The sequence below is a fragment of the Paramormyrops kingsleyae genome, chromosome 2, assembly GCF_048594095.1.
Source record: "Paramormyrops kingsleyae isolate MSU_618 chromosome 2, PKINGS_0.4, whole genome shotgun sequence".
Taxonomy (NCBI): domain Eukaryota; kingdom Metazoa; phylum Chordata; class Actinopteri; order Osteoglossiformes; family Mormyridae; genus Paramormyrops; species Paramormyrops kingsleyae.
This window is the reverse complement of record NC_132798.1, coordinates 20,169,390-20,227,112: the sequence shown is the minus strand read 5'-3', so window position 1 is coordinate 20,227,112 and position 57,723 is coordinate 20,169,390. Positions and strand designations below refer to the sequence as shown.

Genomic DNA, 57,723 nt, shown 5'->3' with positions numbered 1-57,723 from the left:
TTAAGTAGCCTAGGGAACGGATTGCGAAACTGTGCTGAACCCAGGCGGGCTCCGTAGTATTATAATTATTATCGATATCAAAATTTCTGTCATTTTATAAAAAAATACAATTCAGTTAAAAAGCCTTAAATTCACAATCTCAAAATAAGAATCAGGCCATAATGACGCAGCCCGCAAATTATAAGCGACTTAAGAAGAAAAAGCCCAAGGTCGCTAATAATAAGCGGACTTGGCAACACTGGTGTTTAGCGGCCAATGAATTTATCCAAAGCAATTTACAGGCAGTACTTGCTCATCTGTCGTGTTAAATTGTTAATTTGGATTCGGTAACGTGATAAAATATGGACATCATGGTTGTGGGTTTGAATACCAGCCCTGCTTTGAGTGCGTAGACTTTGCACGTTCTCCACATGCTGTGAGAGTGTTTTCTGCAGACTATTTCTGCCATTGAGTGAAGCCATGTTGGTGCTTCAAAAGACAAACATCCTGTTTGCGGTGTTCCTTGGCCACATGCATGTGTTACCTGCTATGAAAATATGAGGTAGATATTTCTTCATTCAGGCTACTGGAAGCGCTCATTTTCATTCATTTATTAATTTATTTGTTGAACCTGTAATTTCTTCATTTATTAATTCACAAGGCCAAAGTTGACTCAGTAACTTAGCTTCATCGTGTGGAGGACCTTTGAGAATAGGCAATAAAATTTTGCTGAGCGATTTGTGAGTTGGCAAATCACGTTTATTTCATTTAAGTTTTTGTCTTGAGCACTGTGCCCTCCTGGCGCGTTTGCTGAGCTGACAGAAATCTGTCCAGGTAGTCAACAGCTGCAAAGAGAGCAGAAGGTGCTTCCACAAACATGGGCTATTTATTATTTATTTTTTATATTTGCCACGACAACAATCCGTTTAATGAGCCTGATACGTCTTGATCTCAATCTTTGCACTTTACTAATAAATCTGACATTCAATTATATATACTATATTTATTCACAAAGTATAATATTTGTGCTTATTTTTATAATTTACCCATTTGTCTTAATTTACCCTTAATTTATTTTAGCTTAGTTTAGTTCATTTTTAGTGTTTTGTTTAATTCTATGTGTACTAAGAGCAAACATGCTGCACCAATTTCTTTGTATGCATGCATAATTGGTTAATAAAAACTTCTAATATATACTCAAATTTTGCTAATTAAGCGAGAAAATAAATGTTTGCTTTTATCTGTCAATTTCTAATACAGAAAAAAATGCACATTTTAGTAGCTGTATAGGGTCAGAGGGTAAGTCAAAGATGCAGACGGCATTTTTTAACAAAGTTTGTTTTATTGTAATGTGGGTTACAGAAAATGCCTGTTTTTCACTGTTAAAAAGGAAAAATGGAACAAATAAAACACAGAAACAAAAACTGCCCTGTAACTAAATTTACACAGATTTTCAATAGAGTCAGTGGATTAAGCTAGTGGCAATGCCTGTATATAAACAGATGCCTGTATAAGAGCGTAAAGCTCTTTCTTTGTTCCGTCTAAGCCTGTATCTTCTTGCCAAAGGCGGAAATGTATACAGCTGTCATTCATATGTTTTTATTAAGGATTTTACCATCTGAAAACATCTCAGGTTATGACATTAGGAGAAGTGGCCCTTTTTTTTTGCACATTCAGCATAACCCCCCTAACCGCTGTTTTTGTGTACATTGTATAAAGCATCTTGAAAAAGAAGTCCCATGTTAGATTTTGTTGAATACAACAAGAAATATATATATTTTTTTTTTCTGTGCCCTGAAGCCAATACCTTGAAAGTGAAGGACAGTAATTGCAAAGCGATGTAAACTTGAATTCTCTTTGCAGTTTAGTGTGGAATAAGAAGAAACAGTAGGTCAGATAACAGCGGGCGGTCACTCAGTACTTCTTTTAGCCCCAGTTCCGCCCGACAGCCTCCTGACGCGCCGCTCTCACAGCAGCGCCTAGGGGCTGCACGCCATCTTTTGTCTTACATTTCCATGGAGGTGGGAGGTAGGGCTGAGGTCGCACAGACGGATGCAGATGAGAACTCAGTACCGCCCTCCCGGAGGGTTAACAATGTGTGATGAAGAAACAAACTGGAACACGCTTTGGCTTCAGTCCAGTTTTCTTTTTCTTTTTTTTAGTAAGTTAAGAGGGAGAACAAAATAGACGACTGACATGACGAGATGACTGGCATGACGAGATGACTGGCATGATGAGATGACTGACATGATGGGATGACTGGCATGACGTGATGACTGGCATTACGTGATGACTGGCACAGCCAGGATGGGGCTAATTCTTCGACAACATCACAACAAGCACCACTGGATTACAGAAAACACCAAACTGTTTTTTTCTCTTTTTTCATAAATTTAAAAAACACCAACCCTGAAGCATTTACACCCCACTCTCAATTCATTTGGAAAAAATCTTTTGTTGTGGGTTTTTTCCACGTGCATTTATGAATGAAAATACTCTGACAGGACAAGACTCACATGAAACAAGAGAGCTGTGTGGCAGCTGTGACTTCTGTGTCATGATTAGTCAATTGGGTTTTGTCAAAGGTCTTGTCGCACAATTTGGATTGATTAATTCTGGACTTCAGCACTGAGGCTAAACCAAGTTCGACGCATTCAGCCAATCGAGTTAGCAGGAATATTAAAAATGACATGCCGTCAAATCCAGAGGTGGTTAGTCCAGGTCCAAAGAGTCCAGACCAAGATTTCATTTCAACCAAGTAGTTGAGTACTCTGTGACTGTAACTCTTTATACTCAGCGGGTTGGTTGAAATAAAATTTTGGTTTGAACTTTTACTTTCCGGACCTGAATTGCCCACTTCCGGTCAAATCAGAAGTGTCTGTTATACCTCACAATTGATTTATAAATGTTTTTGGGATAGGATGAGGGTTCACGGTGCATCATGTGATATTAGCAAAGTTGTATTTTCTCATAATGTGTCTCTCTGAGGGAACCCAGCCTACTCAAGTGGGAACGAGATATGCTGCTTGAATCGGCATTTTCAGGCAGTCGCCTGATTGGAGGGATGACAGTGGAGGTGGGCGGGGCTTTTTGCAGTGGCTTTGGTAACCCTGGGTGGGGAGGAGTGTAGACTGAGCATAGGCAGAGGTGAGCAGACGGGCTATGGAGGAGGAGACGGAGCATCAGGGCGTCAGCGGCCTTTTACGATCTTTTCCTCCTTCCCTCTAAGTTCCTAAAGTTGGATGGCCTGATCTTCATTTCAGCGAACTCGATCGAGTGCTCGTGGCCTTTCCAGTGGAACCAGTTGACACCCTGAGAGAAAGCATATGTTGAGATTTTAGGTGTGGCGTCCCCCCTTGTCAGGAAGCCCTCATTGTGGCCCACATCCCAGAGACACTCGTCCTTTCATGACCACTAGAAGCTTCAACAAGATCGCCCTCCCTAGACAGAGCGAGGTCCCGGTCAGAGCCAAGGCAGTAACACTCACCTTGCTGTGACTGTCGTCCCCGTACCGTCCCATGATGTTGACGCGGTGGCAGTTCTTGTACCAGAAGGCGCCCTTGTATGACAGGGCGCAGTTGGTCACGGCAATGTCATTGTCAAAGTCGTAGGTGGAGAAGGGGCGACCCTGGTGGTAGGTCATTGAGTCACCTGGGGGGGGGGGGGGGGGGGGATCAGCACCAGGTCAAAGTCATGAAAAGCTCTATAGTAAAGATACTATGGATTTTTACTGTAAGTTATTAAAATCGGGCCAAGGGACACCTATAGGTTAGAGGGCAGCCATGACAGCCTCTCCTCTCCCGACCTTAGCCATTAGTACAGAGAAAGGGCCACCCTACCAGCAGTGCCACTGTAGCCACCCACGTGTAGCTTGTAACGGCTGCGGAGATCGGAGACGCTGAAGCGGTCGTACTGGGCGTAGGCGTTCTCTCCCTTGTCGCGGAGGTCCACGCGCAGCTCGTACTGGCTGGCAGATGTGATCTTGTGCAGATTCTCTAGACCTGGGTAAAGAAAGCAGAAGAGATTCTGCCACCCACATTCCGTGACTGCTTCATTTATTTTTATATATATATATATATATATATATATATATATATATATATATATATATATATATAAAAATAAAAGTATAATCGGGAGTTTCACAAAGTTTATATAAGATTATAGGGACACAAGATCACAGACAATCAGAGGCTGCATCTGGGGGCATAAGCCAATCAGAACGATATCTGGGGATACAAGCCAATCAGAGTCTCTATTTCAGGATGTAAGCCAATCAAAGTCCATATCTGGAGACATAAGCCAGTTACAACCCATATCTTACGACATAAGTCAATCAGAGCCCATATTCGGGGACATAAACCCATCAGAGCCCATATTTGAGGCCACCAGCCAATCCAAGTCTTTGAAGTTCACACCACACACCTGAAAATGGCCACGTTCTATGTTATCAAGGCATGATGATAACACTATCAAGGTAACAAATCACATGAAAACATACCAAGCCAGAATTCATCATTCATGTCTCCGAAGCCTATGGTGTAGTTCTTCCAGTTCCGGAAGAATTCTAGGTTTCCACTCTGGCGCCTGACAAACACCTACAAAGATGTGAAAAATGGATAAGATCATGTGGCCAGATTATATGGGTAAAGGGAAGAATGAGGATGCAGGAGAACATGGGTTATTAAAGGGTTGTCTTTAAGGAAGAAACGTAAGCCATGCTAATGTGGTAAATATTTCTGTCTTCAGTGAGGCACGTTTGACATTTCAATTTGCAAAGCACTTAATCTCTATGTTCCTTACAACAGAGTAGGAGCGAGTTTGACATTGGGGGTAGGGGACACACGTTAATAATTTAAATGCAATGGTCAGGTTTTTGGGGGGATGAATGAAGCCAGATTAAATATTGGGGGGTACATGCTTCCCCCTGCAGCCCAGGGTCCTAAGCCCCTGGTTCCTTATCAGGACAAGAAAAAGCACTGGTGGATTCTCACTGAGCCATGGGTGAGCACATGTGCACAGGGGTTAGCGTGTCACTCACAATCCAGCCGCCCCCGTCAGTTGTCATGTCGCAGACAACGCGCAATGCTTGTTCCTCCTTCCCACCCAGATAGATGGTGTACAAGCCAGAGGTGGTGTCTCCATTCAGGAGGGCTTGGGAACAGTCCCTAGGATGCCTGTACAGTATACCAGCTACACACAAACACAATAACAACAAGCAGTTACAGTCCCGGTACAGTATGCCAGCTACACACGCAATTACAATGTAAGGTAATGTGTCACTTAATCACAGTTTGTCTGCTGTTACTGGAAGAAGGGGAGACCTACATTCCACAAACTCTTCACACAACACCAGGAGGCAAAATCCCAAGCCCCAGCCCTGGAGGTGTGAGGCTGCTACCCACTGCGCCTCCCCACTGCGCCTCCCCACTGCGCCTCCCCACTGAGCCTCCCCACTGCGCCATCAACAATTACATGTTGTAGTTAATCTTAATTACCTGGCAGATTCATTCATGCAATTACACCATACATGGTACTGTAAAGAGCTGAAGTGGCCTAGGTGTGTTGGCTGTGAAGGTCAGAGGGCAGAGGTCAGCAGAGAGCCTTACTGGTGGTGAAGGTGGTGGTAACATGGCGACTCCGCTTGGGTCCGGCCAGGGCCTGCAGCCGCACCTTGTACTCAGTGGAGGCGCTGAGTGACGTCATGATGTAGGAGGTCGCCGTGGGACTCAGCACCACCTCCTGGACAGTGACACAGACCCTACATGTGACATCATGCTCGACTGGTCCAAGTGAAACGGCGTGGTGACCCCTCTCGGTGACGACTCGGAAGATGTTAAAACGACAGCACTACAACAGAGGCAGGCACGCTAAATTGCCCAAACAAGGTGTGTTGTGGTTAGGGGGCTGTGCCTGAACGTCACCAGTTCAAATCCCAGTATCAGCAGAGTGACTTTGCTGCTGGGCCACAGATCGAGGCCCTTAACCCCCATTTGTTCCAGGGACTGTCTGACCCCTGCTTTCACAAAATATTATGTGACTAAACAGCTCTGTGTCTCCAATGTAAAGAAAAGAGGGAGATAACAAAGAATGTATACAGATGCAAACACGCAAATTAATTTGATGGGTTTTTTTTGTTTATAAGCTGACATCATGAAGAATGGAGCATTTTTATTTCTTGAGATATTTTCCTCCCCGGATTTGCAGGTGTGCTGAGAACCTTCCCCCCTCCCAATGCCTTGCTGTTCCGCCCTCCCCATACCCTGATGATGCCGTCAGCAGACTCGAAGCTCAGGATGTAGCCGGTGATGTCAGCGCGGGGGGCTCTCCAGCTCAGCACGGCACTCTCTGTCTGGATGTTGTTTGCTTCCAGGTCCTGGGGAGCATCCACATCTAGGGTGGGAGACGAAGACGGACAGGAGACACTGGTTAGAGTACAGCCCCCGCGATGGATCTGATCCGGTTACCTGCTGCCCCCTTGGGTTTCGCTGCTAAGAACTTTGCTTGATCATGGGGTGTGTAGGAGGCTGGGTTTGAGTTTGGGTTATGCAGGAATCTTAGCTGATTTCTAAGTGCTGTACGTACTTATCATTTCCTCTGGTGCTATGACAGTTTTGTTTGATTCTGGGTCTTATTGGAACCCGTGTTTGGTTCTGGGTCTTATAGGAACCTGTGTTTGATTCTGGGTCTTATAGGGACCTGTGTTTGGTTCTGGGTCTTATAGGAACCTGTGTTTGATTGTGGGTTTTACAGGAATCTGTGTCTGGTTCTGGGTCATATAGGAACCTGTCTGTGTCCTGGCAGATTCTGCATTTGCCTCTGGTCCGGCAGGAAGCTCACCCGTGGTGAATTCTGTGGTCGTGGCAGCACTCTTGTGAGCATCTCTGTAGGCATACACCTTGACGGTGTAGTGTGTGGCAGGGTTTAGAGAGGTCATCTCATACTCCACCACATTCCCGGACACACGATCCATCACTGGAGAAACTGCAGAGAGCAGCCATCTGTTAATGACCTTACACCAAACTTCTACTGTGCCCCCCTGTGGCACAAAACAGATACTACATTTTTTAGAACAATAACACACCTCCAGTAAACTTTTTAAAAGTGTTACTGTACAGCAGCCATCCATGTCTAACTAAGTATATATCCATTGTGATCCTGGACAGGGCTGGGTGGGGGGGGTCCCTGGAGTCTGTAGCTGGCAGCATTGGGCAGCAGTACACCCCAGATGGGAGGCCAGTGCCATACAGACTATAATATAATATAATATAATATAATATAATATAATATATAATAACTACCCACCTCTGAATTTAGACAGCAGAATGATCTACCTTATAGCCCAACATTTGCTGGTTCCAGTACTATGAGCATTTCAGTGGTATGCTGATGATCCCTTGAATACGTAGCTTTGGTTTGTAATTCCAGCACATCAGTAATAAGATTCAAAGATAGGTTGAATGTATCAAGAATGGACCAATAACTTAGAGAAAGGTCATGGCTTGTGCGGTACGCGTCCCATACCTGTGTCAGCGCTGTAGGTGATGACGTAGCCGTCAACGTTGGCGACCGCTGGCTGCCACAGCAGCAGGGCCTCGGTGTCGGTGACGTTGGTGGCGGTGAGTCCGCTGGGCTTGTCCAGAGCTGGGGGAAGCAAACCCTGGGGCATGAGCTCCAGACCTTCTGGGCGTGTCGTTATACTAAACTCACTCACTCAAGCTGACTTTGTCGCCGCTATGTACGAACAAACCAGAAGTGTTTGTTGTCCGGTGCCAAACATGAAGTGCAGGATAAAGATTCGCAAGGGCACACAAGATTAAGAGAGCACACTGTGCAAGACTTATCAAGATAATTAGATAGATAGATGGATGGATGGATGGATGGATGGATGATACTTTATTAATCTCGAAGGAAATTTAGGAAAAATAGATCATAGATTATATCAGAGTACCATGTGCAAAAAAATGGCTGCTGTGCTCAGAAACTGGTATGTCAGCTACAATGTACAAGATCCACTGATGTGGAATAGAGTGATGACTGGATTAGTGTGCAGAGAAAAAAAGTGCAGTGTAAATTAAACCAACAGTGTAATTTGACTGTGGAGGTAAAATGTCAAAGTGCACCGTTGTAGCACATGTGTAAACCATGTGAAGCACAATATTGCACTGTTGTAGCACACGTGTAAACCATGTGTAGCACAATATGCTTTAAGTAAAGAACAAATGGCTCCAGTTTTTTAAAGGAAGAAGGATGTGAAATCAGCTTTGTGGAATATGCTCCGAAACTTCCCATAAAGATCTGGTGACTGGGCCGACCATGAAAGGTAGGGTCACCGTAAACCCTCTTTTTCTCGGACCTGTCCTCATTTCTGGGACCTAAAAATGGTTGAAGTGTCTGGGATTTTGCTTTTGTTCCGTGTTGACACTATCCCCCCGTGCATATTTGAATTTCTTTGATGCCTCTCTTTGCAGCCTGGCCCCTGCTCTGCTTTTTTTCAGTGCAAAGTATGGTCACCCTAATGTGAGGTAACTTCATCACGGAATTCACCACTGGATTTGTGTGGCAGCATTCCGCGGCAGGATGTGGAAATCACGCAGGAGCCGTTTGCAGCTCACACCCGGCCCACCTGATGGGGTAAAATGGCCTCATATCTGTTGGCTGTTACACAAGGCCGGCCAACCTAACTGACATCATGCATTGATGGCATCCTTTGCATTCCACCAAAAGTAGTCACTCCCCCCCCCCTCCTCCCGAAGAAGGAAAAGGGGCAAAGGGTGACTTATCAGGCCATATTATTATTTTCCACAAAGTCTTCGCCTTGGGTACAAACAGCTTATGAAGGCTGATAAACCCCAGTGCCGCTTACACTCGTAGCTGGACGTTCACTCAGCCCGGCTTATGAAGGCTGATAAACCCCAGTGCCGCTTACACTCGTAGCTGGACGTTCACTCAGCCCGGCTTATGAAGGCTGATAAACCCCAGTGCCGCTTACACTCGTAGCTGGACGTTCACTCAGCCCGGCTTATGAAGGCTGATAAACCCCAGTGCCGCTTACACTCGTAGCTGGACGTTCACTCAGCCCGGCTTATGCCTAGTTGACTCGTCGACAGCCACATGTTCACAATGTGCTGGTTGCCTCATATGTGCATCGCATCTGCTAAATATGTCAAATGTAACTATAAATCATAAATTCCAGCTTTTTGAAGCTCACAACATACAGTTTTTTCTGGGCCTGGGTCACAGACACATTGAATCATTTAGTAGTTTTGCGACTAACACCCATGGTGTCCGTTTGGGTGTGGAGGGCAGGATCATGTACCTAGCAGGACTGTGGGGGTACCGTGTGTGTTTGGGGGTGGGGGGGTTTGGGGCTGATTTGCTCCCTACCATAGTTGAACCCAAACCTACGGCCTTGACCAAAACACCTGCAAATGGGACACAGACTCTTTGGGTCTCTTAGTTGCCTTCCGTTGCTCTGACACCTCATTTGTCACAATGCTCACAGCCAGACAGTGCTCACAGGCAGACAGTGCTCACAGGCAGACAGTGCTCACAGCCAGTCAGTGCTCACAGGCAGACAGTGCTCACAGGCAGACAGTGCTCACAGGCAGACAGTGCTCACAGCCAGTCAGTGCTCACAGGCAGACAGTGCTCACAGGCAGACAGTGCTCACAGCCAGTCAGTGCTCACAGGCAGACAGTGCTCACAGGCAGACAGTGCTCACAGCCAGTCAGTGCTCACAGGCAGACAGTGCTCACAGGCAGACAGTGCTCACAGGCAGACAGTGCTCACAGGCAGACAGTGCTCACAGCCAGTCAGTGCTCACAGGCAGACAGTGCTCACAGGCAGACAGTGCTCACAGCCAGTCAGTGCTCACAGGCAGACAGTGCTCACAGCCAGACAGTGCTCACAGCCAGTCAGTGCTCACAGGCAGACAGTGCTCACAGGCAGACAGTGCTCACAGCCAGTCAGTGCTCACAGGCAGACAGTGCTCACAGGCAGACAGTGCTCACAGCCAGTCAGTGCTCACAGGCAGACAGTGCTCACAGCCAGTCAGTGCTCACAGGCAGACAGTGCTCACAGCCAGACACACACACTTCTGATGGGCATCAAAACACGACTCACCTTAGTAATTGTGAATTTCTGCATTTTTATATGGTGACATTTTGTCCAGCCTCCCTATGAATGTGGGGAATGAAGGACTCACCTGTGGTGACGAAGTCGGTCCCTGGCTGGCTCTCCTCCTGACCCTTCACAGCGATAACTGTCACCTGGTAGGTCACACCGGGCGTCAGACTGGCCAGGACAGTATGGGACTCTGTGCCATCAACTGTCACCGCCTTTCGACTTCCTGTGGGAGGGTACAGGCACAGGTAAGCCCCCGTCAACTGACCTGAGCTCTCAGCCTATGACACATATGAGGTAGCCATGTCTGCAAAGGATGGTGATTAGCTGTGGCAATGTAAAGCTTACAATGGCAATGAAATAATTGTCTATTTTTTTTTTCTAAAAGCAAAAATATGCTCTGAAACATTGACAAAATTGTGTGTTTCTTTCCTTTTCCTCTTCCTTCATTAACGGACCAGCAAACTAATGCCTCCAATTTGCTCTTCTCTGAAAGCAGATGATTTTTAAGAATGGGCACTATATTTCCTCACCACTAGATGGCAGCATTAGCCACGTGGAGGGGGACTGTAAAGATAAATTGAGGACAATCTCAAGGAAATGAACGAGACAACACAGATAGATGGAATGTCCTCATGGTTTCTGATGAAGATAGATACATTCATGTGCGTTTCCTTGCCATATTCCAAGTGGTCTGAAATTTAAACCAGTATAGTTTTAAGGGGATTTGTAGTTAATCTATGTGATCGTTTGCAGTACTGGAAAACCACTGAGGCTGCCCTGTTTGTGCCTTGACTTCCCATGGAAAATGCTGCTGGGACAAAGCAGCAGGCCGAACCACACTAAAGCTTTGGGCTTTTAGTGCAGACAGGACATCCAAACCGAGGACCACACCGGCCTGCTGTACACGTGGACCTTCACTGAAGCGTCTTTCGACTGCATTTCCCTGTGAATCTCCCTGGGAAGGGGGGGCTCCCATGGGAGGGGGGGCTCCCATGGGGGGGGAGCTCCCACGGGGCTCTCGGTCGGTTTCAGATGCTCACCTCCCTGGGCCGGAACGTAGGTGACCTGGAATCTGTCCACACGGGTGCGAGGCGCAGTCCAGTGTACGGTGGCTGAGGTGTCGGTGACGTCCGAGAAGCGGATGCCCTTAGGGGTGCCGAGACCTGTAGCGTGGTGACAAGCCACCGAAAACAAGAAAACAACAAACACATAGGAAATTATGACCTGAGCGAATGAAATGAGCCCGAGAGCCTTGGAAGAGCTCCGGCTCATTGTGTCTCCTGCCAGGAGGCATCGGTCCATGTGTTAGCAGACCAAATTAAAAACTAACAACCCGAAACACCTTCAGCTGTCCAGGGCGGAAGGCTTTGCAGCACAATCTGCTGCGAATCACAGCGAGGGCAGTGGCTGTGCAGTTTGGACCCAAACTAGATGCATAAAGATTCTACATCCCTGAAGAGTAAACATAAAAAATAAGAAACATGACAAGACTCGGGATAGAATGAATGTGATAAACAAACAGAATTACTGTCACAGAATTACTGTCACAGAATTACTGTCACAGAATTACTGTCACTGGTCTTCCTAGATCAATGAGTGGAAGGTAAAAAATCCAGCAGGAACTGGTGCATCAAATAAACTGCTTTGGGAGGTTTCGGCACCACAAAGGGGATATACGGTCTCCCAGAGCAACCAGATCGAAAACTGTAGCAAAGTGTGTGCCTGAAACTCTGACTGAGCAGCCGATAAGACACGATTTTGGTGGTGGGAACGACAGATCGTCAGATGGGGCTGAAAGCTGAAAAGAGAAAATTAACGACACAGGTCTGGCTTTCACCCGACACCCCAACATTAGATAGAGGTTGACGGTTTATGTCAACAAAAACACAAAATGGTTATCAGGCTGAAATATGTGGACATCTACCTCATGCATCCCTCAAACTTCAACTTTAACACTATAAATTAAACGGAATAGTTTCAGTTAATCTGGCTATCTGTCTATTCATTCTCCATAAGCACTTAAGAAGTACAGGGCTGAGGTGATCCTGGACAAACTGGAACAGATCCGTTGACATAAAAGACACATACAAAGTCAATGAGACTGAACAATGTTAGGAATACAGCTGCCTATGAAACACTCTTTCTATGCTTTGTTGACATTTGAAATATCTATGCTGCACTCCCTCTCTGGCTATTTGCACATCATTTTCTGTTCACCATCTATTTATTTCATATTTATTGTCATTTTTTATATTGCTGTCTTGTCTTGCACTGTCTCGTCTCTCATTGCACTGCTGTTTGTCCTGTATTGCACAGCAATCTGTCCTGTATCACATTGCTGTCTGTCTTATATTGCACTGCTCTTTGTCCTATTGTTGCACTGCTGTCTGTCCTGCACTGCACTGCTGTTTGTCCTATTGTGGCACTAATGTTTGCCCTGTATCACACTGTAGTGTGTCCTGTACTGCACTGCTATCTGTCCTATATTACAGTGCAGTGTGTCCTATTGTTGCACTACTGTCTGTCCTGCACTGCACTGCTCTTTGTCCTATTGTTGCACTGCTGTCTGTCCTGCACTGCACTGCTGATTGTTCTATTGTGGCACTAATGTTTGCCCTGTATCACACTGTAGTGTGTCCTGTACTGCACTGCTATCTGTCCTATATTACAGTGCAGTGTGTCCTATTGTTGCACTACTGTCTGTCCTGCACTGCACTGCTGTTTGTCCTATTGTTGCACTGTTGATTGTCCTGTTGTTACACTATAGTATGTCCTATTCTTGCACTGCTGTTTATCCTGTACTGCACTGCAATTTGTCCCATTGTTGCACTTATTCCCTCCCCTACAACCATGCCATTACAATTTCACAGTGCTCCTCAGATCACTCATGTGACAGTAAAACATGAAACTGAAATGAAGAAAACTGGTGGGACAAAATACCTGTTTGAGCTTCACTGGTGACAGGCTGGGAACGCCATCCCAGAATCTCCCCGTAGATCTCGATTCTGTACTCTGTCCCTTCAGCAAGGCCGCTCAGCACTTTGCTACTTTCACTGCCCGAAGCGGTCAACTCCTGCATCTCCTGGACTCCTTCAGAATCCCGAATTCTAATGATAAATCTGTCGAAGATGTTCTTGTTGGTGGTCCAGAAGACGTGGAAGCTGTCCGGAGTGATGTCTTTCACAAAAAGGTGATCGACCTCTGGCTCAGCCTCTGGAGGACAAAAGAACATGAGTCTACACACATGCATAGACAGGCTGTCATGTGGTTTGTGGGAAACATCACACTATGTGCCTTGTTATGCATTTACACAAATGTATATTTTAAAACGTGCACACCAGGAGATGACTTCTGTGGGATACCATTTTACAGATGTGCAGCACTTCCAAGATATCCCTGGACAGCGTTAATATTTACAGGGCTTCAGCAAGATGAAATCTTCCACTATTGCTTCTGAAACTAACAGCCTTATTTATAAAAAGGTTAAAGTCTCTTGGACTGTCAGCCCTGATCTAGGTGGGTAATCCGAACTAGCAGGGTGGGGCCTGAAGGTACCTACTAGGTCTTCTGAGGTGCTGTTTGGGGTGGGTGATGTCATGAAGGAATTCCACACGCCATGACCTTGTGACCCACAAGGCACCAGGCACAGGGCCCACAAAACCCACGGAGAGCTGGTGTATGTGTGTAATGTAATGTGTCTTCTGCACTAGGGGATAAAATGCTGAATAAAACTGGTTTTGCTGGGGGAGGTGTCCTGGGGAAACCTATAAAATAAGGGAGGGGGGTCACATAGCTTCTTCGTAAGACTAAGAAATGGGATTCGGGATAATTTAAAAAAAAAAAACTGAACCTATAAGCTAAATGGCCACAAATCATCGTAGGATTTGACACAAATTAAATTATTTTAAGAAATCTTGCAGTTTAACATCAGGTACATCAACGTCAATCAGGGTATAAAGGATTGTGACTAAAATGAAGGAAGTTTACCAGTAGAAGTCAGGGTTATTTGAGACCTTGGCCACTTCGAAGCTGTCCTGTAATAAAATTAAAATATGTCCTGGAAAAAGACAGATTTATTGATGACCTGGCATAGTAGTTCCAGAGGGGGGTAGAGTGGTCAGGGCAGGTATTAAAATCGCATAATTCAGAGCATTGCTAAATGAATCACTGTGCTACAGCGCCGACTTTGCCATAAAAGGAGCGGCAATCCCAGTCGGGGCGAGAGCAGCTACCCGAACCCGACACCTTCCCGGATGACGGGTCTCACAGGAAGGCTGGGCCCAGTCACTGTGGACACACGTCAAGCTCATTCCGTTCGGACTACTACTGCTGCTGTGCTGGCGAGGGAGGCGGGTGCCTGTGGCCAAGAGGAGGGAGGGAGTGGGGGTGAGGGGGAGGGAGCCAGGACCTACTCATCCCGCGGAGCTGTCAGTGCTCATTAGGAGCCGGTCTCACTTATTGCCAACGACCCCCCCCCCATATCCTTTAGGGTCTCCAACACGAGGCCGCCATCAAAATCAAGCCCCCCACCCCCTGCCACCCCACCCCCTCTCAGTCCACTCTGACAAAGGGGTGCCTGTTGCCGGGGGCTCAGTGTGGTGCTCGGAGACCAGCTGCGAGAAGGACTGGCTGTAGCCATCAAAGCCTCCCCTCAAAGAAGGTGGCTCTGAGCTGTTGGCTGCCGGCCCTCCCGTCCTGCCCGGCCCGGCCCGATAGGTGTCACCGCTCGGGTAACCGTCAAACGAGTCCTCAATGCGCTAAAGGCACGGCATGGGTTTAGGGCTCTTTCCCGAGCCTGCTCTCCTGGCATTATGAAAACACTATAGAGCTACTGGACAGCAGACAAAGAGCCGTTTTTGCAAAGGCGCTCTCTTTTACAGGCCAGGCAGCCCAGCGCATGCTGCAGAATGTAATCAGCGGACGGAGAAAGGGCTCCACAGATACATTTTATGGATTAGGATTAAGCAAATGTCACCGTTCGGCTAGCTTTGCCTTTTTTTAGCGCATTAACATGCAGGGCCGCGCGCCGATTGCATTCACTCAGGGACCGGTGGGGTCCCTGGGGCTGTCCGGCCCCCCAAAACGTGCGAAGGCAAGCCTGAGAATGGGGAGTCCATCTTGGGTCCGAGAATCAGGAATGCATACTGAGTGGAGAGTCTGACCAAGGGACCGTAGCTAAGGATGCTTAGCTAACAGTGTGTAGCTAAAGGAGCATAGCTAAGGGAGTGTAGTTAAGGATGCTTAGCTAAGGATGCTTAGCTAAAAGTGTGCAGCTAAGGGAGCATAGCTAAGGGTGTTTAGCTAAGAGTATGTAACTAAGGGAGCATAACTAAGGGAGCGTAGCTAAGGGTGCTGAGCTAAGAGTGTGTAGCTATGGGAGCATAGCTAAAGGAGCATAGCTAAGGGTGCTTAGCTAATGGAGTACAGGTAAGGGTGCTTAGCTAACGGAGTGTAGCTAAGGGTGCTTAGCTAACGGAGTGTAGCTAAGGGTGCTTAGCTAACGGAGTGTAGCTAAGGGTGCTTAGCTAACGGAGTGTAGCTAAGGGTGCTTAGCTAACGGAGTGTAGCTAAGGGTGCTTAGCTATGGGTGCTTAGCTAAAGGTGTATAGGGATCAGCATAATAATGCATAGCCGGATTCTCATTCTTTTGGCCCTCAAGAGAGTAGTCAACAGTGCGGGGGGCATCAGGAGAGAGAGCACCACAGATCACGGGCTCGCCCATGCAGGTAACTGAAGCAGTACACTGTGCACACCTGGGTTCTTCAAATCTGGACCTCGATTCCAAATCCAGGCCTTGTTTTCAGTTAGTCCCAGGTAGTTAATTTAATAATTACTGATTCTGATTGGTCAGAGGCTTCACACCTGACTGACAGGTAAAGGAAGGCTGGAAAACCAGCAGTGCTCGGACCTCGAGGACCGTGATTTGAATAACTCTGGTGTACACTGTGAGGCGTCCAGCTGACGCCCCCCCCCCCCCCCCCCCCCCCCCCGAATGCAGTCTTAAAAGGTAACCGTTCAAAGCAGATTCACTGTTCTATCATAAATATCTGTACAACAAATGCTTTTTAATTAGTCGAGTTTGAAATGAACGATATTAAAAGAAATTTGGTTACGGGACTTTCTCTTCAGTCTCGCATATGGTAACAGTTCTTAAATGGTGAGAAACAACGTTCCAATTTTCTGTTCCTTTGTGTGTTTTGAAAATCATTAGTCCATCATCATTTATCATTTATCCAGGTGTCGTGGCAACACTGTATGCTTAGCCTGTGCAAATTTACACCTGGTTTCTTTAGACTGGGCTGTTCTGAGACTATCACTTCTGAGAGTATCAAAGAAAATCTTTCATGTTTTTATGGCACTTTCTGTGCTCTAGGCTTAAAAAAAAAGTGATTACTGAATTAAACAGCTTAAACAGATCTGCTAAGGCTGAAACCACTTGACCTTTCAGACTCTTTCAGATGCAAGTCCTAAAATCCGACACTCGGGGGAATTTAAGGAAGAAAATCGCCTGTGCTGCAGAACACGGGTCCTGCTGTGCCTGCATTTACAGGCTGTTGATGCTGCCTTATGTGATGCTGTTCTGTGGCCCGGTTTCAGTACTGAAACACTGGAAGGGTCCTCACTGCCTGTGAGGCCCAAATACAGTTTGAAATTTAAAAAAAGAATGCTTGGATAACACATACAGCCATATTGGATCTCCTGAAAATGAATGAAAAGAAGAAGCTGTTCTAGTTGTTGGGGAAATTTAAAGAAAAGCAAGAAAATGTCTTTGAGCATTCTACAGGCGTACAGAATGTCTTTGGTCACTCCTCTCTGAGTTTCACAGTACACTTAAATGGATCAGACAGGAGAACTATGGCCATTGCAGAGTATCAGCACTAATAAAGAGTCAGGCAGCAAATGAAACGTTTGTCGTATGTGGGCACACAAGGAAGAACCGAAAGAAGCACTGTAGAGACATTAGCTATGATCAAAACAAAACAGAGGCAGCCCCATTGCACTGTGGGAAGATTGGCAAACAGAGAGGACATCCTCACCGTGTCAGCTTCGATAATGATCTCCCAAGAGAAAAATCAGCCTCCTATCTTCCAATGATCTAGTGATTCATGAAGAGGCACTCTGATGCGACTTTGAGCTGTGAAAAAATGTCTACGGTACCCAAACATCATGGTAAAGTCACCTGGTAAGCTACAGATTGTGAAAGTGCTGCATTTCCGTTAGACAAACAAAAAGGACTGTCCACCGTCGACCTATCCTGAGTGAGTCATTTACATTCAGAGGCTGGCCAACGTGGACAAAAGTGAGATTATACACGTGGGAGTATAATAAGGGAAAATAGGCTAATGGACCAGCAGAGCGGCGCCCTGCATGCTAAAACCCCACTACAGGATGAGCTGGCCAGTCCTTGCCATTTGAAAGTAGGGCTCTTTTGTTATATCACCTGTCAACAGGAGGCTGAACTGGTTGAGATACATGATGAGGGGCTGTTTGACTACACGGTTGTCCGTTAGCATAACGGCTATGCTAAGTGGACAGAGTAGGAGGGGAACCGCAGCAAAAATGAGACAAGCTCAAAGCCGCCGATCCCACGGGTGAAATCACCACTGCCGGGGAATGATGGAGTGAGATGGGGGGAGAGGCTACAGGTGGAAATCACTCTTGAATGTTCTAACAGAACCACAGACTATACTGTAGCTGTACCGGGGCCAGGAGATGTACTGATGAATAATGCGGACTGCATTAGAGGTTAATTCATCTTGTTTTCAGTGGAGAGGTCATCTTTGTTTACTTTGTGCTGGAACTTCTGGCCTGTATCACAAAGCCTGATTCCTTGCTTAGCCAGATAACGCTGAGGTTAAGCAGCAGTAACACAAAACGTTTTTTCAATATCACCATGCTGGTTCTCTCCTTAATGGGATACATTATCACGGTAACTCATATTACAGGGAAAACCTCCTCCAGAGCAGGTTAGCTCTCAGGATCACTCATCTCAAAGTCGGTATATTACCTGACGTAACAAACGCACTTTCCCAAACTCTCGAAGCGGCTTGTCCATGAGAATCCCGTGACTGCAGTAAGTTTAGCTGAATATTCTCTCTTCAGTCTTCCTGCTATAATCTTTCAACAAGCAAGCCTGGCAGTTTTTAATTACAGTCCTTTTATGTCCACAGGCAGAGATGCACTCCGATCATTTTTGTGTTTGCTATGTGTAATAAATGTTATATCTACAAAACATGGGGATCTCTCTAGAAATGTCAGACTTCTATCAAATATAATGGGACTGAATGGCATTCTTATTGTGGTGATTAAAGCGTCAGGAAAATACATTTAAAAAATCCAACATCAGTGTCACTTACCTGAAATTATGACCTGGTTAGAGACATTGTTGTTAAATTTTTTAATGTATTTTTTTTGGCAGACAGAACAGGCTTCACGAGGACAGAATGGGCTTCACGAGGACAGAACAGGCTTCACGAGGACAGAATGGGCTTCACGAGGACAGAATGGGCTTCACGAGGACAGAAGCAGGCTTCTTGAGACGTACCGGTACAACGACAGAATGGATGGCGATGTTGTGAAGTGTTTTGGTGGGTGTGTGTAGCAACAGATTTGTGCCACTCCTGGTGAGGGGGGTGGGGGGTGAGATAGACAAAAAGAGCTAGAGGAGAGCAGGAAGCCGGAGTACCTGTAAGAGCCACCGTGGTGACCGGATCTAAGAGGGAACCTCGGTACTTCCCGTACAGGCTGATGGTGTACAGGGTGCTGGGGACCAGCTGGGTGATGCCTATGCTCCGGGCCTCAGCAGGCAGGCTGTGGTTCCGGCCTTCATTGGTGGCCCCCTCCTCCGAATCCAACACTTCCACCAGGAAGCCTTCCAAGGCTCTCTCCTCCGACCGCCAGGACACATTGAAGCTGTCCCAGGACACGTCTGAGATGGTGAGATCGCCCACCTGCGGCTTCTCCTCCTCTGGGTGACAATCAGACATGTCAGACACAATCAGAACCAAGTGAGACCAGTGTAACACAAGGGGTGGGGGGGGGGGGGTAAGACTTGGAGACAGAGGAGTTGCAGGGGGACTGAAGCTCACACACCTTCTGTCAAACCACTGCTATGCCTGAGGTTGGTGCTTATTTTGTACAAACAACATAAGGAAGGCATCTCACGGTTCTGTAGCTGCTTTTCAAAGATCGCCCACCTCCTGGTACCGGCAATGCGGGTGTCAGAGAACTCTTGTGAATTTCAAGAACCTGTTCATGTTGAACGAGGCGGTGTCATCTTTTGAAAAAACTATCTGACAAATGAGGAGACTGCGGCACAAAGTGACCCTTTTGAAAAAAAAAAGTAGAGGTCGAGCTGTTGAAGGAGACACATTAGGTTACTGTAATGTTTAGCTTTGTAGCTGCACTGAGGTTGCTGGAAAATTCCAAACAGTGCAAATGTCTGGCAAAGTAAAGATGGCTGAACTTCACAATGGAGAAAATCAGTTTGAATTAGCAGGAAACAAAAGGTTAAAAGAGCAGCAAAGAGCGGAAGGGAAGGGAGGAGAGCAAAGGAATGCAGAGTGGAGGGGAGGAGAGTGGAGGAGAGGAGAGGAGAGCAGAGGAGAGTGGAGTGGAGGAGAATGGAGTAAGAGCTGCTCTGTGTGTCAGCCTGCACAGCACAGCACACATAAGGGTGCCAGCGTGAGAGCTGCTCTGTGTGTCAGCCTGCGCAGCACAGCAGACGTAAGGGTGCCGGCGTGAGAGCTGCTCTGTGTGTCAGCCTGCGCAGCACAGCAGACGTAAGGGTGCCGGCGTGAGAGCTGCTCTGTGTGTCAGCCTGCGCAGCACAGCAGACGTAAGGGTGCCGGCGTGAGAGCTGCTCTGTGTGTCAGCCTGCGCAGCACAGCAGACGTAAGGGTGCCGGCGTGAGAGCTGCTCTGTGTGTCAGCCTGCGCAGCACAGCAGACGTAAGGGTGCCGGCGTGAGAGCTGCTCTGTGTGTCAGCCTGCGCAGCACAGCAGACGTAAGGGTGCCGGCGTGAGAGCTGCTCTGTGTGTCAGCCTGCGCAGCACAGCAGACGTAAGGGTGCCGGCGTGAGAGCTGCTCTGTGTGTCAGTCTGCGCAGCACAGCAGACGTAAGGGTGCCGGCGTGAGAGCTGCTCTGTGTGTCAGCCTGCGCAGCACAGCAGACGTAAGGGTGCCGGCGTGAGAGCTGCTCTGTGTGTCAGCCTGCGCAGCACAGCAGACGTAAGGGTGCCGGCGTGAGAGCTGCTCTGTGTGTCAGTCTGCGCAGCACAGCAGACGTAAGGGTGCCGGCGTGAGAGCTGCTCTGTGTGTCAGCCTGCGCAGCACAGCAGACGTAAGGGTGCCGGCGTGAGAGCTGCTCTGTGTGTCAGTCTGCGCAGCACAGCAGACGTAAGGGTGCCGGCGTGAGAGCTGCTCTGTGTGTCAGCCTGCGCAGCACAGCAGACGTAAGGGTGCCGGCGTGAGAGCTGCTCTGTGAGTCAGCCTGCGCAGCACTGGTGCTCTTGCAGATGGTGCTGACTTAATCCATCCGGCCTTTCCAATCCCGGTTCTGCCCTCATTATTCTAAAGGTCAACCTGTAAACAACAAAACTATAAACACACATCTGTAAACACAATAAAATGCTAAAGGAGTTGGAGGGGAGCCGGCTGGGAGATCAGGCTTCTGCGGCATTTTCCTGGTTACTCACTGAATGCTAAATAATTAAGATCAGCATGGCTGAGAAACACTCAAGGCCTTCGTTTAATTAGTTAGTTGAAAATTCACGTTCAGTTTGATAAAACTTGGTGTTGACTCTGCAGTGTCATGGCACTGTCTAAGCTCAATGCACACACACACACACACACACACACACGCACACGTACACTGGGAGTGTAAATGAGGATACACAGCAGACAGGGGAATGGATTCATCCTAAGATAGCATCAGCCTATAGCTCTCTACTGCATGCCTAGCATCTGTGATATAGGCCATATGATGTGGCAGCTTCTGCTGTCAGACACTCCGGCAATATTTCAACTGTAGCTATTATTTATTAGCTGCTAGAGATTACAGCAGGCTGATCTGAGTACGGAGCAGAGGAATCAGGCAGTGGGGGTGGCTTTGGAAGGCCTCATCAGTGTCTCACCAAAACAGACCGCAAACCCCAGTGACCCCCAGCCTACTGTCGAGTGGCCCAACCTCACCCTCAGATTCCCAACCGAACGCTCTCAGTTCACGACCCATGAATGCGGTGTCTTGCATTCTCCACCTTAATGGGTCTGAAGAAGCCGTTTGTTCGCTTTTTTTTTTTTTTCCGCAGACACTGGTTACCCAGCCAGAGCAGAAGCATGCAGTGCACTTCAGAGCTAAAAGAACCAGGCAGGTGCTGGGAGCCGGGAATCACGATTGGCTGCCGTTCAGCGGTCTGGGCGCCCAGCAGTGGCTGCCGCGCGGTCAGCAGATGCTGTGAACAGCGAGCATTACCAGCTGCCAAAGTACAATGGAGCAGGAGAGCGGGATGGAAACAGAGGCGAGGACAGGCTGGGAGGGACTGATGAATCAAATGACCTTTGCTGACACCAGTCTAGCAGAGCTAACAGTTACTCGCAAACAGGGGAAGATCACAGTGCAAATAACGCGCTGTTATTTACTGCGTCCGGTGTGACAGAAGTACAGATTTTTCTTCTGATTAAATCTGCAGCTTTCTCCCAAACTGGAATTCCTTCCGCACTGAAGCTCCCAGATTTGCTTTTGAGCAAACCTATGATTCTTATCTCAGGAAACGTTTACGGGACAGATTTCGGGAATGAGGGCGAATCAGGAAGAGGTGAACCTGCAGATTCCACCCCACCGGAGTGGTGTCAGGCCAACATGGTCATTCTTTCACACTTTTAGTGCAGGATGGGGGTGGGGGGGGGAGGGAGACACAGGCATGCGGGGAGCCCGACAGCGACTCTCCGACGTGGAGACCCTCAGTGCACGGGCTGGCTTCTTCAGTGCCACGTCAGTCCCATCGCTGCCTCAATATTCTTTCTGCTTCTGCCCCAGACATGGAGACCACAGCAGGAAAGAAATATTTCATATTTATATATATATATTGTGGATCCATATTTATATATGTACATATATAAACATTCATATATATATATAAATATGTCATAATCAGGCATCTATCATGCGTCTTTCCTGACGGGCACCAGCATGCTCCCTCCTTCCCATGAAGCCCGGCGTTCAGGGGGCTGTGGTCCTGCCGCAGAGAAGCCAAAGACCCCCAAGCTGACCCGGGAGGTGGGGGCCTCAGGAGGCGTGACTTACAGAAGCTCAGCAGCGCAGATTAGGGTTGGCAATTCAGCTACATTGGCAATTTAATTAACAGATGTTTTAATTTTTTGTTTTTGTTGTTTTTCAGAAAGCTAGGTCATAAAAATTGATTTTATGGGTTATGGTTCCACCTCAGTGGCCTGACAGTGACATCACTCTGACATCACTCTGACATCACTCTGCTGATGCTGGGGATTAAACCAGCAACCTTCTGATCACAAGCTGACCCAATGCCCACCACCTCCAGGAGTGTGGGAGAGAGTGGGTGTAACTGTAAGTAACCCCAGCAAACACAATGGGGGGGTGGGCATGCAGACTCCACAAATCCCAGCTCTGCAGCTGTATAGCTAGCCCCCCCCCCATCGCCCACTGTGTCACCCAGCATGACGCATGATGAGGTGTAAGGAGATTGCCAACAAATCAGACTAACTGTCTGAACATTGGTTTCTTGCGGAAGCCATTGATCTGGGCCACTTCTTCCTCACTTTACTCTCCAGCCGATAAATGCACCTTATCTCCAGACTTAAATGCTTGCATATGGGGCTTTGCAATGTCTGCTTGCTGTTAGCCGACTGCCTGTGATTTATACAGAGGCCAGGGACAGCCCTTTCAGTCGCTGAATTTCCCGGAATAGCTGTTGCTGCTATTTCCATCTCATCAGCTAAGCAGTATGTAATTGCCGATCAATCAGGCCTTTTCTCATTCAAATGTATCATGTTCTGTATGTATCTGATGCATGTTGAATCAAGTTTTCTTTCATGTTTATTGATGACCACTTAATCTTTGTCAGGTTAATGAATCTATGTCAGGTTAATTAATCTGTGTCAGAGCGTCTCCGGCTGAATCTTCCATAGCTGTGAGACACACCATAGCTGTGAGTGGTACACCACTCACTTTACCTGGACACGTCTGCCCCGAGGTACACTACTCACTTTACCCAGACACTTCTGTCCCGAGGTACACTACTCACTTTACCTGGACACGTCTGCCCCGAGGTACACTACTCACTTTACCTGGACACTTCTGCCCCGAGGTACACCACTCACTTTACCTGGACACTTCTGCCCCGAGGTACACCACTCACTTTACCCGGACACTTCTGCCCCGAGGTACACCACTCACTTTACCCGGACACTTCTGCCCCGAGGTACACCACTCACTTTACCCGGACACTTCTGCCCCGAGGTACACCACTCACTTTACCCGGACACTTCTGCCCCGAGGTACACCACTCACTTTACCCGGACACTTCTGCCCCGAGGTACACCACTCACTTTACCCGGACACTTCTGCCCCGAGGTACACCACTTCACTTTACCCGGACACTTCTGCCCCGAGGTACACCACTCACTTTACCCGGACACTTCTGCCCCGAGGTACACTACTCACTTTACCCGGAAAGACACATGCCAACTTTGCAAGCTGCACAGACGAAGATGCGCGATAAACAGGGGGTGTGTGTGGGGTGGGGATTAGACAGAGCGTCAACGATGGAGACAATGTGCCCACTTCGAACCCCTGCAAGGGATCTCTGGTAAAATCACACACAAACAGAATTATGACATGAATGGGTCTTTGGGGGGTCTTATCTGGCATTTTTGGCCATGTGGGATAAAAATTTGGCAAAGGTATTTATTTTATTTATTTTACACTGCCAGCTCATCCCCCATTACCCTGTTTACCAAGCAGGTTAGTGGCATCCTGTTCAGCAATCCTAGCTGCTTCTCGGATGTGCGTTGTGTCTGGACTTGTGCCTGGTACCTGCACAGTGCTGTAACAGATCTCTGGTGCTTCGATTGGAAACAAAATAATGTCTAATGTTCCAGGGACAAAAATGGAAGCTTTTAGCGGAAACGGGGAAACATGGGGCAGAGGAACGCTGGATTCTGTTCTTCTCTGAGTTTGGCTCCGGTTGCATCCACAAAACTCAATCAAAGAGCCCTAACAGGTCAGCCCCCCAATTAAAAAACCATCTGTTACATGTTAAACACGTGTTTCTTACCCAGGATGAAGCCTTTACCATCGAACACGGGCAAGGTTAGTGCAGCTGCTTGAGCTTAGCTGTTCTGCTTTGACTTAGATTTCCTAGATGTCTGGCTGAAAAACGGTACACTTTGAGATAATGAATGACACAAGATAATCCCAGGGGTGGGACCACAGGGGGCACTGACCCCAGCTGAAAGCTGATTGGCCACCAGACTATCCCCTCCCCTGTCACTCATCAATTTAAAACACATCATTGGCTAATTATAACGCCGGTCCCTCTGTATGAATTGCGGCCTCACCTGTGGAGGCGGACAGGGTTGCGGGGCGGCTCTTCCTCCCGCCCCTCTCTGCTGTTAGCGTGACGGTATACAGCATCCCCGGGCTCAGGTCCCTCAGGGTCTCCGTGACGATGCCAGCGGGGAGCTCAGTCTCCGCCCTCCTGCCATCCGCTGACATATAGACCAGCCGGTAGAGGCTGAACTTGGCAATGGGTCTTCTCCAGATGAGCGTGAGCGTGTTCTCCGTCGCCTCGCTGGCTTCCAGGTCCTTGGGGGCGTCGATGTCTAGAACAGGTTGGGGTGGGGGGTTCTCAGGGCTGAACCTCATTGGCTGAGCTCACTCGAGATGTTTTCTTTTTTACTAATAAAATGTTACTTTAGAGTGGTTGGCCGTCCAATTTGCCTGAATAACCGCAGGACATTTTTTATACATCCACCAGACGCCTTTTGAATTCTTCTCCTCTGTTGTCTTTTTTACCCAAAAAAACCTTTGTTATTGTGGGACTTCTACCGTCGCTATGTCTGTGCACGGGGCTGGTTTTAATTTGCCTCAAAACAGCTTGCGATGTTTTAATTTTTTTCAAAATCTTTGTTGAAATTGAATCGAGCGTAATTGAATTTCAAGGTTGGGCGCCGCAGATGTAAACAGACCAAGTGTGCAGAATGAATGGACAAAAGTCACATTCACATGGGGCTTGAGTGATTTTGACAGACATGATGCGTCACCCCCACCACTGAGAACCACAGGCGCCCTCTAGGGGGCATTAGTGGAACAATACCGAATGGATTTGATGAGAAGAAGGTGCATTTGTGGTCGCCTAGAATCCAAGGTCCTTTATGACCCAGCGACCATTTTCTGGCATGGAGAAGGGATGACATCATGGGTGATGGTAGCAGTGCATTCTCTCACCAGTGGCTGCATTGGTGGTGGCAGGCAGGCTCTCACGCTCGTCTTTTACCGCCGTCACCCCCATGCCGTACTCCGTCCCAGGCCTGAGACCTGAACCGCCGGGAAAAAACAGAGAAACACTGACAGACAGGCACATATATGCTCAATGCACGATGACAAAGGCAGCTCTTTAATCACTTAGGGACACCTGTTTCTCTCATGTGCAATGCTCAAGGGTACAACAGAAAGTTCCTTCCTGGGAATTGTACCATAAAGCTGCAGGCGGCACAGCTGTGTCTTTCACTGCCACGTGACAGACTGGCTCGTGTAGTTTGCATTTTTAGATGAGCTGCTGTGTTCTTGTATGGAATGTTGCTTCCTGTCAGAATTGCAAAATATTCATTCATGTTCTATAACCCCAGTCCCCCCCCCGAAGTATAACAATGTTTCTGAGGAAAATCTATAAAATTGTGGGCCAGGGAAACAGAGGTTAACATAATTGCATGACTTTAGAAACCAGCAGGATATGGTGGAGAAAATGCAAGCTCCGCGCAACACAGAGTGGGGGCAGGATTCCGGCCCCCCTGCAACCATGCAGGAATGAGGCAGCAGCACTACTCAACCAGCCATCCACATTTCAGTCAAGCAGGGCCGTATACAGGGGCGGGGCCAGCTGAAAGCTGACTGGCCCCCGGAGCACTCCCCTGGCCTGTCACTCACCAATTCCACATTCATTGGCTAATGATAAGGCTGGCCACTCTGTATGAAATATGGCATCCCACCGTAACAAATCCTAGAATTGCCCCTGCAGTGATGGTTTCTCCATACAGTCCATTTGGCTGGGATTGTGTGTGAAATGCCTTATCAAAGGTGGCTGTGTGTACAGTGAGGGGGGCGCACTGACAAGAACATGACCGTGCCTTAGGCACTAAGTAGCAGTTATCCCCCAACACACCCCCCCCCACACACATAATTAGAGCCCCCCTTGTCTGAACCCTACAATTTACTGCCTTCATTAACAGGGTGTATGACCCAGGAGACCCCCAGCGTGAAATTATACCTGATGCAGGGTAGACTCATTATCAACAAAACCACACGCATGACGGCCATTATGTGTAATAACTGCAATGGGATGCGGAGGGAGGGGGGCAGTGAGGTGCCGTCTGGGGGGCTCAAGGGAATAATATGTGTTTTCATGAAGGAACAGCCTCCGGAGGACAAATGAGAGGGACAGAGAAAAGGTCCACTCATATTTTAAAGTGACCATTCAACACCTTTCGAAGATGTGCTGTGTAAGTGTTTATAACCTTTGAGTAAATGAGCAACCCAACGGGCTGTTGGGGTAGCATACACAGAAAAGCCCAGTTTGCATATAGCTGGGTAAAACCCTGAGCAATCTGAGTACCTCAGTCAAGGGTACAAGAGCAATCTCCCTTCTGGGTTTTGAGCCTATAAAAATGCAGTCTCTGGGCCTCCTCCTTACCCGCTGGGTGAGGCCTGCCTGTGGATGCGGAGATTAAGACCGTTTCCTCACCTGTGATGGTGGTCTGGGTTTTGTCCTGCTGTCCGCTGTGGGACATGACCTCGCCGTGCGCCCCCCCGGAGATGGGCCCATACTTGACACGGTAGCCTGTCACGCTGGCCCTGCTGTTCCTCCACTCCAGGGTGATGCTCTCGTCCGTCTGGGTCACTGTCTGCAACTCCTGGGGGGCGTCCAGGTCTGGAACAGAGAAACGCTGTGCTCTGTCCTGCTGCCAACAGAGAGCTTAGGGGGGCATTCAGGTCCTTGGGCTCATTTACTGTCTGCCCTCCAAGTCTGCTCTTTAAAAACTGCATGATTTCTGTTATTTTCTCATGGCTGTGATTGGAGGGACACAGTTAGATGTTATACATTTGTCACATTTAATGATCAGAATCATAATCTTCTTTGCTACATGACCAGGCTGGAGGAAATTATTGCAAATTGTGGGAGCCACAATACGTAATAAATCTAGTTGTTTTTTTTTGCATATTTAAGTAGTGTAATGCAGAGTTTTGAGACAGACAGAATACAGACCAGTTACTGCACACAGTGCAGCACACAACATTTATACACAAGGAGGCAAACAGCAGAAATGCCCATTGGCTTGAACTTGAATGACAGGAAGTGACCATGACAAGCGGTTCCCAGGCCAATGCAGAGACACTCCCTAACCTGTGAGGAAGGTGCCGTATGTGGGGTCACTGGTGGCCTGCCCCTTCCTGGATGTCAGGGACACTTTGTATGTGGTGTCGGGTTGCAGGTTGTCCATGTGGTACTGGCTGTCCGTGGCTGGGAGCTCCACAGTCTGTCTGTCTTCGAGGTCCGTGCTGGGTCCATAGGACACAGTGATGCCGTCCACCTGGGCCAGTGGGCGGAACCAGGTGATCAGGGCCGTGGAATCCGTGACGTCACGTACCTCAACCTGGCTGGGGCTGTCGATCTCTGGGCCATTCAAACCAGACAGGACAGGAAGTCAGAAAGTGCTGGACCATTCAAACTGGACAGAACAGTAAGTCAGAGTGAGAGCTGGACCATTCAAACCAGGCAGTATAGGAAGTCAGAATGAGAGCTGGACCATTCAAACCGGACAGGACAGGAAATCAGAGCAAGATCTAGGCCAATCAAACCAGGCAGGACAGTAAGTCATAGCGAGAGCTGGACCATTCAAACTGGACAGAACAGTAAGTCAGAGTGAGAGCTGGACCATTCAAACCAGACAGGACAGGAAGTCAGAACGAGAGCTGGGCCAATCAAACCAGACAAGACAGGAAGTCAGAACGAGAGCTGGGCCAATCAAACCGGACAGGACAGGAAGTCAGAACGAGAGCTGGACCAATCAAACCAGACAGGACAGGAAGTCAGAAAGTGCTGGACCATTCAAACCGGACAGAACAGTAAGTCAGAGTGAGAGTTGGACCATTCAAACCAGACAGAACAGTAAGTCAGAAAGTGCTGGACCATTCAAACCAGACAGGACAGTAAGTCAGAATGAGAGCTGGACCATTCAAACCAGACAGGACAGGAAGTCAGAACGAGAGCTGGGCCAATCAAACCAGACAGAACAGGAAGTCAGAACGAGAGCTGGACCAATCAAACCGGACAGGACAGAAAGTCAGAACGAGAGCTGGGCCAATCAAAACAGACAGGACAGGAAGTCTGAGCGAGAACTGGGCCAATCAAACCAAAAAGAACAGGAAGTCAGAACGAGAGCTGGGCCAATCAAAACAGACAGGACAGGAAGTCAGAGCTAGAGCTGGGCCAATCAAACCAAACAGGACAGGAAGTCAGAGTGAGATCTGGGCCAATCAAACCAGACAGGACAGGAAGTCAGAGCGAGAGCTGGACCATTAAAAACAGACAAGACAGGAAGTTAGAGTGAGAACTGGGCCGATCAAACCAGACAGGACAGGAAGTCAGAGTGAGAGCTGAGCCAATAAAAAGCTGATCAACTCTTTGTAGAATATCCTTTAAAAATGCTGAAAATAATGCAGAGACATTTATTTTAATTATAGTCTCCTACTGTCAGACATAGAAGGAATTGCTTTCACTCTGCATTTCCAAATTGTAGCCACTCAAGGATGCTTGAGATTAATTGCTATGATTATCTAAGACTTTCTTTACAGGCTAATGATTTGTTTTTGGTCATCATCTCCAGTTTATTTCTGATTAGTAATTCTATCTATGCAGTAAAAGGCAGATCAGCACCCAGTGATACGCTGAGCCGGTTAAGCACAACTTCTGAAGCCACCAGATAAGAAACTGTGCTGCAGCCAATCCCAGCTTTTTGATGAACTGGAACCCTCCACAGTCCCCCTGGGGGTGAACACATCCTCTGGGTCTTTAAAAGAGTAAAGAGGAACAGCAGGGATCTCATCTCCGCCACACCGACGGCTAATCCCCTCGCTGCTACAAACTGCGCTCTCCCAGCCGCCCAGCGACTCGGTAGGTGGGACCTCACGCTGTCTGCCAGCAGGCTAGGGAAAGCACTTCACTGATTTTTAACGGATTTCCTCTGCAGGTGTGAAAGCTAAATCCAGAAGTCCGATCTAGAGCTACAGCCTTTGCAAGAGTTCCTCATTCCTCAGAGTTTAACCAGGCTATTAAAACCCACCTAAAAGCCTCTATGCTGCAAACAAAAGGAACACATATTCCTTTGTTTCTGCATAGCGAAGAAATCCCAGCACAGCTTTTTAGGTATTACCATCGACAAATGAAAGTCACTCTCTACAGGCGGTGATGCATTATTACACTTACAATGTGCTCTGTGTCCTTAAACATTGTTAGTGTCTTTGGGTAGCTGAAGAGTGGCACAAAAATTTCACGCAGCCCGCCCTCACGCATGACGTGACACTCCCACTTTCAAAGTCTCACACTTTTGCAAGGAATATTACGGCAGATCTATGTTATTCCATCGTAAACATAAAATTAGCTACATTGAAAGCATTGGGGTAGTTTGCAAACCCTACAGACTATTTACAAGGTAATAAAACTGTTATATACATGCAAATCTCAAACTGAAGATCTCACTCCAGTCAGCTGACCAAAGTTGCCGACCCTGGAAATATATTACTTAGTTGTTTAGCAGCTTTTATCTGAAGGAAGTTGCCATTTTACTCATTTACTGTACGCTACTGGGTATTTTACTCGAGGTTACTTCAGGTTACAAACCCAGCTGGACGGTACGTCAGGCAGACGCTTTTAGGACTGAAAGGGTTTTTTCTCAGGTTGCAATGTCAGGTTCCCCAACTACTGGCCTCATTAGCTTCCCTCTGCAGTGATGCTACCAGGATTGTGGAGAAAAGCCCAAGACGGGTAAGCCCAGCGGGGTCTCTCCGTACTTGTGAAGACATTCTTGCTGGCTGCAGGCCCCTGAGTCTTGTTCTTCACCACGTGCAGTCTGACCTCGTACTCCTGCCCGGGGGCCAGGCCAGACTGCTCAAAGCTGGTGTCCGGCCGCCCAAGCGTGTTCAGAATCTCCTCGCCTTCCTCCTTCTGCAAGAGAGCAGCAGCAAAATCCAGAACACGTCTACACAGCACTCTGAGAGCGAAGATCCGCTCATCAGCACTGGACTTGGCGCTGCACTGGCCCCTAAGCTTTTCCCAGACTCCTTTATAATTACCAGATGAATGACCGCGAGCTAAAAATAACTAATTTAATTGCTGTTCATTTACTGTGATTCAGGCCTGATGCAGAAAGTGAATCAATAGCTCAGAATGCATTTAAATATATTTTGTGCCTGAATGCTTCCATCGATACTTGAGTCTGCTTGATTAGTCGAGCCTTAGCTGTTGTCAGCTTTGTTAAACTCAGGCCCGGTAAACAACAAAGCAACAGACAGCGGAATGGTGGGGGGTGAGCCGTAAAACCTCTGTGTGTTTTGTGGTGGCAGAGAGCAGGAGAGAAGCACCAAGTGATTTAAAACTAATACCCCACGGTCCCCTCTGTGCGGGGTCAGGACAGGCCCAGAGCCTGACCAAGAAGGCACGGAAACATGAGCTGTGTGACCAAACCCACACAAACACAAGGAGAAACACACAGAGACTCAAGGGTGGAGGCAAACCCATGGGCCTGGAGCTGGGAGACCACAATGTCTTGTGCACCCCCCCGTACTCAGAGGAACGGTGCTGAAAGTATGAACTTTTATTAACACTTAAAGAAGCTTATGTAGGGAATTGCTTTTCAGAAATGCTGCTGTGCGTGGCATATATATATTTTGTCTGTACAGGAGCTCTGTAGGGCACTGTAGAGCATTATAGCTATTATATATCAGGGTGCTGGTGTCTGCAATTTAAAAAAAAAATCAGAAATTCCCATGGTTTTCTTAGTCTCCAGGTGATTGCCGCTACAAAGCGAAAAACCTTGAATATTTTGAGCAAAGCTGTGCTCATAAGCAAAGGCTTCCTAAGTTACTGTAGACAGAAGCTCTCCATTGGCAGCCGCTCCCAGAGGAGAGCTGCATGCATTTGACTTCATTAACACTTCTGCTGTTTTCTTTAGTGCTAGATAAATTGCCATTAAAAAATAATGACCGCTGAAGTGTCCAGGTGAGGGCAAAATTCACAGCCACACGCAAGCCGGCTGTTTCTCGGACGGCTCCATGCCAGCGATTTCCCCGACATGAATATCTGCTAGAACAGTCATCCTTCAGTGCGGTAAGCCATTAAAATATCATAATGTGGCATTTATAGATTTGATCGGGCACAGCCATGTGTGTCTTAGCTCAGGAAGCTTCACACAAGAGCGGTCAGAGAGGTACAAAGAGAGGGAGAGAATTAAAACCCATAAACGCTCTATTGCGTGTGGCTGAAATGGTTCCTTTGGCTAGAAGTATCTAAGCATTCACAATGTCTTCAAAGAACACGGCGGGGAAACAATGAGGACTCCAGCCCTTTATGGCCACCAGGACAGCTGCCAGAAGCTTCCAGAAAGCAGCTTCCCACTAACCTCAGCGCCCAGCTCCATGTTCATGCGCTATATATTATTTCCGTGCCAGCTCAGGGAAGCTTTCTCCTACAGAGTCTCCGCCAGACGTTTCCTGATGGCCCCTCGCAGACCACATACTCCCTGGAGCAGTGGAGCCTGCCATAGGGCCAGACATCGTAGCATGCTTTGATTTGTGTAACTTGTGGGTGGATAATTCAAAGGTAGTGCACCAGTAACTGATATTGAGAACTACATTACCCAAAAGTCACAGCAAAGAAGCCACTGTATATCTACTGTAATTCTGCACATAAGTTAAAGTTATTCAGTGCTGAGGGTCAATGACACGTTTGCTTGAGCCCCTTAAGGTCTGGCCCCCTGTTGGTCACGAGCAGTCATTGCTCTGGGGGAGTGAGGGGGATGGGATAAGGTCAGTTTTTAAGTGGGGCCCCAGAAAGACAAAGCCGCCCTGGGGGTTCGCCCTGGGGATTTCCCCCGCAGCCACGGCCCATACCCAGCCAGCAGCACCGCATGCTTTCCACATTAGCGGCTGCTTTCAATGGTCCCTGTCGTGCCCTTTGTCTGGGTCCTGCTGCAGGAGAAGGACAGACTCACCGTGTTCCTGAAAATGAGATTCCAGCCATCAAAAGCAATGTCCAGGGGATCCCACTGGACTTCCACAGACGTCTCCCTTATGGACTTGAACTTCAGACCTTCAGGCTCGGGAAGATCTAACAGGGAGGGGAAGAAAAACAAAGGAAACAGATGGGTTTCTCGCTCAGCGCCGCGGAGCAGGCCACTCAGCCGTTACACCGCGCAGGATCTCCGGAACACTGAGCGGCACCGTGAGGACATGCCGTCTTTGACTGAGACCTGAAAACGATGGCTGGAGCAGCCGGAAGCTTCTGCCAGAAGGCCGGCATCTGCTAAGTGAATAAAATCAAACAGACCTTGGGCTCTGGTCCCTGAACACTCAGACCAGGCTGGAAGCATGATTGGAAGGAGATCACATTCAACGTGAATGTAAAATGAGTTTAATTAAGGGGGGGTATTCCTGCTCCTGTTTTGCTACAGATAATGGCTATCGGACGCCTCATGATTAATCTGTCACCGCCTGTAATTGGGCCATTGCTGGTTCCAGTCCCCGGGTCGGGAGAATGATTTTGCTGTTGGGTCTCTGAGTGAGTCCCTAGACCCCCAATTACTCCAGGGACTGGCTGACTCTGCTTTCTGAAATGTGCATCAGTTTGCATAGAAACATCACTAAATGATTAGCTGGGAGTCATGTGACAGGAAGTGACAATGCCAAGCAGTTTCCAGGCCCTCCTGGGCTCTGGTGCCCTACAGCGGCCAGACCTACGTGTGGCCACCCTGGCACTGACGGGCACGCTCCTCTGGTTGCTGAGGATGGCGTAGACGCTGATCAGGTACTCCACGCCGGGCTCCAGCTCCCTGATGGTGGTGGCCTGCTGGTCTCCTGTCACACGCATGTCCAGCTGCAGCCCCCCCGGCGCCGTGGGCACGTAGGTGATGAGGTACTCAGTCACCACCATCTCGTTGATCCAGGTGAGGTTCACCGTCTCGGTGGTCACCTCGGTTATGGTGAGGTCCTTGGCTGGAGAGACTGTGAACACCACCGAATGGAAGCAAAAATACCCCATCAGACCAAAGCAAGGTGGTGAACATCTCACTTTTAAGATGTTTTTATTGATTCTGATTTTTCTTTCATCATTTATTATGTTGCAGTTCACTCCAGGTCCCGTCATTTCCCATGTCATCTCACATTTTTAGACTAATTTCTGTTTAGTCTTGCTCCTTCCTTGGCTCCAGGATTCTATGTATTTATCTGTTGAAGTTGTGGTAGAGTAAGTGTTACCTTTACTTGTGTATTTTTAGTTCTGCAGTGAAAACCTTAATCGCCTTGTCAAACTGCTTGATGTTCTATTCAATAACCGCTGTGTTCAGAATGTTGCTGTACCCGGGAAGTCCCGTTTAAAGAGGCAGAAGTGAGGAATACAGGAAGTCTGAAGCTACACTTCACCTGCAAGATTTACGCCCGTCCCTCTCTCTCGCTGCGTTTTCCGCTGCTTATTCTGGTGACGGTGCTTTAGGTTTCATTTTCACAACAGCTTGAGTTCATTTTAAAGAATAGTAAGAAATTTATAACCTTTTTTTTTAATTTGTACACAGAGCGTAGGTGACCTTAAGATTCACCCAAAAGATCAACCCTATATCATACTGACTGCAGGTTGTGATAAGGTTCAATAGCTAGTATAAGCTGTTTAAAGGGGCGGTTCACCCCAAAAGTGAGGGGGGGGGGGGGGGTTCTAGTGCTATCCATCAATCTAGATTGTTCTGCTGGGAGATGCCTAGTTTTGGAGATATTGGCCATAGAAATGTCTGGTTTCTCTCGAATATAATGGGACTGATCTTTCTGTGGTGATTAAAGCGCCAGAAAAATACATTTGAAAAATCCAACAGCAATGTCTCTTACCATAAATCATGACCCAGTTATTGAAGATAATCCACAGACTTTGTACTGAGCAGTTTCAGTTACAAACTATTTTCTTCTAGCAATTGGTGTGTGGAGTTCGGTAGAAGAAAATAGTTCGCTAAGACATATCTTTTTTTACTTTTGGGGTGAGCTGCCCCTTTAAACTGGTTTATCCTATAAATCCCATCATACACAACAATAGATGATTAAAACTACAAATGCTATATTAGCTATGTGGATAAACAAAGTGTAAGCACACTGAAGTACACAGGCTGACCCGCGGGCTGAAGGCGGAGATGTTACAGTAATGAACTGCACAAGGCCTGTGGAAAGAATGCAGCCCAGTAGCGATCACATTCGTACGGCTTCGCCCGTCCTTTCTGCCAACACATACAGCATTTCCCGCAAACGCTGCACAGGGCCACTGCCACGGGCCAATGACTTTTCAAGACGCCATGAGACAGGTAGGAGGGAAAAGGCCACGTTTAAAATGCCGCGTTTGACGTCAGCAGTTAAAACTAACATGTAAGTATTACGGAAATGCGCACAATGACTGGCCAAAGTGCAGGCTTGCTGGGGTTTGTCTCGCACACCTCTGTGTGTAGATATCTGATTTTTCCATTCATCTTCATCAGCAGGAACAGGATAGTAAGATACGGGAACATTCTGAACACAGTAATTATTCAATAAAAAAGCAATACGTGACCCGCCTGGAGGTCCCCGAGGTCTGGGTCTAGGGTGCTCACCTCCCTGAGCTTCCTGGTTGTGAAGATGAATGAAAAAATAAGATATCCAGACTGGTTAAGCTATGTCCACTGTGTACAAGCTACAGACTGTAGCATGTCAGGTGAAATCTTGGAAGCAGGGCCACACAAAGGGATAGCTGGGGCCCTGCAAATGCACCCCCCTCCCCCCAAAGCTACACACACTCATGGGCACCCTCTAGTGTCTGGGTGCCTGTATGTTTTCCCCGATAGAAAAATAAGATATCCAGACTAGTTTAACTGCATGAATCTTACAAATCATTAGCAAACTGGTAACTAGTAAAAGCACTGAGCTTATCGGTCCTGGTTTTGTGGTCGTACCTTGGGAGCAGTCTTCGCCGATGTAGCCCTCCTGGCAAACACACTGCCCGTTCTCACAGCGCCCCCTGTCGAGGCAGTTGTTGGGACAGGCCAGCTCACCACAGTCATCACCAGTAAAGCCCTCATCACAGATGCACTGGCCGCCGACGCAGCGCCCCTTGTCATTGCAGTTCCCCGGGCAGGTGAGCACGGAGCAGTCGTCGCCGGCATAGCCCTGCATGCAGATGCAGCGGCCATCCTCGCAGCGGCCGCGGTCCAGGCAGTTGCCTGGGCATGTCCTCTCACTGCAGTCCTCGCCAGTGAAGCCCTCATCGCACTCGCACTGCCCGTCGACACAGCGCCCGCGCCCCAGACAGTCATTGGGACAGGAGAGCTCAGCGCAGTCCGTCCCAGTGTAGCCGACATAGCAGACGCAGGTGCCGTCCACGCAGTCTCCACGGCCGTAGCAGTCACCAGGGCAGGTGCGGGTGCCGCAGTCATCACCGGTGAAGCCCTCGTCGCACACGCACTGTCCATCAACGCAGCGCCCGCGCCCCAGGCAGTCGTTGGGGCAGGAGAGCTCAGCGCAGTCATCACCCTGGAAGCCGGTATCACAGACGCACTTGCCATCCACACAGCGCCCCCTGTTGTTGCAATTGTCCGGGCAGGCGATTTCGCTGCAGTCGTCTCCCTGGTAACCGGGATCGCACACGCACATGCCGTTGAAGCAGTGGCCGCGCTCGTTGCAGTCGTTCAGGCAGGTCATCTTGGAGCAGTCCTCGCCAGTGTAGCCCGTGGTGCACACGCACTTGCCATCAACGCAGGCGCCGCGTTCGTTGCAGTTCCCCGGGCAGGTGAGCTCGCCGCAGTCTTCGCCAGTGAAGCCGTCATCGCAGTAGCAGGTGCCGTTGTCGCAGCGGCCGCGGTCATAGCAGTCGTTGGGGCAGATGAGCTCAGAGCAGTCAAAGCCCGTCCAGGGCTCGTCGCAGACGCACTCGTCCTCCACGCAGCGGCCGCGACCCAGGCAGTTGTTTATGCAGTTGGTCTGCGAGCAATCCTCGCCAGAGAAGCCTTCGATGCACAAGCAGGCGCCATCCACACACTGGCCGTTGTCCCCGCAGTCCACGGGGCACTCCTCAATGCTGCAGTCTTCACCTTTGAAGCCCACGAAGCAGTAACACTTACCGTCGATGCAACGGCCCTGGTCCTGGCAGTCGTTGGGACACTCGGCCTCTGAGCAGTTGGCGCCCCTCCAGCCAGGCTCACACACACACCCGCACGTCTCTGTGCTGTAGTTTCCATGGCCACTGCAGTAGGGTTTGATGCCCACTTCACCTGGGGGGCAGGTCAGGCACTCAGATTGACGATGGTCATTGGACAGATGATGAATATTAATACTGTTTGGCAATCAAAAGACACAAAAGACAATCCACACACTGCACCACATCAGGTCACATCTATGGAGCTCCTAGAAGCAGTGCCACACAAAGCTAGGGCCCTGATAATTCTGTGGAATGCTCCCCCCCCCAAACGGAAGACACACACACACACACACACTCATGGGGGCCCCCTACTGTCTGGGCCCATACACTGCTCGGTCCTCAGGTTGCCCCCGGGTGTATCAGCCTACCGGTAGCGTGCACTCCGCAGCAGCCGACCCCGCTGCCGCACTGCTCCCTCAGGCTCGACACCTCCCCCTCCAGCGCCTCGATGCGATTCAGCAGCTCCTTCAGGCTGGGCAGGTGGCTGTCGCAGGCGCAGGCCTGCCGTGGGATGTTGATGCGGTGTGTGAAGACGATCTGGTTGTCGCCGTCCAGCGTGTGCTCGGTGGCGGGCAGCTCTGGCGGGGCGGCCTTGGGCTTCAGCTCCGTCCCGCTGGGGGAGTCCAGGTCCACGGAGCACAGAGAGCCCGAGGGCACGTTGATGTTGTAGACGTGGTTGAAGACAACCGGCTCATCTGGGTGTGGTAACGAGACGTTTTCCGTCGCCCGGGGGGACAGGGTCTCGCGCCGGTGCCGGATGACCTTCCTGACCAAGCCGGCGGCTGCGAGCTGGAGCAGTGCCGCCACCCCCAGGCAGCCCAGGAGAAAAGGCTCCTTCCTCATGCTGGTCCCCGTGCGACTGAAGGTCCGGCTGGGAAGAACTTGGAAGTGTGAGGGATGGGACGGCCCTGCTCCTGTAGGGTACAGGCCGCACGAGAGACGGATCAGGATCCCGCAGGCGCCGCCAGCGATCGGCTAAGTGAGAAAAAGACTGAGGTGTTAAATCTAATCAGATTATTACAGTGAATAATTGAAGTGGGAGACATGTCAGCAACAGACGCCTGGAAGAGGAAGGGCTTGCAGCACCATTGCCAGTGTCACGGATCCTTCACGGTGCATCAAACAGAGGAGTTAGAAGAGCAAACCGATATTGGGAATGGGCCGGGGGCGGGGGACTAAAGGCTCTCCGAGGACAAAGACAAAGCCCTCTTTAAAGGGGGGCCATGTGTATTTCTGTACAGTTTAGGTAATGTTATACTTGATTGCAGTACTGTGGGTCTGCATCGAAAACCAATGCACCTGCAGCCGTTAATGGGCCCCCCCTAGTAGGTGTTCATGTGCAATGGCCACTTTGCCGAATCCCACACTAGCTTTCGCATCTAAGGGTGCAACCCCAGCTGACGGGTTTGCCCGAGTCAGGTTGGGGGCTGGCATGCCGTGCGACCCCCACTGACTGCGGCGGACCGTACCGTCTCATTTATGGCCCTTCATTTCCAGCGGTGAGCTGGAGATGAATGCCGACAGGAGCGGCTTTAAAACGCCGCGCTGGCTGTGGGTGGGACTCCCGGGCAGGCAGAGCGCCTGGCATGGGCTATAAACGCTGCTAGCGCTAAAAATATGAGAAGGTGCTAAATCACGCCGCTGTGAAAGCGGGAATGAGCTCTCAGGGCCTGGTTCGCACATGGCGATTCCACTGAGAGCGGGAAAATGCGCACGCATCAAGCGTAAAGCTTCCTTCCTCCGAGTCCTGCGACGGCAGCGCCATCCCACCTCTTCCAGATATTAAACACGCCCTCCTCTTCAAACTCGGAGCCAGCTGGTGCTGGGTGGGACAGAGCAGGCAGTCAGAGTCCTCGTGGACAGCGGGTCCGAGTCCCCCAAAGCTTATCGCTGGCTTTCCTTCCTTGCTGTAACCGCATCCGCCCTGCTACTCACTTTGGGCCCCTATCACTCAACCTGCTCCCCCCTCCAAACATCACCATACACTGAATGACATACCAGCAACACTACTCCCCCAAAACCAGCATTTCTTCAAGCAACTTCACTGAGCACTGAAGCATGTCTGCAGAATAACACCAGACCCCCATATTAATAAACACACCAGCTTATATGCTTTTTAAATAGCATTGAATATCTACGTTTTCTACTAGCTATTCAAACCCTTTATTTATGCCCAGAATGAAACAGCATGACACTATTACTGACCCATTTTTTTTCTCCATTAGGAGTCAAAGAATTAGAATGGAAATGATCAAGAATACAGAAATTTCCACTGCAGATATTCATCAGGAAGCTTTAAATCGGTCATGTGTGGTGCGTGAGAGAGAGGCTGTCACGGGTTATGATTGCGGTACGCAGTCCCTGTCTGCGGGCGGCACTGAGCCCGGGAACGAGGTCCAGGTTCTGAGGGAGGCAGCCAGGAGCTGGCTGAGGGGGGGTGAGTGGCACTGGCAGGCTGTGGCGCAGACAGGCCAGTTACAGGTGCTGTGTCCTCCAGGGAGCCATGCTGACACCTGACCTCTAGCCCACGGGTGATTAGTGGGAGCTGACAGGCCTGTGACCCCCCCGCCCTGCCGCCAGAGCCGATAAGCCCCCGGTGGACGGTCCCACGGCTCTGATTAGGCACGCGAGGGGCGGGAGCGGTCATGACAGATTCCCCGTGGGAGCCAGGGGAGGGGCGATGGGTGCGACTCTAATAGGAGGAGTGATGGGGTGTGAGACTGCAGAGACAACCCCCCTCCCCCCCCATCCGCATCGCAGACTGTGGATTGAATCAACAAAACAAACCGGAAAATTTGTGATGAATTGCTACTAGGACTTAGTTCTGGATGGACGAGTGGCTTTCTCCCTTCGGATGTCTGGCTGCCCTCTGTCTGAAGCTGCAGAGGGAGGAGACTCGCCGAGATGGAGAGCTGCTCTTTGTAACCGCACTCGCGACAGTAATGATAATGAAAGTGAAATAAAGACCCCCGCGAGCGAGACGCGGGACGACGGAGGTCCGCGCTGCGCCCTGAGGACGAGCGCGGTTCATTTACAGGAGTGCTGCCCTCACACTGGAGCTGGCACGGGGCGACGGGACGCGCCAGCGGGGCAGGCACTCAAATTATTATGGAAAAGGAGAGGAACGCCAAAAGAGCCAGTGACCCCCCGTCCTCAGCGTGGGAAACAGGAATCCGCCTTGATTGGCGGTTTGCTTCCAAGCGACTTGGGTGAGGGTCTGGCTGTATCCAAAGAACCAAAATGCTAATTCCCACCATTTTTTCTTTAAAAACAGACACTGTGGCTTTGTTTTATTTATTTATTTATTTATTTACTGTTCTTATTTTTATTATTTTTTTGTCCCGGACAGAGACAAAAGGCAGTTGGTGGCCCAGTACCCAGTAGTGATGGGAACATCTTCCCCAGGGGGAGCCCAGTGGTGGACGTGTCGGGGCCCAATGGGTCATACTGTCGGGGCCAACAATGTGCAGAAGTTTGGCCGCTCTGATGATACTGAGAGGGGAGCAATGAGCCTTTCATTATGTCTGGGACATAACAATTAAGGATAAATGCTTCAAGGTTTTGCCCCGGGGGCGTACATGGCTGCATCCAGGCTTTATATGTCGATCTCCGCTGTCGCCCCCAGTCATGATTAAACAGGAATAAAGGTCGCATTGACACAGCTTAAAAAGCCAGCCATTAAGAAGACACATGAACAAACCTTTATAGCATAATTTCCTGACTAGACAGTTGGGTGGGTTGGTCATTGTTACCTGACTGTTATGCTAACAGCTGTTTCTCTAGTCCGTATATTCTGTCGTGGCTTTGAAGTCCCCCCGCCATTTAAACAGCTGTGTGCTCGTAACGGTGGCGTGAGACTCAAGCACCTGGTGCTCATGTATGACAGCTGTGCTCTTCCTACCATTCCAGCCCACGTCCTTCGGCTAAATTTTATTTTTAACCATCTGAATTCCACTCTTTTGACTGGACTTACTCATGCTGGCATCAGACCCCATGCAGGCCATCGAACACCAGGCCCGGCAGGGTCACGGATTATTAGCGGAGCTGCACACTTCACTGACCGTGTATCCCAAAGCAGAAGTATCCAGTGATAACCTAGTGGCAAGTCACTTTGAACAAGTAAAAATCACTATCCCCGCTGCCAGTCAATCATCTCTTTATTCTCTGTGCTTAGAATTACCCCCTGATCCAATGTAAACAAGGGCATTTTGATTTTTAAAAATAAAAAAAATTGAACTCTATACACATTCCAAAAAGGGGGATTCATTACTGAAATTTAATGCAACTTGTCCAGCGTGGGATACAATATGATTATTGTTTTGCAGGACTCATGCATAAAAGAATATTGCGTTCTGCCAGATCCCCCCTAAAGACCCTCGTTGTTCCCTAAAAGTTTAAAATTGAGTACGGGAAACCCACAAAGACCCAGTACGCAAGGGGGGGCAATCAAAGCTGTATAGTCAGACTTCACGCTTGCTGTTTTTATGGCTCATTTCTAAAGACCTTTGTGTAATAGTATTGAAATGAATTCCTTTGTTTTGGATTTTACTGATTAAACTATAGAAGGAGCTTGTCTGTGATGGATGGGCATCCTGCTCCTTATGGATCATGCCTGCAGCTTCCTGTGATGGACACGCGGCTCTCTGTGACTCTGGATTGGAAAGGCAATGATAGAATTCAGATGGATGGATGGATGGAAAAATGAGACTCATGACACAAGTGCTTCCATGGCATGGAGGTAAGAAACATCGGCCCTCATAGCACACAAAGAAACACAGAGCCTTTCTGATATAATTCACAATTTAACTTGCTATTTCTCATTAATGGAGATGTGGTCCAAACTCAGATGACACTATGGTTGAACCCAGGGTGGATTTATAATAAGAACATTAGCCATCTGAGCATGGACCTAATCTCATAGTTTTGATTGTATTGTACTGTTGACAAACTGATGGTGTCAATCATCTGAGAAGGTAGAGCACGGTGTTATAAGTCATATTCCTATACTTGCCATTTTTTACCCATAATGCTCTGTGTCACTTCAGCTCAGTGCAGACATGACATACTGTAAGGTTTTAATTCTAAATTTAACTCTCAGACACTAAGACATGTCACAGCTGCTGAACGAGAGTCTTGTCCCCTCGGCACTGTGGACATCGGGTGTGTGGGATTTCAGAAGCGGCTCGTGTATTTTTAAGAAAATGCTTGTGACGTGTTCGCTCAGCGAGGAGAGAAGGCTCATTACCTCGGGGTCATGCTCATGCTTTTAGCAGGCTGGCCAGTGGGGGCGCACCCCCGCCATAATTACATCCGCCCAGTAGCTGCCAATAATTTGCTGCACAGACTGAACAGCGATTAAAGTTTAAATGTCGGGATGGGGGGGGGGGGCGGGGGGCTTTCCTTCCACACGGTTGCTGCATTACTCACGAATTGTAGGGCAACTATGTGTATGTGATTTACATTTTGCACGGTTGCTGGGTGAAGTTTGGAGCTTTTGGACAAAATACCAGCACTGGTGGAGGGAGGCGGCCATCTTGGAGCTGACTGCTGACCCAGGACGGTCAAATAGAGCTGTGGGAATATGTCATTAATCTGATCTGTAAGTAGTAAAAATGATGTTAAAATGTTGCAATGTTGAATAAGAATTGGCAATTGTAACAGGATTATTCTTTGTTTTCTTTGTGGGGACCCTGTTTTTACGCACACTAGTCACCTGCTCACATTGAACCACATACAGTGCTTCAAAACTGCAACTCCATAAACTGTGCTTTACAGATACAAGGGACACATTTAGCTTTGCATGCTAATGGGCTAAAGTCCACTGATGCAGAAACAACGCTGAAGCACTACATTGACTCTGAGAGATTACAGTGTTTCACAAAGCAGGTAAAGTGGTGAGCATGACATGGGGCCCAGAGTGCGAGTGTGTGCAGCTTCCGCCTGCAGGACAGCAGGCCGAACAGCGCCTGGACCCAGGCACTACCATGTGACCGGTATTTTTCAGGTCTGGCCCTTGAGTAGAATTAGAAAGCATCAGGTAATACAGCAACGATGTGCGGCGCTCGCTCTTTGTACTCATTAGCAGCGTTAGCATGAGTGTTAGCAGGAAAGTTAGCATAGGCTTGGACTCTCACCGCTAAAGCGGGGGCCTTGAATTTCAGAGGGTGGGGTGATGGCCCCGCCCTCCTTTTCATTGCCACATAAAACAAGAGTCAGATCATCCTGTGATTGATGGGCGTAGCTGTGATAAAGTGTGATTTACGCTGCAGAACAGACCAGCGTTCCACGGTGTGGCTAATGGCCCGTTTGTGCTGGCAGAGCGTGACAAAGAGGCGTGATGGAGGTCGCAGGGCCAAGATGGGGGGCCGCCATCACCTCCCAGATAAAGAAATTAATAATGGATCAAAATTCAGACAAATGGAGTTAATAATGGACCAGGGCGCTCCGACTGAGGCAGAAGGGCTGCATTGTTCTCAGCGTCGAGGTGATATCAGCGGGATGACGGACAACTTCTCTGTTATCGGCGTCACGGAGCACAGGTACATATGAGGGCAACGCTCTGGCAGACGGACTGATCTGCGCGCACGACCGCTTGCTGAATGAAGCCCAGGACTGGCTCCTGTCCACCACGAAAAGCTCCGTCCCTCTGCTGAGGAAGCAAAGCTCCCTGGGAAAAAGGGGGCGGCGAAAAAAATAAGTCCTGGGCTGCTTTGCATTGATCCGGGCTCAGCCGGCATAAGCGGTGGAAAGTAGACGAGACCAGCCCTTAGGTGTGTGTTATATGATGGGCAGACAGAGAGGCACCTTCAGCGGTCGCGTGATGGGCGGAGCAGTACCTCTGGCCACGCCCCCACGCTCGCCAATCGCCAATCTTCGGGGGGGTCTGAAGCTTGCGTGGCACTCTACATAGGCTTCAACTGGAACTGCACTCAGGTCCTGCTCCCCCGAGGACAGTGGCTTCCCCAGGCCCTCCCACCCATGGGCGCCATAAAGGGGGGAAGTCAGGGTGATTCCAAGGGCCCCTGAGTGACAAGGACCGTGCAAAATGTGGGACATAATTGGATTGGTCTGGGTTGGTCGGCCCAACATGATATGTTTTCATGGGTCCCAAAATCCTAAGTGACACCCCTGCTCCCAGGGTATGCAGGCACTGAGGAGCTGGGAGGAAGCAGGCAAGATGGAAGGTAAAACAATACAACCTGATCTTAAGTAAAAAAAAGACTAGGCCGACTGCTAGCGAGTATTTATTGAGATTCAACTGCAAGTCCCAGTCTTGCCAGCCTAAGAAAAACAGTAAATACGATACAAGAAAGATATACTTACTTTGAGGAGCCTGTAAAACACCCAACACGTCTGCTGGGAGGACATGTGTGAAGGCCTTCAGCTGTTACATTTTTTCCGGCTGTTTTTTTCCCATTAAAGTCAGTCTGTAGTCAGAATGAGTTTCCCTTCATGTTACAGATAACTGAGGAAGCCATAATGGCTGGTCGTTTGACAGACACACTTAACGATGCATACGCTGGACAGAGTACACCGAACAGCCCCACGTGAATTAGTTTGTTTTTTCTGTGGTCATTCACCAACTTTGAATGGGTCCAGAAAATAACCAGAAATGGCCTGCACAAATCTCTGCTGGTAACAAAAATGTGTTTCATAGCAAGTTGTGAAAATATGCTGTAATAAATAAAGTTTGATGCACTGACTGATCAATTAATCACCTTTTTAGTTATTTGAAATCCCAGATACAAGTACAGGGGTCTGCCTCCGGTTTGCACACGGCCTCAGATGCAGGGAGTAGCTTTTTATCTTTTATCGTGCCGTGACTTGCATCATGGAGGCAAGCAGCCATTAAATCATCTTTCTGGGTCTTTAAGACAGATTGGATTTCATGGTTATAAAAACTCTTTATTGGTCTTTAATGATGCCAGAGGACAAGTGAGTTCTGAAAGGCGGGTTAAGTGGTAGATTCCCCTGCCGGCCCAAGCTGGTGAGGCCACGCTTTATGTGCGGACATTGCCGAAGGTCAGCAGGTCCGTACTGGAACGCTGCTGGCAGAGGCCGGGATTTAAGGCCCATGAGGAAGGTCATAAAACCTGAAAGGAAGCTAGGAAGAAACTCCATGTTTTTTTATGGCCTCCAGTCACCAGAGAGGCAACTCATCACTTTCCTGGTGATTCTGACCAGGATAAGCGGGTAGAAGATGGATGGATGGATGGATGATATGGCATATGGCTTTTCTGTGCCTTTCGCTCGGCAGTGAAAGTGGAAGTGTGAACAGAAAGGACAGAGGGTTGCGTAAGGAGGAATGTGGGACGAGCGCTTTCAGCCCCTAAGCTCTTCATTTACACGTGGGGGTCATTGACCTCCCCCCTACCTCAGGTTGTGGCCCTTCCCCGTCCATCTAGCCACCGGCACCTGTTCCTGCACCCCCAGTCCCTGGCAGGTAGACACGGCCCACCACGCCTCCGGGTGTCAGTGCATGTTGGCTCTGATTCCACAGAAAGTGGCTTCCAATTAAATGCTACCCATGGGAAAAGTGGGGCAGGAGAAGACAGCAAGCTGGAAATGACTTCCCAGCGGTGCCGTGAGGGTCAGCAAAGAGCCGGCTCGGTGATACTCGCTGTCAGGCCCTCCATACCTGATGTGATTTGGTTCTGATAAACTCGACAAGCTGGGCCACATCCTACTAGAGATAATTCTGTAGAAGGAAAGCGGTTTTCTCCAGCGTAATCCATACAGTGTGCCACGACTTACCAAAAAGGTGCAACACAACCTTTTACGAGACTTTTACTATCTTTATTAGACACCTTTCTAATGTAATTTCATCCCTAACTCCACACTTCAAAACAGCACTGGTGGACAAATGGACGCCACCATAACCAAAGAGATGAATAGGGTCTTGTGTGTTTCTGGACAGAAATAACAATTTGGCTCACTGGCTATGTGACTAAATAATTGTATTGTCCCCCATTCCAGAGGGAGTCGAGCCCCTTAAATTGCTTTCGTCTTTCCATGGGAATGTGAGGAATTGCATCTTCGGTTCCTGGAGGCTCAGCGAATATCACCACTGTTGGGGCTTCTCTCTGGGTGTCCCCCGGGCGGGTGTCTTGTGTGTCGAGTGGAATTCCTCCGTCCTTTGTCCTAATTCCGGCCTCTCAGACCAAGTGTAATTGGAATAGCTGGGAGCGATGGGAAAAGTCTACGCTGCAGAATGGAGTGGGCGTGTAAACAGGGGCCTCGTGCCATAGTGTCATCTGTTCACTTAAGAGAGGAAACTGCACATCCTATGAAGATATAAAATCAAACGTACAAACCGCCATTTCCCTCCATATCTGCCAAGCCCACTGCTGGAGGCAGAAGCGCTCTGTGCCATGCATACGCTTCAAAGGAATGACGTGTCCATGGTTTCATAGGCATAAATGAAAAATTAGCATAACGATATGACAGAGCAGGGTCAACCGAGGCCGTCCCCTCGCTCATTAACTCCGGACGTCTGATACAGACACTCCGTTTTTCAGAGCAGGAACCAGAAATAGCGCAATTCCCTCCTCTTCTTCTGGGCAATGAAGAGAAAATGATTCCTGTATGGAAAACGAAAGGAGGCCTTTGGCCCTGGTTTCGGGACATCTGTTTCACCCTCTCAGCAATAAAGGCTCATAGTGTGTAGGTCGCTGAGTCCAAACAGGGAGCGCAGCGGAGTCACATATTTGTAGGGGTTGAACAGCCTTGGGCTCAGCCGGCCAGGGCAGGCAGGTCTTCCCATTTTAAACCTCTCCTCATGGTCCGAGAGCTCGACCGGTTACAGCGGCATTCCAGTGCGGGGGGGCAAAGGGGTGAGCTGAAATGTTATGTCAGCATCAAACACATGTGCTGGTCTTTCCAACCAAACCCCCTCCTCCACAACGGGGAGATTCTTGGGGACTCCCTCTGGCTCTTTCTGCGCAGGGGGGTGGGGGGTTGGGGGTCATGGAAGCCAAAACAGTCAGTGGTAACGAGGCTCCCAGGATACAATGAGAAGGCATTTTCCAGAATGTTCATCAAAAAACCTGCGTCTTTCCAGTTTTTTTTTTTCGTCCCTTACTGTCAGATGTGTGAATGATGACTGGGTGGACCCCCCCAGGAGGATTCTGGGATTTATGTTGTCATAAAACCAGCAACTATGACGGTCATAAAAGTGCTCAAGTGATAAAGGTCAAAAGATGGTCCTGATTGAACTGTTGTGTCCAGCTGGCAGTTGAAGACCTTCCTGGTCACTTATTACATTATTATTTACATGTATTTTATTCAGCAAACACTTTCGTCCACATATAAGTGAGACATATAGCACCTTACAAACATGTGGCTGTCAGGGAGTCGACTCGGCATAAATGCGGCTCGGCTGAGCTTCTAAGAGCAGGAGCTACACAACATCTTCTGGTCAAAGTAAAGCCCTAGTAATCGAACTAGTCAAAGCAGCAGAAGTGCAACAGTAAGAGCAATCAGGGAGGGCAGAGCGGTTTCGGTGGCGTAGCGGTGATCCTGGAACAGACGGGTCTTGAGTCATTTCTTGAAAGGAGCAAGACAAGGTAAGCTGGCTTCTTAACAGGACCTGTCAGTTAGCTGGAGTATACTAACCGGATGCAGTTCATCTCCATAAATAGGCACAACGGTGTGACAGTGACAGACACATGTCCTTTATGTGGCAATCCATGCGCCAAATGTCAATTATCTCTTCATAACGTGTAAGAATGAGTAACCCAGATATGGCATTTCATAGCTACAAGGAAACCACTGAACATCATCAAATGAGTCTCCTGCCAACCAAGACCTTGGCTGGTAATGAAAATGGACCCGTTCCTCTGCCTAATCAGGCTTATCTCCTGCCCAAATGAGTTCAGTAATTGGGTATTAGAGCTGAGATCTTTGTCCGTCTAATGGCACCTGGACCAGCCAATAAATCACCTGTTCGGTACAGAGGTGCGGGGACCGGCTGTCTGCTTTTTGTTCGGGGAGGGGCCGTGGTCTAATGGAGTGCCGGGAGCTTGACAGCCCTTCCCAGTGAATGGCACTTCCTGCCTCGGAGCTCCTAAGCTGGGGGGATCGGGGGGGGTGGGGTACCTTTAACACGGCTCAGACAATGCAAGGACGAAGAAACACAGGAGGAGGTCGGTTCGAGACAAACGCTCCGAGTGGACTGTGAATCCATCCCCTAGTAAAGACAGCTGTCCAAATAAAGACCCCCCCCCCCGTTCCTCACGCATCTTTCTGTGGCATCATAAAGGGTGGGCACACAAACACATGCACATACGGTCGGCGTGGCAACAAAGGGCAGCCGCTGCCAAACAGAAACACCCACGGAACAACACGCAGGGCAGGCCCCTGGGAGACCCCACCTCGACACCGCTCACCTGCCCTGCACCTTTTGATCACGTGACCTGGAGGGTAACTGATACACACGATACGCAAATCCAATTTAAAGATACCTGATTTAAATCAGAAATCTCCCCCCCAGGCAAGTGCTAATCTTACCTTCAGTGGCCCGTGATATGCAAGGATCATGCTCACAATCATACTCACAATCACACTCATAATCTTACTGTGAGCATTTATTTTTGGCTAAGTTATTTCAGATTGGAAAAAATCAATCCACCCATCCAGCCTCTAACGGCTTATCTCGTTGAGGGTCACAGGGGCAAATAAATGAAAGCATCATTATTATTTCGGGTTCACCGATATGCAGCAATGCCCCCCCCTCCCCGCCCCCCGCACACTGGGGTCCTGAACTGTATCTGCTAACCCCCCAATACTTCCAGTGTCACCCCTCGGATTCCCGCTTCCTATCCCTAGCCACACATGCACTGCTTCCCAAGCCCGCACTGTCAAATGTGCGCAGAGTAGCGGGACCCAGCTGATGCAGTGTGGCGGCACCCTAACGCGGCCCAGCTGGCCGAGGCAGACACCCCCTCAAGGAGCTCCAGCAAGGAGCCGAACTCTCCTAACTGGGCTGAAGTTGGGCTCCTCAAGTCCCCCCAGTTACCCAGTAGCTGGTTCACTCCCCCAGTATGCTCCTCTTCCATTAAAAAAACACACACAGACTCAAACCCCAGATGTCTGGCAGAAACATGCTCAAAATATTAACAACTTCCCCCATAAAGGCTTAATGGGTCGATGCAGCCGGTGGCTGTGCCGTTCTCAGAAGCTGTGCTGGGATCCGCTCCCTCTCACTCGGGGATCACCAAGTCGGCAAGACAAAGGGGCTCGTTTCCGCAGCGGACGTGTATGCGGGAAGTGCGGCTCGTTGCACCCGGCCGAGTCTCCAGCACGAGCCCGGGCCGCTTCCGGGGACCCACCAGTGGATCTTAAACAAACTACCAGGGCGAGTGTCACACACGTGCGTTCAGCCTGCTGTGGGGCTAAACCCAGCCACATGAAATCTCAGCATAGACCTGACATATACACAAAACCACATGAAATTTCAGCATAGACCTGACATACACACAAAACTACATGAAATTTCAGCATAGACCACCATTTACACAAAACCACATAAAATTTCAGCATAGACCACCATTTACACAAAACCACGTGAAATTTCAGCATAGACCTCCATATACACAAAACCACATGAAATTTCATCATAGACCTGACATATACACAAAACCACGTGAAATTTCAGCATAGACCAGACACATAAAAACAAACCATGTGAAATTTTTGCGTATACCACCATATACACAAAACCACATGAAATTTCAGCATTGACCTGACATATATACAAAACCACATGAAATTTCAGCATAGACCACCATATATACAAAACCACTTGGAAAATATATACAAAGAGAGACATGCAATATTAAATATAGAGATATATCATGATTTTGGCATGAAAATGTAAAGCAAACCTTTTTCTTTCACATGATATAATTTAGACAAGTAACTTCCCTCGGTATGCCAAATGCGACAAAACCTCAAACAGGTGAAGCAGCAGACACTTACCTCTTCACAAACTGCTAGCGCTCTTTCTGCTGAACAATCCCCCAGTGCACTGGCGTGATGGGGTGGCTCAGATTGGTCTCTCCAGGGAGTCTGTCTCCGTCGCTCTTCCTCGGGGATGATGACAGATCCTCTGACCGGTCCTGTCCGCCTGCTCTGTAGGCTGCCTAGTCCATCCACCTAGCAGGGCACACTGATGCTGGGTCTGGAGAACGGGAGGCAGAGCCAGAGTGCGAGTGAGCGGGCGAGAGAGAGAGAGAGAGAGAGAGAGAGTGAGGGATCGAGAGCACCACTCAAAGAGGGAGCGGGAGGGATTGCTCCCCTTCTCTTAAACAGTTGAAAGCCTGTGGTCAGAACTCCCCCACACACCCACAGACATAGAGCTCTACCTAGAGCTCTTAAATAGCACCCCCCCCCCCAACAGAGCTGAAATGGGATGCCTCTCAGTTGAGTGGGTGGGGGGGGGCACGAGCCCAAACAGAGGAGAGGCACTTGAGTCCTGGGGACAATGGGAGAGGGACACCCATCAATGGCTTGGGGGGGTCGCAGACGCTTAAGGCACCATGATGTCAGGGTGGGAAAATCCGACTGATGATCCCCCCCCACCCCCAACCGCAGCACCTTCCTCAATAACGTCGGCTAGGAGCATCATTATCATTTAGCATTTTGAGCAATTTAGCATTTTGGATTAAATTTTGAATTGAATGTAACCCGTTCCATGATTACAGCTTCCTGGATTTTAAAGAACTATTTAAGTCTTTTCAGTTATTTATATATTGGGCCCTTAAAAAAGCCTGACTAAGGACTGAGGTTCGAAATAGAAGCGTAAGTGTTCATTTCAGCAAGCCTGATGCCTTGTGTTTAACTCAGCATGTAGTCCATGACTAGCTTGTTAGCCTCTCACACAGGTAGGTAACAAATCAGAATGCTTGCTGCACTTGTCAGATTACACAGAAATTATATAAAGCTGAGCTTCGACCTGAAGCCTAACCCTAACCCTAACCCTAACCCTGAGGTTTAACCGTAAACCAGTCTTAATCCAGAGCCTAAAACGACAGACACCCCCCTTATAAAGAGCAAGCCCAGTTCAAATAGCCCCTCAGACAAAGGGTGAGGTTCACTGTGCTGAGCTGTGTGGGGGAAGGGTGGGGGTCACTCCCGTTTGGAGGTGGTGATGGTGAACAGGAACACTGTGTCGGAACCGGACCAGCAGCTAGACCCAGATTCAGTCAGTGCTTTGCGAGCGGCAGAAGTAGCGGTGACAGCCTCCCCCCAGGCGAAGAGGATCCGGAACTTTCTGACATGACAAATCAGTCCGTTCAGTGCTATCCATTTAATCAAAGTCTTAAGTGGCACCCCCTGTTTCATCTTCTTGACACGCGGTTCGTTTGTACCTCTCAAGCTAATGCTGTGCCAACTGGGGGCACATCACGGAGCCGGAGGAGCAGCAGATCCCTCTGCGCCGTTCCTAGCATCTTCATTTATGCGCCAATGCTTCTTCGGAGGTTTTTTGTTTCTCGAAGCAGCAGTGAGTAACAAGCCCAGGCGTGTAGAAGGATTGATCCCATTTCAGGGATAATCCCCTGCCGAGATCCCCGCCGACAGCTGGCGGAGCGGAGCGGCTCCCGTGCCCCACTACTTCACACAAAGCACCTTCACCTAAACCGTTCCTGCCCAGAATGTGATCCCCTTTTATGAAACATCCCCATTATCCCACCCCTTCCCTGCAATCCTCACAGACAGCGCCGGCAGCAAACCTCCGCATCGGTAAGTCGACTTGCGGAGGGCACACCCTGGCGTTTCCTGCGTTCCCAGCCGTCTGACCGGGCTGCCTCGTCTCCAGCATTTCTCCGCATGGGCCAGCTGATGGAGGCTCCAATTTCCCCACCAATGGGGGCGTGCGCGTGCCTAGTGATTTCACGGCATCGGCGGTTGGCGATGCTTCAAAGCGATGCTATCAGCCGGCCTGTCAATCCTCTTTCCGATGTGCACATCTGCTCACTTTCAAATAAAGAGCAGAATGACTGACAGCTGGAATTTAAAAATCCTTTAAAGCAGAAGCTGCTCCCGGAGACGCCATATTGCCACGGAGTGTCTCAAAGTGTTTTATTTCATAACTGACCCACGATCGTTTGGTGGAAGCTCAGAGTGAGGTGGCTGGCATGACGTGGCGGGCACTGTGCAGCTGGCACTTTGTTGCGGGCACTACGTGACTGGCATTAAATGATAATACAAAGCGGGCGACATTACGCAGCAGGCACTACATGGCTTGCACTACATCGGTGGCATTATGCAGTTGGCATTATGGAGGCACTACACAGCTGATATTACATGACAGGCACTGCATAGCAGGCACTGCATGACTGGCACTATGCGACGGGCATTACGTGGCTGGCACTATGCAGCAGGGATGAAGTGGCCGTCGCTTCTTGCCTGGCACTACAGAGTGGGCATTACATGGTTGGCAGTACGTGATTGGCACTACGTGTCGGGTACTATGTGTCTGGCACTACGCAGCGGGTACTACATGGCTGGCAGTACACAAAGATACTACATGGCGGGCACTAAGCAGCTGGCAGTATGCAGCAGGCACTACACAGCTGGCACTAATTGGTGGGCACTATGCAACTGGCAGTACGCAGCTGGCACTACATGGCTGGTACTATGCAGCAAGGACGAAGTGGCTGTCGCTTCATGGCTGGCACTACAGAGTAGGCATTACATGGTTGGCAGTACGTGATTGGCACGATGTGTCAGGTACTAAGCGGCTGGCGCTACGCAGCTGGCACTATGGAGCTGGCAGTACGCAACTTGCATTACATGGCAGGCAGTAAGCAGCTGGCAGTACGCAGCTGGCACTACGTGGTGGGCACTATGCAGCTGGCAGTACACAGCTGGCACTCCGCAGCTGGCACTTCGTGGCTGTCACCACGTGGTTGGCTATATTCGGTGGGCACTACGTGGCAGGCACTAGGCAGCTGGCAGTACACAGCAGGCACTACATGGTGGGCACTACATTACTGGCAGTATGCAGCTGCCTTTACAGGCAGTGAGGGTGAAGTCAAATGATAGCAAACAGCATCCCCAAGGCCCCCCCTCGGGCACCTTCAAGCCCACTGTGAGCTGGGAACAGCGGGAGCCTGAAAAATCCATTTTGGACTGGAAAAGCGATTTTGGTTTCATGAAAGGAATCACCCCCCTTTGTGCCCCGCCTACATAGGAAAGCCATGACCATGTGTTCCACTTCACTAATAATTAAACTGGGTTGCTGGTGCTGGGGTTGAGGGTGGGGGCAAAGTGACGCCCAGGTAACATTTCTCAATGAGTAACGACGTCAGTTACAGAGTAAGACTCCCGTTGAGCTTTCACACTGGTCTGTGAGGAAGCTTTTCCCTGCCTTCCTGTCCCCCCACCCTACAAAGACCCCCCAGCAGTGGGGTGACCGGCTGCTAAACGGATTGGGAAATTAGCGGCGTGGTGGGGATTTGCAAATGGGGAACGTGGGGGGTGGGGCGGGTGCATTTAAAGAGAGATCTGCCAGCACACCCTGCAGGAGCGGCGAGTTAAGTGAGAGAAAAGCAGTCTATTAGTGCTCATTTATAATTCAGGGCATGGTGGGGGCAGGGAGGGGGGGGGGTGCAGACCTGAAAGCAAGCAAGATGCAGGTGGATTCCGCAACCCCTCAGCACTCGGGCGGCGACGTGTGCGTAGTCTGTGCGTAGTCTGTGCATAGTCTGTGCATAGTCTGTGCATAGTCTGTCCCTTAGACCTTAGACCGGCGACTTAAGTGGAGCGTGGCTTTGATTTTAAGAGAGAAAAGGTGGCTGGCAAAGCTTCTTGAAGACACGTAGCTCATATTCCATCACCTACAGTATGAGATGATGCTACAGGACATTCCGGGTCGAGCATAGGTGAGAATTGTGCTGCTTACAGGTAATAGTCAGGAGTAATTTTTTTTGCACAACTAATAGCTGTTCATAAATGGCGCCCATCCGGATAAATCTGTTTCAGAAAAATAAATAAACCTGGAGGCATTTTGGAGACATTTTGGCCCTGACTGGTCTAGGGCTTTCCATGCGGTGGTATCCTTATGAAGCTGGCTCGATATCAGCCGATATTCCGGTCAGTCTCCAGGAGACGGCCTGGCCGTCTGTTATCCGCGCCTGTGCGAGTGCGTAAGCAGGCCTCCTGATAGAGAAGCAGATTTGTTTACTTTAAGGCCTTTTGTTGTGCTGCTGAATATGAGAATATCACCCCTCCACCCTGTAACAACCCCGAAAAAACAAAAGGAATTAAAACAGGATGAAAGGAGAACAGAGCCTAACATTGGCATGTCACATAACTGACTGTGACGGGAGTTAAATCATTTTCCTGCATGGATCTGATTTCAATTTGCCAACGGAAAAAAAAAAACAATCACAAATCTCACAAAACAAGAAAGGAATCTATTACATACACAGTGCACCGAAAACATTTAAAAACTGGCATCCATTAATCACAAATAGGATATAGTGGAATCACTTCATATGGGTAAAGATTGCCATAATTTGAGGTAACAAGAGTACTACATGAGCAGGAAACTAGAGATAAATGAATAGATGTGGTGCTTCAGTAAAGCCAGAGGGAGCTGTCTTCAGGAACGCCTCAGTCTGAGGCTGCCTCTGTGAGGCTTTGGCTACAATGTCTATCGACTTGCCGTTATTCTGCTCGATACAAAACCAGAGGATGCACGCGGACCAGGGAATGACATACACAGCAAATGGCAGGTTCCTCGCTAACCTAATGGATAGTAACACAGAGGCTACGGTTTCATTACAATCCTGCCAAAGTAAAATGGAACGCTGGCGAACGAAAAGTTTGACGAGCAGCAAAATGAGCGATTTAAAAGCTAAATGCCCGGATTACCTCTGCCTTACATAGGCTTTGGTGGTGTGCTTTCCATTTCATTAGCCGACTTTTGGGTTGTTTATCAGCTCAGGACTCGTGAAAATGTAACACAAGCTCATAAATCATTAGCGGGGCGCGTTTCCCGAGATGCCGAGATCGAAGCCCCCCGTGCCTGAGAGAGGTCCATAATTATACCCGGGACAGAGACACAGACGAGCATATTACTTTGAATTCCTGGCCCCACATGACCCACCCCCGGTGTCTGTAGGTCTGCCATAGTTCCTGCTATGATGAGAGTGTTTCTGTACTGCCTGCTGGAACCACGTCCACATTCACACGCTATATTTTCCCACTTCTGTTCAGAGCCCCAGGCACATTAATGTCTGGATTTCTTCATCCTAAAGACCTAGTTAAGGAATTCATCATAAATATCCTGCTGAAAGGTAGAAAACAGACGGTCATTTCTGCAGCCCGTTATCAGAGGCCTTGGAGAGGCTTGTCAACCACTGAATCTCCAGCTTCTTTGAGTGGCCCAAGCAAGAATTCAGGTTAGCACTTTCAAAAAGATGGCATTTAAGCTAGCTAATGATGGCTTTAAGGTCATTCACGTAGCTGCTGGAAATACAGAAAAATGAAGGACAGCCATCTTGGTGCCAATGACTTGTCTGATCTGATGTTAAATAAGTCCAGTGGATTCCGACATGACTGCTTTGTCCAGCTTTGGTTCAGGCTTGGTGAAATGCCTTCAGTCCATTATCCATTAACTAGCCATTTATAAACATTGTAGCGCAAACTATTAAACTTCATTTCAGGGCTGATGTATCCTGTCAGCACCTACCTATATGCATGCCGCTCTCAACGGAGTGGAGTGCATTCATACAGGTTGGTTCTTAACAAAGAACTCCCAGTGGATAGTGGTGGGAGGGGGGGCACTCAGTGGGATGGAGCAGCTCTTGTTGATGTAAAGACTTACTGGGGGATTTAATGGTGGACGGAGGTTTTGGGGTGGTGGGGGTGGAGCTGTACTTTATCGAAAAGCATGGAGTTGCACAAGGTCACAGAGGCCATCAGTAAGGTGAGGAAGATCCATAACTTTGTTTGTGTTTTCTGGGGTCTTCAGGTTGGTGACATGATTAATGAATTCCAAGTACAGTCCGTGGATGTGGCATAGGGCAGAGAGGAATCATCCCCACGAGTGTATGGAAATCTGTCACTGGGCCACAGTGTGGGTAGCTACAGGGGTAGTTAGTTAGCCCCCAGCCATACTGCCTTCTCAAACTCCTGATCGATTGATTGACTAACAGCCCCTTGGGGGGGGGGTGCACTGAGCCAAGATCCGCACATTGTCGACATTGTTGACATTTGTACATGGAAGACGGATGTGAATGTAACACAACAGCTTTGTGAAATCTGTTTTCAAATATGACTGTTCCATGAACAGGCCACTACAAAACTGCACATTTCTGATTAGTTCTGCCTTTCTGTTGCCATTTGCTGGTCAGTTTTTGGTTAATGCAAATGTGTTTTTTATTGCAGTTTCTGTACGGAGCGAAAAATACATCAATGCAAAAAATGGGGTCATAACGTGTTTTTCATTAAAAGATATTTCATTATAATACCGGGCACATGAAACTGGGCACATAAAAATAAATGGGATTTAATGCTTAAATTAATTTTTACAAGGAAACAATGAGAGTACAGCAAGTGGCTGTAACCGTAAATCACCAATGGAGGGCGCTTTGCCTTTTTGCCAGGCAGCCGTTTACAGCAAACAGCATTCTGAACAGTTTCCAGACAGACCGATTTGCTATTGGGCTGTCACTAATTGTTGCTTGATGTTGCAATGTAGAAGCTTGTTTTGTTATCAGAGTATTAAACTAATAAATTCTGGGGTAATGTTATGTCTCTTTGAAATACATGGTGGCCCACCTGGATGTGGAGCATTGGCTGCTGTGACTGGGGATCGACATGTCATTCCGTCTCTCATGGAGTGTAAAATGGGGAGAATTTCCCCATGGAGATGAATAAAGCATCACTTTTCTAATATGGAGCTGCATTCCATTGCACTGCTACAACATCCAGATGCTGCTAATTGTACTGACAGTGCAAACTGACGCATATTTTCTGTTGATTTTTTGCTAAATCTGCCTTGGCTGTAAGTGTTGACTTCATTGGTTTGTTGGTCCAATCTAAATATGTGGTGCATTTAGCAGAAACTGGGGAAACTGACTGTGGTAAAATGAGCAATGCAGCGCTGAGTAAGTAGAGAGGTTGCGTGGGACTCTGCCACAGTTCCAGAGAGAGGCTGCATATGGCTTTTTGTGGTTGTGCATTTGAATGGAGTTCAACAAAAACTGCTGATTTCTAAATGGTTGCTCTCTGAAGAGTGGACAGAGAAACAGTATGGATTGGGTTTCAGCATCTTGGCTTAACCTAGAAGGAAGCGAGCCCAGCCCACAGCAGAGAGCGCATGCCGACACGCGGCACGTCTTTGGTGCCATCCAGTGCTGAGCGCCAATGTCTTTTTAGCAGTTCCACAGGGCAGGTAGCGCAGTGACAGTGTCTCATGTAGGTGGCAAAACAATTTTTACCCATAATCCTCTACTACCCAAGCATTTTCTTTTGCCATATTTATTTTTCTAAACTGCTGTCCAATAACAAAGTTTCTAAAGAGCTCTTGTTTAGAAAAATATATTCAGATCTGACTGAAGAGAAATTGATTACAATAATCGGTACCTTGGAACGGGCCGTTTTGCACGTATCCCATCATGCTCTGCTTTGAGACACACATGCACACAAAGTGAAGCTTGGGGTCTGAGCGTAGCCCACCGGCACTCCTTGGGCATTTTTTGGGGGGATTCAGGGCCTCCTGTCAGCTGGAGTCCATGTCTCAGTAACATTCTCCTTTGTTTTCAGACGGCACTCTGACCCCTGACCTGGTCTGGGTCTGCCAGCCACACCCACCGGCCAGGACAGGGTAAGGTGAGTGAGTCGGAGAAGCAGGGGGGCCAGAAGAATCCGTGATGGT

General features: G+C 48.8%; 1 protein-coding gene across 1 annotated transcript; it reads right to left on the bottom strand.

The window, feature by feature from the left end:
* Positions 1–1,301: 1,301 nt before the first annotated feature.
* On the bottom strand, positions 1,302–50,167 carry tncb (tenascin Cb). The gene is made up of 23 exons (XM_023840736.2): positions 49,812–50,167; positions 37,202–37,747; positions 35,593–36,906; positions 33,374–33,637; positions 32,629–32,744; positions 30,431–30,584; positions 27,765–28,034; positions 27,105–27,290; positions 25,592–25,681; positions 24,703–24,966; positions 18,794–19,075; positions 13,048–13,320; positions 11,148–11,270; positions 10,187–10,330; positions 7,504–7,623; positions 6,820–6,963; positions 6,242–6,372; positions 5,589–5,721; positions 5,021–5,172; positions 4,481–4,577; positions 3,819–3,980; positions 3,467–3,630; positions 1,302–3,291 (listed from the first exon to the last, which is right to left on the bottom strand). The coding sequence occupies exons 2-23, from the start codon at positions 37,674–37,676 to the stop codon at positions 3,181–3,183; spliced, it is 5,169 nt and encodes a 1,722-aa protein (XP_023696504.2). The 5' UTR covers positions 37,677–37,747; positions 49,812–50,167; the 3' UTR covers positions 1,302–3,180.
* Between the last annotated feature and the right edge of the window lie 7,556 nt (positions 50,168–57,723).

Bases quoted from the DNA above. Each gene is read 5' to 3' on its own strand.
- tncb (XM_023840736.2), bottom strand. From the start codon at position 37,676: ATGAGGAAGGAGCCTTTTCTCCTGGGCTGCCTGGGGGTGGCGGCACTG. The intron at 5,173-5,588 runs GTAAGGCTCTCT...GTTTGTGTGTAG, and splicing joins TACCACCACCTTCACCACCA to CTGGTATACTGTACAGGCAT. The intron at 3,292-3,466 runs GTGAGTGTTACT...GCTTTCTCTCAG, and splicing joins GGGACGACAGTCACAGCAAG to GGTGTCAACTGGTTCCACTG.